Genomic DNA, 72,089 nt, shown 5'->3' with positions numbered 1-72,089 from the left:
AAGTTTCTCGGACGGAATCTATTCTATACTGACTGTGAGTGCGTGTACAAGCGTCTAAGTGTCTACATATGATGCGAGGGAGCGGAAATCTTCCATGGTAACACGGGCTATGAATTACTTGCATGAAGACAGTGAAACCGTGCCCCTTGCTCGGTAGCTGGAAGGATGTTTACCTAAACTACTAGACAGGAATGCATTTGATGAGGAGTGGAGCAGATAACTTGAAGGCTGAATACAGTTTTTCTTTTTGGCAGGCAATCAGGTCGCGTCAGGCACCGTTAGCCGCGCAGGGAGTAGAACAAAGTTCATGGATACAGATGCAAGCTCAGACTGGAGCTTTCAGAGGCAGAATGCAGAAAGAGACTTGATGACAGAATTCAGGGCCTACTCACTTGAACTGTAAAACGTGGAAAGTGAACCATATAAAGTCGGTGGCCTTTTATACTTAGGAACGGAATATCCGACTCATTCATGGCAGATCTGAAAGAGGACATGTTGACGGTGGTCACACATATATTTGCGTCTTCATAACTGGAACTGGAGGGAACATACATGTACTTGTAACTTATACATGGAGCCGTTGGGGTCTAAGATAGGGGACATAACTTTTAGATTTCCTCAGCTCTCAGAGATACCAAAAGTTTTTGAGAGGTCATAAATCTATGAGGAGGAAGTCTAGGAGGAGGTTAGGCGTGCAGATTCTTTGGTTTTGGGGGAAGCTTGGGAATCCCACTTCTTTGCCATATTTAATCCAAATTCTACCTCATCACAGGAGAAAGGAGGGAATTTGCCATCACATTTAATCTTAGCCTCCAAACTTAGGGCCTCCTTTACAGTGGTTGAGGTTCAGGAAGTCCTAACAAAGGGTATTTGCCTGAAAGCCCCAGGCCTTGATGGGGTCCACTAGATTTGTTTAAAAGCCATCCCAACCTTTGGGCACCCCTCCTGACTAATGTTTTTAAAGCAGTGGTGATTGGTCCCATCCCAACAACCTGGAAGGAGGCCATCGTGGTCCCAGTGTTTAAAAAGGGCAAATAGGAATGACATCGCCTGTTTTAGAGCAATTTCCCTTATTGATGCAACTGTAAAAGTTCTGGGGAGGGTCATTCCAGCTCGACTTGAGACCTGGGCAAGCAATATTGGGATCATGACAAAAATGCAGTATGGCTTTAGGAGGGGGATGGGTACCACAGAACAGTGCCTCAATTTGTCCCTGATTATGGGCAAGTACATGAAGGCCAGGAGGGGCTCTATCCACCTGGCCTTAATGGACTTGTCCAGCACTTTTGACACCGTCAATCGAGAGAAATTGTGGCACTAATAGAGAAAAGGGGTAGTGAAGAAGCGCTCATCTCCCTTTTGTGTCGGCTTCATGCTTCCACCACTGTTGTAATACAATATGGCCCTCGTGGAGAGAAGTCTAGGCCTATTGTTTCTACTGAAGGGGTGCGGCAGGGGTGCATTTTAGATCCATTTATTTTCTTATTGTATACCAATGGCCTGGAGTAATTTTTAATAGAGAAGGAACTTGATTTTCCCAGAATAGAAGGCAACCCGGTCCCCCTATTGTCTTATGCGGACAATACTGTATAAATTGCCTTGACAGCCAACAGTCTCGAAAAATCATTGGATGCCTTCATAGACTTTATGTTAGCATTCGACCTAAAAGTGAACTTTATCAAATCATATATCATGGTATGCGGCCCCAAACCAACCAAAACAAGAACATTTGTAGTAAGGGACAAGACCGTTTATAAGCTGTCTAATTTTACATATTTGGGAAACATGTTTAATAACAAAATGAATTGGGATTCTCTCATTACATCAAGGGTACAACACACTGGTCGGGTAGTGGAGGGTTTATTCCGCATCGCCTGTAAGTTAGGCCATAAGCCTGTGACAGAGATGATCACCTTGAATAAAGCTAAATGCGTATCGGTTGCATCTTACGGAGCAGGAGCGTGGGGTCATCCTAAAAGCAGCCATTTATAAGTTTTGGAATTTTTTTTAATCAAAAGGCTATTGATGACCCCAAAGAGTGCTTCCACCCATTTTTCTCATACCGAGGTGGGGTAGGATTTCCTAGAGGATCGAATTGATACTGCCCCTTTATTCCTTTGGGTCAAAAGATGGCTGTCGGAGGAGTTAACGTTTTCAAGGGAAGTTATCAAGGACGATACCAATCTTGATAGCGCTCTGGCGATCCCTTGGCTATGATTTGTCAGAGATAAATTTCATGAGATTGGTTTGGGGCACTACTTTGATGATCCCGCCAGCATCCATATGAACGCGAAAACCATGATAAAAAGGCTCATAAGTCTGAGGTGAATAAGCGTCGGCAACAATTGGTGGGGCTAGGTCATCCAAGTTTGACCATTACTCAACAGCAATTTTATCTATTTTTTACCACAAATGTACAGATACCATTTTTTATGACTAGATTTTGCCTATGTACTTTGCACTTTCTAGCGGCATTTCCCACTCAGCTAGGTTGGGCTGATAAACTCAGCCCCTGCCCATGTGACAATTTGGCAGCTCAGAGCACCCTGCACTTTATGCTGTTTGCCCTCTTTACAAAGAGCCGAGGGTACAATTTTTAGCCCCACTTTTGAGGGGACTTTGTCCTTCTACCTACATAGATGGTTTTAACTTTTTGCACTCTTTGTCTACTGTTTCTATTTGCACTGCTGTTTCCAGTTACATTAAAACTGCAATGTCAATGCGAAAACGATACGGGACACAATAGATAAACAGACATTTTATTTTATTTGTTATACTTTTACTATCATAGCTGTCTTGTATTAATGAAATTTGATGATTGCCATTAAAGCTTGTTGTTCTGGGCATTGGGCATGTGGGTTTATAAGTCTTCGAAAATTGAAAATTGCATAAATTATATGAAATGTGGGGATTTAACAACATTTATTGCACAATTTCCCTACGGAAAAATCTTTTTTAAGTATTATGTACATTTGTTAAGCTTTTATGGTTCTTGGAACCGAATAAAGGTATCTTTGATTGATTGAGCATTTACAAAAATGATGACTAACCAACAAGCCTAAATTGTGTGGTGAATCTATCACCTTTTCCAGTGGTGTCTACACCGCTGACAGTGATGGAATCAGTGGCATTCCTGTCATTCGAAGGACCGCCTTCCCCCTCCCTCGCAATATAGTGGGAGGAGGTGGATGAGGACAGATGAGACTTCGGCTTTATTTAGGAGGAGATACTATTATTTCCCACTTCTATGTCAGGCAGCTTGTCGGAAGCACCTACAATGGGAGCCGTTTAATTAGATCCCAACTATTTGTCAGAGAAAGATAGGGTGCAGCAACTGCAAGGAGAGCTGGTAGGTCAAAGAGGAGCTGTGTTTCAGCACATGTCACTATGACAGTTCCTGCACCATCGGTGACTGCAGGTGCACATGCACACTCCATGCAGCAACTGCAAGGAGAGCTGGTAGGTCAAAGAGGAGCTGTGCTCCAGCACATGTCACTAGGACAGTTCCTGCACCATCGGTGACTGCAGGTGCACATGCACACTCCACTCCATGCAGCAACTGCAAGGAGAGCTGGTAGGTCAAAGAGGAGCTGTGTTCCTGCACATGTCACTAGGACAGTTCCTGCACCATCGGTGACTGCAGGTGCACATGCACACTCCATGCAGCAACTGCAAGGAGAGCTGGTAGGTCAAAGAGGAGCTGTGCTCCAGCACATGTCACTAGGACAGTTCCTGCACCATCGGTGACTGCAGGTGCACATACACACTCCATGCAGCAACTGCAAGGAGAGCTGGTAGGTCAAAGAGGAGCTGTGCTCTAGCACATGTCACTAGGACAGTTCCTGCACCATCGGTGACTGCAGGTGCACATGCACACTCCATGCAGCAACTGCAAGGAGAGCTGGTAGGTCAAAGAGGAGCTGTGCTCCAGCACATGTCACTAGGACAGTTCCTGCACCATCGGTGACTGCAGGTGCACATGCACACTCCATGCCGCAACTGCAAGGAGAGCTGGTAGGTCAAAGAGGAGCTGTGCTCCAGCACATGTCACTAGGACAGTTCCTGCACCATCGGTGACTGCAGGTGCACATGCACACTCCATGCAGCAACTGCAAGGAGAGCTGGTAGGTCAAAGAGGAGCTGTGCTCCAGCACATGTCACTAGGACAGTTCCTGCACCATCAGTGACTGCAGGTGCACATGCACACTCCACTCCATGCAGCAACTGCAAGGAGAGCTGGTAGGTCAAAGAGGAGCTGTGCTCCAGCACATGTCACTAGGACAGTTCCTGCACCATCAGTGACTGCAGGTGCACATGCACACTCCATGCAGCAACTGCAAGGAGAGCTGGTAGGTCAAAGAGGAGCTGTGCTCCAGCACATGTCACTAGGACAGTTCCTGCACCATCAGTGACTGCAGGTGCACATGCACACTCCACTCCATGCAGCAACTGCAAGGAGAGCTGGTAGGTCAAAGAGGAGCTGTGCTCCAGCACATGTCACTAGGACAGTTCCTGCACCATCAGTGACTGCAGGTGCACATGCACACTCCATGCAGCAACTGCAAGGAGAGCTGGTAGGTCAAAGAGGAGCTGTGTTCCAGCACATGTCACTAGGACAGTTCCTGCACCATCGGTGACTGCAGGTGCACATGCACACTCCATGCAGCACCTGCAAGGAGAGCTGGTAGGTCAAAGAGGAGCTGTGCTCCAGCACATGTCACTAGGACAGTTCCTGCACCATCAGTGACTGCAGGTGCACATGCACACTCCACTCCATGCAGCAACTGCAAGGAGAGCTGGTAGGTCAAAGAGGAGCTGTGTTCCAGCACATGTCACTAGGACAGTTCCTGCACCATCAGTGACTGCAGGTGCACATGCACACTCCATGCAGCAACTGCAAGGAAAGCTGGTAGGTCAAAGAGGAGCTGTGTTCCAGCACATGTCACTAGGACAGTTCCTGCACCATCAGTGACTGCAGGTGCACATGCACACTCCACTCCATGCAGCAACTGCAAGGAGAGCTGGTAGGTCAAAGAGGAGCTGTGCTCCAGCACATGTCACTAGGACAGTTCCTGCACCATCGGTGACTGCAGGTGCACATGCACACTCCATGCAGCAAGTGCAAGGAGAGCTGGTTGGTCAAAGAGGAGCTGTGTTCCAGCACATGTCACTGGGACAGTGCCTGCACCATCAGTGACTGCAGGTGCACATGCACACTCCATGCCGCAACTGCAAGGAGAGCTGGTAGGTCAAAGAGGAGCTGTGCTCCAGCACATGTCACTAGGACAGTTCCTGCACCATCAGTGACTGCAGGTGCACATGCACACTCCACTCCATGCAGCAACTGCAAGGAGAGCTGGTAGGTCAAAGAGGAGCTGTGTTCCAGCACATGTCACTAGGACAGTTCCTGCACTATCGGTGACTGCAGGTGCACATGCACACTCCATGCAGCAAGTGCAAGGAGAGCTGGTTGGTCAAAGAGGAGCTGTGCTCCAGCACATGTCACTAGGACAGTTCCTGCACCATCAGTGACTGCAGGTGCGCATGCACACTCCACTCCATGCAGCAACTGCAAGGAGAGCTGGTAGGTCAAAGAGGAGCTGTGTTCCAGCACATGTCACTAGGACAGTCCCTGCACCATCGGTGACTGCAGGTGCACATGCACACTCCATGCAGCAACTGCAAGGAGAGCTGGTAGGTCAAAGAGGAGCTGTGCTCCAGCACATGTCACTAGGACAGTTCCTGCACCATCGGTGACTGCAGGTGCACATGCACACTCCATGCAGCAACTGCAAGGAGAGCTGGTAGGTCAAAGAGGAGCTGTGTTCCAGCACATGTCACTATGACAGTCCCTGCACCATCAGTGACTGCAGGTGCCCATGCACACTCCACTCCATGCAGCAACTGCAAGGAGAGCTGGTTGGTCAAAGAGGAGCTGTGTTCCAGCACATGTCACTGGGACAGTTCCTGCACCATCAGTGACTGCAGGTGCACATGCACACTCCATGCCGCAACTGCAAGGAGAGCTGGTAGGTCAAAGAGGAGCTGTGCTCCAGCACATGTCACTAGGACAGTTCCTGCACCATCAGTGACTGCAGGTGCACATGCACACTCCACTCCATGCAGTAACTGCAAGGAGAGCTGGTTGGTCAAAGAGGAGCTGTGTTCCAGCACATGTCACTGGGACAGTTCCTGCACCATCAGTGACTGCAGGTGCACATGCACACTCCATGCCGCAACTGCAAGGAGAGCTGGTAGGTCAAAGAGGAGCTGTGCTCCAGCACATGTCACTAGGACAGTTCCTGCACCATCAGTGACTGCAGGTGCACATGCACACTCCATGCCGCAACTGCAAGGAGAGCTGGTAGGTCAAAGAGGAGCTGTGTTTCAGCACATGTCACTATGACAGTTCCTGCACCATCGGTGACCGCAGGTGCACATGCACACTCCATGCAGCAACTGCAAGGAGAGCTGGTAGGTCAAAGAGGAGCTGTGCTCCAGCACATGTCACTAGGACAGTTCCTGCACCATCGGTGACTGCAGGTGCACATGCACACTCCATGCAGCAACTGCAAGGAGAGCTGGTAGGTCAAAGAGGAGCTGTGCTCCAGCACATGTCACTATGACAGTCCCTGCACCATCAGTGACTGCAGGTGCACATGCACACTCCACTCCATGCAGCAACTGCAAGGAGAGCTGGTAGGTCAAAGAGGAGCTTTGCTCCAGCACATGTCACTAGGACAGTTCCTGCACCATCAGTGACTGCAGGTGCACATGCACACTCCATGCAGCAACTGCAAGGAGAGCTGGTAGGTCAAAGAGGAGCTGTGCTCCAGCACATGTCACTAGGACAGTTCCTGCACCATCAGTGACTGCAGGTGCACATGCACACTCCACTCCATGCAGCAACTGCAAGGAGAGCTGGTAGGTCAAAGAGGAGCTGTGCTCCAGCACATGTCACTAGGACAGTCCCTGCACCATCGGTGACTGCAGGTGCACATGCACACTCCATGCAGCAACTGCAAGGAGAGCTGGTAGGTCAAAGAGGAGCTGTGCTCCAGCACATGTCACTAGGACAGTTCCTGCACTATCGGTGACTGCAGGTGCACATGCACACTCCATGCAGCAAGTGCAAGGAGAGCTGGTTGGTCAAAGAGGAGCTGTGCTCCAGCACATGTCACTAGGACAGTTCCTGCACCATCAGTGACTGCAGGTGCGCATGCACACTCCACTCCATGCAGCAACTGCAAGGAGAGCTGGTAGGTCAAAGAGGAGCTGTGTTCCAGCACATGTCACTAGGACAGTCCCTGCACCATCGGTGACTGCAGGTGCACATGCACACTCCATGCAGCAACTGCAAGGAGAGCTGGTAGGTCAAAGAGGAGCTGTGCTCCAGCACATGTCACTAGGACAGTTCCTGCACCATCGGTGACTGCAGGTGCACATGCACACTCCATGCAGCAACTGCAAGGAGAGCTGGTAGGTCAAAGAGGAGCTGTGTTCCAGCACATGTCACTATGACAGTCCCTGCACCATCAGTGACTGCAGGTGCACATGCACACTCCACTCCATGCAGCAACTGCAAGGAGAGCTGGTTGGTCAAAGAGGAGCTGTGTTCCAGCACATGTCACTGGGACAGTTCCTGCACCATCAGTGACTGCAGGTGCACATGCACACTCCATGCCGCAACTGCAAGGAGAGCTGGTAGGTCAAAGAGGAGCTGTGCTCCAGCACATGTCACTAGGACAGTTCCTGCACCATCAGTGACTGCAGGTGCACATGCACACTCCACTCCATGCAGCAACTGCAAGGAGAGCTGGTTGGTCAAAGAGGAGCTGTGTTCCAGCACATGTCACTGGGACAGTTCCTGCACCATCAGTGACTGCAGGTGCACATGCACACTCCATGCCGCAACTGCAAGGAGAGCTGGTAGGTCAAAGAGGAGCTGTGCTCCAGCACATGTCACTAGGACAGTTCCTGCACCATCAGTGACTGCAGGTGCACATGCACACTCCATGCCGCAACTGCAAGGAGAGCTGGTAGGTCAAAGAGGAGCTGTGTTTCAGCACATGTCACTATGACAGTTCCTGCACCATCGGTGACCGCAGGTGCACATGCACACTCCATGCAGCAACTGCAAGGAGAGCTGGTAGGTCAAAGAGGAGCTGTGCTCCAGCACATGTCACTAGGACAGTTCCTGCACCATCGGTGACTGCAGGTGCACATGCACACTCCATGCAGCAACTGCAAGGAGAGCTGGTAGGTCAAAGAGGAGCTGTGCTCCAGCACATGTCACTATGACAGTCTCTGCACCATCAGTGACTGCAGGTGCACATGCACACTCCACTCCATGCAGCAACTGCAAGGAGAGCTGGTAGGTCAAAGAGGAGCTTTGCTCCAGCACATGTCACTAGGACAGTTCCTGCACCATCAGTGACTGCAGGTGCACATGCACACTCCATGCAGCAACTGCAAGGAGAGCTGGTAGGTCAAAGAGGAGCTGTGCTCCAGCACATGTCACTAGGACAGTTCCTGCACCATCAGTGACTGCAGGTGCACATGCACACTCCACTCCATGCAGCAACTGCAAGGAGAGCTGGTAGGTCAAAGAGGAGCTGTGCTCCAGCACATGTCACTAGGACAGTTCCTGCACCATCGGTGACTGCAGGTGCACATGCACACTCCACTCCATGCAGCAACTGCAAGGAGAGCTGGTAGGTCAAAGAGGAGCTGTGCTCCAGCACATGTCACTAGGACAGTTCCTGCACCATCAGTGACTGCAGGTGCACATGCACACTCCATGCACCACTACTGCAAGGAGAGCTGGTAGGTCAAAGAGGAGCTGTGTTCCAGCACAAGTCACTAGGACAGTTCCTGCACCATCAGTGACTGCAGGTGCACATGCACACTCCATGCAGCAACTGCAAGGAGAGCTGGTAGGTCGAAGAGGAGCTGTGCTCCAGCACATGTCACTAGGACAGTTCCTGCACCATCGGTGACCGCAGGTGCACATGCACACTCCATGCAGCAACTGCAAGGAGAGCTGGCTGGTCAAAGAGGAGCTGTGTTCCTGCACATGTCACTAGGACAGTTCCTGCACCATCAGTGACTGCAGGTGCACATGCACACTCCACTCCATGCAGCAACTGCAAGGAGAGCTGGTAGGTCAAAGAGGAGCTGTGCTCAAGCACATGTCACTAGGACAGTTCCTGCACCATCGGTGACTGCAGGTGCACATGCACACTCCACTCCATGCAGCAACTGCAAGGAGAGCTGGTAGGTCAAAGAGGAGCTGTGCTCCAGCACATGTCACTAGGACAGTTCCTGCACCATCAGTGACTGCAGGTGCACATGCACACTCCATGCCGCAACGGCAAGGAGAGCTGGTAGGTCAAAGAGGAGCTGTGCTCCAGCACATGTCACTAGGACAGTTCCTGCACCATCAGTGACTGCAGGTGCACATGCACACTCCATGCAGCAACTGCAAGGAGAGCTGGTAGGTCAAAGAGGAGCTGTGCTCCAGCACATGTCACTAGGACAGTTCCTGCACCATCAGTGACTGCAGGTGCACATGCACACTCCATGCAGCAACTGCAAGGAGAGCTGGTAGGTCAAAGAGGAGCTGTGCTCCAGCACATGTCACTAGGACAGTTCCTGCACCATCAGTGACTGCAGGTGCACATGCACACTCCACTCCATGCAGCAACTGCAAGGAGAGCTGGTTGGTCAAAGAGGAGCTGTGTTCCAGCACATGTCACTAGGACAGTCCCTGCACCATCGGTGACTGCAGGTGCACATGCACACTCCATGCAGCAACTGCAAGGAGAGCTGGTAGGTCAAAGAGGAGCTGTGCTCCAGCACATGTCACTAGGACAGTTCCTGCACCATCAGTGACTGCAGGTGCACATGCACACTCCACTCCATGCAGCAACTGCAAGGAGAGCTGGTAGGTCAAAGAGGAGCTGTGCTCCAGCACATGTCACTAGGACAGTTCCTGCACCATCGGTGACCGCAGGTGCACATGCACACTCCATGCCGCAACTGCAAGGAGAGCTGGTAGGTCAAAGAGGAGCTGTGCTCCAGCACATGTCACTAGGACAGTTCCTGCACCATCGGTGACCGCAGGTGCACATGCACACTCCATGCAGCAACTGCAAGGAGAGCTGGTAGGTCAAAGAGGAGCTGTGCTCCAGCACATGTCACTAGGACAGTTCCTGCACCATCAGTGACTGCAGGTGCACATGCACACTCCATGCCGCAACTGCAAGGAGAGCTGGTAGGTCAAAGAGGAGCTGTGCTCCAGCACATGTCACTAGGACAGTTCCTGCACCATCGGTGACCGCAGGTGCACATGCACACTCCATGCAGCAACTGCAAGGAGAGCTGGCTGGTCAAAGAGGAGCTGTGTTCCTGCACATGTCACTAGGACAGTTCCTGCACCATCAGTGACTGCAGGTGCACATGCACACTCCACTCCATGCAGCAACTGCAAGGAGAGCTGGTAGGTCAAAGAGGAGCTGTGCTCCAGCACATGTCACTAGGACAGTTCCTGCACCATCGGTGACTGCAGGTGCACATGCACACTCCACTCCATGCAGCAACTGCAAGGAGAGCTGGTAGGTCAAAGAGGAGCTGTGCTCCAGCACATGTCACTAGGACAGTTCCTGCACCATCAGTGACTGCAGGTGCACATGCACACTCCATGCACCACTACTGCAAGGAGAGCTGGTAGGTCAAAGAGGAGCTGTGTTCCAGCACAAGTCACTAGGACAGTTCCTGCACCATCAGTGACTGCAGGTGCACATGCACACTCCATGCACCACTACTGCAAGGAGAGCTGGTAGGTCAAAGAGGAGCTGTGCTCCAGCACATGTCACTAGGACAGTTCCTGCACCATCGGTGACTGCAGGTGCACATGCACACTCCACTCCATGCAGCAACTGCAAGGAGAGCTGGTAGGTCAAAGAGGAGCTGTGCTCCAGCACATGTCACTAGGACAGTTCCTGCACCATCAGTGACTGCAGGTGCACATGCACACTCCATGCCGCAACGGCAAGGAGAGCTGGTAGGTCAAAGAGGAGCTGTGCTCCAGCACATGTCACTAGGACAGTTCCTGCACCATCAGTGACTGCAGGTGCACATGCACACTCCATGCAGCAACTGCAAGGAGAGCTGGTAGGTCAAAGAGGAGCTGTGCTCCAGCACATGTCACTAGGACAGTTCCTGCACCATCAGTGACTGCAGGTGCACATGCACACTCCATGCAGCAACTGCAAGGAGAGCTGGTAGGTCAAAGAGGAGCTGTGCTCCAGCACATGTCACTAGGACAGTTCCTGCACCATCAGTGACTGCAGGTGCACATGCACACTCCACTCCATGCAGCAACTGCAAGGAGAGCTGGTTGGTCAAAGAGGAGCTGTGTTCCAGCACATGTCACTAGGACAGTCCCTGCACCATCGGTGACTGCAGGTGCACATGCACACTCCATGCAGCAACTGCAAGGAGAGCTGGTAGGTCAAAGAGGAGCTGTGCTCCAGCACATGTCACTAGGACAGTTCCTGCACCATCAGTGACTGCAGGTGCACATGCACACTCCACTCCATGCAGCAACTGCAAGGAGAGCTGGTAGGTCAAAGAGGAGCTGTGCTCCAGCACATGTCACTAGGACAGTTCCTGCACCATCGGTGACCGCAGGTGCACATGCACACTCCATGCCGCAACTGCAAGGAGAGCTGGTAGGTCAAAGAGGAGCTGTGCTCCAGCACATGTCACTAGGACAGTTCCTGCACCATCGGTGACCGCAGGTGCACATGCACACTCCATGCAGCAACTGCAAGGAGAGCTGGTAGGTCAAAGAGGAGCTGTGCTCCAGCACATGTCACTAGGACAGTTCCTGCACCATCGGTGACCGCAGGTGCACATGCACACTCCATGCAGCAACTGCAAGGAGAGCTGGCTGGTCAAAGAGGAGCTGTGTTCCTGCACATGTCACTAGGACAGTTCCTGCACCATCAGTGACTGCAGGTGCACATGCACACTCCATGCCGCAACTGCAAGGAGAGCTGGTAGGTCAAAGAGGAGCTGTGTTTCAGCACATGTCACTAGGACAGTTCCTGCACCATCGGTGACTGCAGGTGCACATGCACACTCCATGCAGCAACTGCAAGGAGAGCTGGTAGGTCAAAGAGGAGCTGTGCTCCAGCACATGTCACTATGACAGTTCCTGCACCATCGGTGACCGCAGGTGCACATGCACACTCCATGCAGCAACTGCAAGGAGAGCTGGTAGGTCAAAGAGGAGCTGTGCTCCAGCACATGTCACTAGGACAGTTCCTGCACCATCAGTGACTGCAGGTGCACATGCACACTCCACTCCATGCAGCAACTGCAAGGAGAGCTGGTAGGTCAAAGAGGAGCTGTGTTCCAGCACATGTCACTAGGACAGTCCCTGCACCATCGGTGACTGCAGGTGCACATGCACACTCCATGCCGCAACTGCAAGGAGAGCTGGTAGGTCAAAGAGGAGCTGTGTTTCAGCACATGTCACTATGACAGTTCCTGCACCATCAGTGACTGCAGGTGCACATGCACACTCCACTCCATGCAGCAACTGCAAGGAGAGCTGGTAGGTCAAAGAGGAGCTGTGCTCCAGCACATGTCACTAGGACAGTTCCTGCACCATCGGTGACTGCAGGTGCACATGCACACTCCATGCAGCAACTGCAAGGAGAGCTGGTAGGTCACAGAGGAGCTGTGTTCCTGCACATGTCACTAGGACAGTTCCTGCACCATCGGTGACTGCAGGTGCACATGCACACTCCATGCAGCAACTGCAAGGAGAGCTGGTAGGTCAAAGAGGAGCTGTGCTCCAGCACATGTCACTAGGACAGTTCCTGCACAATCGGTGACTGCAGGTGCACATGCACACTCCATGCAGCAACTGCAAGGAGAGCTGGTAGGTCAAAGAGGAGCTGTGCTCCAGCACATGTCACTAGGACAGTTCCTGCACCATCAGTGACTGCAGGTGCACATGCACACTCCATGCAGCAACTGCAAGGAGAGCTGGTAGGTCAAAGAGGAGCTGTGCTCCAGCACATGTCACTATGACAGTCTCTGCACCATCAGTGACTGCAGGTGCACATGCACACTCCATGCAGCAACTGCAAGGAGAGCTGGTAGGTCAAAGAGGAGCTGTGCTCCAGCACATGTCACTAGGACAGTTCCTGCACCATCGGTGACTGCAGGTGCACATGCACACTCCACTCCATGCAGCAACTGCAAGGAGAGCTGGTAGGTCAAAGAGGAGCTTTGCTCCAGCACATGTCACTAGGACAGTTCCTGCACCATCAGTGACTGCAGGTGCACATGCACACTCCACTCCATGCAGCAACTGCAAGGAGAGCTGGTAGGTCAAAGAGGAGCTGTGCTCCAGCACATGTCACTAGGACAGTTCCTGCACCATCGGTGACTGCAGGTGCACATGCACACTCCATGCAGCAACTGCAAGGAGAGCTGGTTGGTCAAAGAGGAGCTGTGCTCCAGCACATGTCACTAGGACAGTTCCTGCACCATCAGTGACTGCAGGTGCACATGCACACTCCACTCCATGCAGCAACTGCAAGGAGAGCTGGTTGGTCAAAGAGGAGCTGTGCTCCAGCACATGTCACTAGGACAGTTCCTGCACCATCAGTGACTGCAGGTGCGCATGCACACTCCATGCAGCAACTGCAAGGAGAGCTGGTAGGTCAAAGAGGAGCTGTGCTCCAGCACATGTCACTAGGACAGTTCCTGCACCATCAGTGACTGCAGGTGCACATGCACACTCCACTCCATGCAGCAACTGCAAGGAGAGCTGGTAGGTCAAAGAGGAGCTGTGTTCCAGCACATGTCACTAGGACAGTCCCTGCACCATCGGTGACTGCAGGTGCACATGCACACTCCATGCAGCAACTGCAAGGAGAGCTGGTAGGTCAAAGAGGAGCTGTGCTCCAGCACATGTCACTAGGACAGTTCCTGCACCATCAGTGACTGCAGGTGCACATGCACACTCCATGCAGCAACTGCAAGGAGAGCTGGTAGGTCAAAGAGGAGCTGTGCTCCAGCACATGTCACTAGGACAGTTCCTGCACCATCAGTGACTGCAGGTGCACATGCACACTCCATGCAGCCTACTGCAGGAGCTCTTGGTATTTCTTCCCCGACCATCATGAATGAAGGAGCGTGACATTTTGCTTACAAACATATGAATTGATTAAATAGGAAAATGTCAGCCTTGATCAATGTCCTACGCCCAGATGCCCTGTCACCGTTTGGTGCAGGTGAAATTTGCATGATTTCCTCTGCACGAAATTCCCAAATATTATGCGATTACAGGACATTCGATAAACGCCGGTAGATCAGTTTGCACCACTGTGTATCATGAAATGCACTGTTGAATCCGTTTGTGACATGGACACATTTTGCACTTTAAAAATGGCATGTGAGGCAAAGACCAGCCGCTGATGCTCGTTCACATTGTCCCCCTGCGCCCACCATAGGATTTCTACTTGAACAACACTCAAATGATCTGGTGCATCAGCATTTCATGAACAAGCAGAATCAGCATGCTGGGGACCAGAAGAGGAAGAGTAAGAAAGAGGCCTTTAACTTCGGTTTGCAGCTGGTAAGGTTTGCTGTGCTTCAGAGACTGCGGTCTCACACGCGCCTGATTATTATTTTAACCTGGACATTGATGTTTACTTCCTCTAACTGCAAAGCACCATGATTTGTAAAGTGACGTGTGCAGCAGTCTTGCAGGGATACAGCAGAAGCCATTTATTTCTGACATATAATAACATTTAAATACCTGTAAATGAACTGTACACATGTTTTATATTATATCCGCAGTTCGGAAAGCACAAATGAAGCACACTTTTGTGTTAATTCTGAAGTGTGATGGAAACAAAGATTTTAATCGGATCAAAACAAATCAAGACATATCTAAGACGTGCAGGCGCATTTTGAACACTTTACAACAGTAAAAAAACTGTGTCTGACCAAATTTAATGGCCAATTTGACGGAATATATGCTGTTTTTAAATGATACTGCACTACCATGCTTTGGTAATATATTTGCAACAGTGTCCACCACCAGGTACTTACCACACCCTTACCACTGTCCTGCTGGATACCTTTGCTACACTCGTCCTTTGTGTGACAGTTGTCATCTTCACAGTCCCTATCACTTCTGGGATGTCACATTGACGTCAGTCCCCCACTCTGACAGTTGTTCCTGCACCTCTGGTGCTGCAGGCTGCTGTGCTTTTCAGGGATGGTTGGTGGATGACAGAGGCACGCCACAAGGGAAAGGTTTGAGGAGGCTGAAGTGTGGATGGGGAAGTGGATTATCTTCTACAAAGCCTCAAATGATTTAGGATGGTCAAGAGGGCTGAGGATCTGGAGGGTGGACCATGCACAAATGAAGGCTGGGCCATACGGCAAGCCACGGCCCTGATGCCTTGAAGCAGTGAAGGGGTAGGTTAAGGGCAGGAAACACGTGAGATTGCCCCTGATCCCCTGTTGCCACTTGTAGTCTCTCACGAACGCTAGATTATTACATGCTACCTTAAAGAGTCGCTGCAGCGGACCCATCAGAGAAAACTAAAACTCTATACTTGTTCAAAGCTTGGACATTTTTCATAACATTTAGCAGCAATCTCAGTCTTATGGTTCCTGTCCTCATACATCCCTAGCCCTGACCTCCTCATCCCTTTAAGAAAAATACCGTCAAAAGCTAAAGAATGATTAAAGAGCACTTTCCTATGCCCCTCTGACGACCAGGGGGAAAGGGGAAGGGGACGCATACAGTCACAACAGTACAGTGAGTCCCGAGAAAGGCGCTTAAAATTGTCCATGCCCAAAAGAGGACTGGAATAACATGAATGGAAGAAATGTCAATGACTCACTATGGTCTTCTTTACAGTGTGGGAACCTCCCATCACATAACTGCAATCATGAAGACACCCTTCCACGGATGTGCAAAGGCAGCAAGCTGCTTAGAGGATTCACCACTAATCCTATTAGGGTTCCGGAGTAGCGTGCTTCCCCTCGAGAAGCCCTTTGATGCCCGATCAGGGGTACCAAGCACCATATATTTTCAAACCTCTCCCTCTTCTATCCCTCCACTATCCTTCTCAATCCAAATAACAAATTAACATGCCCACCGCTCAAATTAATTTCGTATTCCCTATACTAATTCACCACTAATCCTGTTTGGGTTCTGAAGTAGCGTGCTACTCCACAGAGCTCTTTGATGCCTCATCAGCTTTATATTAATGGAAACAGGAACAGACAGAGAAACAGCCATATTATGCTACTACACTGAAACACACAGAGCCATGCAGGGACAAATGGGAAAACACATAGGCCACACACTCGTGGAAATCCATAAACGGATGCACAGAATTAGGGGAACAACCTTTACAACGCAACTTTTACAACGCACTACACTTACAACGCATTTTTTACAACGCACAATCCATTACAACGCATGACATTACAACGCAGGACACTACAACGCATTTTTAAAAACTACCTTTACAACGCATTCCATTACAACGCATACTACCATTACAACGCATACCATTACAATGCATAATATAGTAATTTTTACCCCTATACTATCCAACACTTACCCTACTGTTGCACCCCCTGGAGTTAGAATAGTAATTTTTACCCCTATACTATCCAACACTTACCCTACTGTTGCACCCCCTGGAGTTAGAATAGTAATTTTTACCCCTATACTATCCAACACTTACCCTACTGTTGCACCCCCTGGAGTTAGAATAGTAATTTTTACCCCTATACTATCCAACACTTACCCTACTGTTGCACCCCCTGGAGTTAGAATAGTAATTTGTACCCCTATACTATCCAACACTTACCCTACAGTTGCACCCCCTGGAGTTAGAATAGTAATTTTTACCCCCATACTATCCAACACCTACCCTACTGTTGCACCCCCTGGAGTTAGAATAGTAATTTTTACCCCTATACTATCCAACACTTACCCTACTGTTGCACCCCCTGGAGTTAGAATAGTAATTTTTACCCCCATACTATCCAACACCTACCCTACTGTTGCACCCCCTGGAGTTAGAATAGTAATTTTTACCCCTATACTATCCAACACTTACCCTACTGTTGCACCCCCTGGAGTTAGAATAGTAATTTTTACCCCTATACTATCCAACACTTACCCTACTGTTGCACCCCCTGGAGTTAGAATAGTAATTTCTACCCCTATACTATCTAATACTTACCTTAAATGCAATTTAATATTATGCGTTGTAATGGTATGCGTTGTAAAGGTAGTATGCGTTGTAATGGAAATGCGTTGTAAAGGTAGTTTTTAAAAATGCGTTGTAGTGTCCTGCGTTGTAATGTCATGCGTTGTAATGGATTGTGCGTTGTAAAAAATGCGTTGTAAGTGCATGCGTTGTAAAAGTGTGCGTTGTAACGTCATACATCCACAGAATTACAAACACATGCAGAAACACATTAGAAATACACACATATAAACACACAAAGGAAGAGAAACACACAGAAAGAAGTACAGAGGCACTCTGTGGAGGAATTGTTATTTGAATCCATTGCCGTATTCCAGTTCCCCTGTCGTATCTGCTCTATCTGGTGGGCCTGTAAGTATAGAAGTTGTCCACGGTCCCATGGGCGCTCAATCCAACTCAAAACCTTGATCATTATGAGCCAGGCTTGATATCCTGGACACTAATATTTGAAGCCCCTGGGGGATGTACATTAGTTGCAGTCTCATTCCAGAACCAGAATTGTCCCAGAATTGAATTGAGGCCAGTTGAGACTCTTACTAGTGTTCCCTGGTCACTTATCCAAATGAGGATGCCAACTAGCGGACCCAGGTGGATTCATTATCTAGACTCCATGACGTGTGAATTGGCAGCTTGGGTTGCAGACTGACCCCTATTCTTCCTTGGCCATTGGTGTTTGGGCTACGGGAACCCTTGCTAGAAACTCAACCAGTAACTGTAACCACAATTATATAGTGCTTACTACCCCTGACGAGGTGTTAAAGCACTTTAGGGCATACTACTCTGGAACCCAAGGTTAGTGGTTAATTTAGTGATGTTGATTATTAGGAATAGTAATGTGTTCACAAGAAAGAAACTAAAATCATTCCATGCATTTACTGCAGTTCACTTTTGGTAGATTAAAATTAATACAAGTTAGGTTGTTAGTGGTGGCAATGTTGAGCCAGGCATATGGTTGGTGAGATAAACAGATAGGCAGATTGAGGTTAGTTATTGTTAGGGAGCAGCGACAGGGTTTTAAAGAAGGAGAGGTTGTGGTCTGTAAAATGAGGTTTGAGCCATTTGCAGAATTACAATAAGAGAGATTAAGCTAGAAAGCCATGAGACTGAGGGGAGCCTATATTTAGAAATATAAGGCATGGCAAGGATGAAAGTTAAAGAGAGAGTCACTCTGAAGAAAGAAAGGAGAGGAATTATTCAGAGGAAAGCCCTAATGTGTTCAGCCTTGAAACAGGCTTACAGGACAGATGTATGGTAGCCAATGTAAAACTCTGCAGCATTCTTTCTGGGACCCATGCTCCTCTGACTGGCAGTTTGTAATAAAAGACTATAGTAATCCAGGAGTTCACAAAGTTTGTCGGGAACACATGAGCTCTTTCCCCTAGAATAACATTAGTGATAGAGCACTTTTTTAGGCAAGTTTACAGCACTTGTGCTGTGGTGAGCTGTTGTATGTACTTTGTGGAGGTCTGGTTCCTCCCACGCTTTGGATAGGCTTTCGAATGCCCTGAAAAATCGTAGCCTGCACATGGCTAATGGTTGATGTATGTCCCACCTTTCTTCAAACGTTCACTCCCATGGAGTATTGCTGTGGGAGCGAGCAGCGGCGTGCACATCAGCGGCACACACGCTTTGCTCCGGCACCTCGCCTCTCCAGGAGTATGCATTTCTGTGGGCAGAACATCAGCCCTCGTTTAGGACTTGCTTTTATTGCACTACGACCACTGGTTATGTCTTACATATGTACCACCTCCTATCTTACCATGACAACATGCAAAGTATGGCAGTCATGCCCCACTCACGCAGAGAAATAGAGGCCAAAGGGCCTGCCCAGCTGTCAGCCGTGAACAGACCGCGACAGGGTAGAACCATCACTCGCTCTCATCACTCGCTCTCATCACAGGAGGACCTACTGCATAAGGCTCCCAAACTTCTCCTCTCCCATCCATCCCTCCCTCCTTCATTCCTTCCTATCTAGGGTAGTATGCACCAGCGTAGCCTGACCTGCCTGTCAGAGATTATTAATGCCCAGTAACCAACTAACTCGGCTCAGCAGCAGTCTCAACTAAGCCTGACTGTTAAGATTATGGCCTGGACGTGGACGGGTTGAACAACTGCACGTGCAGCCTCCAAGCCAGTCACCATTTTGGAATTCTGTATGGCGTGCAAGGAATGGCTGTGGTTCCTACAAGCTCCAACCTACTTACTTTAGACATTGCAGTACTGCCCACTTTAACACCACTCCCAAAATATGTTCTGCGTTGTGGCTGGATGTAATATGACCCAAAAGTGCTAATGCCACAGACAAATGACTTCTCTTTAAAAAAATAAGCATATACGGATGACGGTCACAAACCTAAATTCAGGGAGGGTCCGTGTAAGTAGCTGACAGGTGATCGCCCTATACATAGTTTAGAGTCAAAAGGTACATCGTTGCGGCTCACGTATTCCTTCGTAGTGTTTGGAAGTGATCGGACAGGGAGCCCTTGAGCGGTCTGCTGGATGTCTCTCACACATCGCTGTACTCTGAGCGCATGAGCTACGAAGAAGTGTCTGCGGGACATATTAACAGGGCCGGCGAAAAATATCACAAAGCACGCTTAGCGCTTGCATATTTATCGACGGCTATCTCTGGAATTTATCACCCGGTTAGCGCGTTATGAACAACGCGCATCGCAGAGGCGATAATAATTCAAGAGATAGTGTGGACATCGCCGTTTTCCATGGTGGAAAATGGCGATATCCTAAATGATAGGGCCTGTGGTCTTAGCCACAGAATCCACCCCCCATGTTAAGTATGCCTTAGTCAGGAATTTAACAGACGTTAAATTCCTGCGTTAAGGCATACTTAACGCGATTTAAATAATCGCTACCCTTCCTTGTTAACATCGCAAAGCTGCCTTCGCAATATTTTCCGTGGTTGGTTTCACAGCCACGCCTACTTTGCATCTCATTAGCTCATAGGCGTGCTGGAAACAGGCGCTAAATCAGCAAAACACGCGATAGCGTGTCTTTGCTGATAAGGCGATAAAATTATCGCCGCTTTTCGACCGAAAACGGCCTCAAAAGCTGCGATAATTTTATAGCGCCGCCTTGTTAATATGTCCCTGCGTTTGTTTACAAGGTGATGAGTGGGTGAGGGAGGGGTTGGAACATAGTGTTACAAATACCCTTTACCTTTTACAGTTACCAATAAGGAGAAATGGGAACGCCTACCATGAAGTGATCTTAACCCAGCAGGAGACCTGTTCTCCTTTAATGCATCCGCCTTTCGTGGCTCACCAGATTTAGGGACATATCATATTAGTTTACAAGGAGAGGACCAGTGGACATTTTTCTTAGGATCACAGGTGAAAAGGTCTATATCTTTCACTAAAATCTCAGCTCCAGGCAACATTCAGTCTCCCCATTACAAGGCAGACGGTGGGTAGCGTTCTTGGTCTAAGAGTGATGCTAGAGAGGTGGTGGGCTGCTGTGCAGTCCAGCCGAGTTTTGTATCCCACTGGTGAATCAACACTAAAGATATTGAACTCCTCCTGTGGGCTCACTGATGTCGAACCCACAAGGGGGAAACACGGGTTCAGCTATATGCTTTAAAGAACGGGCTGGATAGTATATCTGTTTGGACAGTAAAATGACTTTCTTCTGTTCGTACAAAAATGTATTGAAGAGAAATGTGTGTTTGCAGACCGTTAGAATAGATACATATTACAAATTAGTTTCCTTGTTTTTGTAGGAATTGTTTTGAAAGTGTGTTTTTTGTGGTTCCATGCAAACACCTTGTGTTCTGAGTTATTGGATATGTGTTGTCATAAGTCTGTTCTTGAAAGATTTATTTTTAAGTTATGCACTATGATCCAGCGGTAATTACCTGGTAATTTCCCTATTCAAAACCTCATTACTTATTGTTTACCGCTGTGAAAGAGTGAAATGATGGACCTTTTGATGACCGTGTTTCACCAAACAGGAGACTTTACATAAATATGAAAATTAAATGCAAACAATATTTAAGGCAATAATGAGAGTGGTGAGTTATTTTAAAAGGTTTTATTTTTAAGTCAAAAGTTAAGGTTCTCTGACTCTTTATTCATTAGTCAAATATCAATCAGGTTACAGAATTGAAAAATAGGAAAAATAGCAGGGAAATATGGCGCAAATTGTCAGTCAAAACTCTGAAAGAGTTTCTAAGAAAAAGAGTAAGTCTTGCAAGGTTAATCAATAATTAATAATGGCAAAAATCTCCCATAAAGAGAAATAAATGCATGGGACAAGTACATCTTTTCAACAGCAGTTAGTTAAAGCATGAAATTTAAAGTTTAGCACCTAAAATCTAAATCTGTTCCGATCCTTTTAGCTCTTTCTCTGCCTCTGACTCGCTGTGCTAGTCTGTGTCTCTGTCACGGGCTGCAAAATAGCCCACACAGATGCAGCCCCTCCTTCCTTCTCCTCCCCGTCTCTGTGTCCAGCACAGAAACTGGGCCCGGCCCTCAGAAAAAATAAGCAAAAAGAGGCACTCCTCCCACTTGTAAGCCATATTTCAAGCAAAAGTTCATGTGCTCGGTCCTCATAGCTGATCCAATCAGAACTTCAAGACACATCATCTCCCCATGGGCTGACTGGATACGTCATTAATCAGGCGTGTTCCTGTTCAAATTTTAGTCGTGTGATTATGAAAAAAAAGTGTGCTCTTCTCTCCACGTTTAAACAGGCTACAAAAAATATGCAACATAGTGGAGGTCGAATAGACGGAAACAGGAGGGCGTAATTTATTAACAAAGCCCTTTCATTGAAAGTTGGTAGGGAAGAGGAGCACATTCCATTCTAATGTTCAAGGGCAAAAACTGCAGTAAGCTGAGTCCACTAAAGCACACTGAAATCAAGTGGTTTTCTACACTGTGAAACACAATTCAGCACATTCCTACTCTTGCAAAAATGCATGATGCCATTTTGAAAGTACAAATACATTTTCTTAATTAATGTGCATTCTATAGTGAGATTACATATTGATTAATCGCATATAAACATGGCTGTTCAACTAATTGAGCATGTTTTCACATGAAAGCACCTCCAAACTGAAGCATTCTGACCAGGCCTTATGTTTTCATCTTGCTTGCGCCACAATCTGCGTGCCATTTTAGAAATCATGTCTGCAGCTTTTTGTCATATAATGATGCATACATTTTATAGGTGAAATCTAAGCTCCATTAATTCACCCTTTTTATAAATATCAAATCATTATACCTCAAATGATTTCTAAATTTATCACACTTATTTAATTTCACATGTTACATTTGTTTAAATAAAACACATCATTAGTTGAGTCAAATATATGTTTTCTATACCTAAAATATTACTACTTATCTTTAGTGTTCATTAGCACACTTAATTCACACAGGTGTCTAAAAGAAAACCCTACTAAATTAGTATGTTCTTTATCACTGGTTATTACAAAAGCTGAGCATATAACAATGTTACCTCTATTTCTAAGGCTACACAAATTTGGTCTGTAAGCAGATCATATATAGCCAAGCTCAAAAGTTATAGTTTAGATTTCTGTAAGTAGCTTCTTGGAACAGTTTGATAGTTCTCATTTATTGTTTCAGCAAATTTTGGCTCCTTGTCACCTGCTTGCCTTCAGGGTGGCTCAAACAGTGTGGCATCCTGTACTTTTTCCATGCATTTTGACCACTCAGGTGCTGAAAAACCCTGACAGAGCACCATTAATTCCTTGCACTTTTCCAATCCAAGCCTTTCACTTTTATTTTCACTTTGACCAGATTCAGATGTTTCAGCTATGGGTGCAATTGATTTTTCAAGGGACCACTGCAAACTTCCTTTTCAGCCAGCTTTTTCCTACCTCCACTCGTAGGCTCTTAGCACTAATTTCTTCTTCAGAGGTTGCATCTGACTCTTTCACCCTTTGGACACCGCTTTCATTTGAGTCAGTTTCTGCTTTTTGCTTTTCCAGTGCCACTTCAGTTTTCTCTAGTGCTGCTTCAAACTCTGTGTGTTCCCTTACAGCTTGACTGACCCTCTTCTGTGGACTTTTGACCACTGCTAGCATCTTTTCTTGAAGAGGAGCTGTTTTATCAGGGGGCCACCACATTTCACAACAGTCTTTGCCAGGATCATTTGGAACAGGCCTTTCCATGTCACAGCATCTCTCAGATCAAAGTTTTGGCACCATTCATTATGTAGATCTTGTGTAGCAGCAATCTGGTGAGAAACTGCACGCTCCACATCAGTCAGACCTTCACTGCAATAGCTAGTCTTTTCATCTGTGTTTTTCACAAGTGCATTTGCATGTAAATGCTCAAACCACTTTGGTGATGCTGAACACAGTCTTTTGCAAAGTGTAACTCTGTGCTGTCTTAGTGTTGCTTTATTATGCTTGAAACTTCGGGCAGATAGTTACAATCCACTCCTTGTCCAGTCTGTGGTTCTGCACTCATCATCTTTGAGACCTCATTATGATCTGATTTCAGAGAAACTGGCAATCTATACCTGGACATCAGCTTTTGCAATAACACATTTGAGACTAACAGGATACAATATTGTGCAACTGAATTAGCATTTCTCTTTCCCAGGACAACAGTCACTCCCAATCGAGAAATTATATTACATGTTATGGTAAGGGCAATCAATCTCGAATTTTGGGCTGAGGAAACTGCTGACAGCCATGAAACTTTGACAACATAATGTAGAGGAAGCACAGCATGTGCTGCTCTTAATGTGTCATTGTTACCTTTCAAATATGGCCCATCTTCAAAATAGTTGGGCTGAATCAGACATTCATCATTAAATTCTAACTTTGGTTTCAGGCAGAAATTCATGACATTTAAACAATTAGGTTCAGTTTGATCACAAACAATTTCATTTGCTGGCAGTAAGCTAAATACATTTGAATTTAGACACTTCTAGGTCATAGTATTTTCCCAAAACAACTCCACAAAGGAAGCAACTATTACAATAATTTGAAATTCCATTATTATAATTTCACTCTTTTTATAACTGACATCTAGCACAGCTACTAAATTAAGGCAGCTGGGCATTTCTGTGACGTTGGGGTCAAGTGTCATTGGAAAATACGTCACAGACCTTTGAACAAATTCATGTTTTTGAACAGGCACTGAGAGAGCGCAGCCCTCCCTCTCACTGCACATCGGTGTATTTTCCTTCAAATAAACTTTCATTCCTAGTGCTGGGGCGCGCCACCTTTTCACTTTCAACTCTAGGAATGTGTTTGTGGAATTGCTGTCCAATGGAAGCGGATCAGACACATCCTTGTGTGTCAGCCTCAGTAAAGGCTTAGCCACTAGGGAAAGGTTTAGTAACCACTCTCTACAGCAGCTAACCATTCCCAAAAACTTCCTGACTTTTTCTGAATTTGAGGTGGATTCATCTGGTAAATTATTTCCACTCTCTGTGGTGACACCTTTCTACCTCCCTTTCCAATTATGAGTCCCAGACATTCATTTTCTTTCTGACAGTACTCCTCACTAGCTTCATGCAATGGCACTGTGACATGAACTTAGCAAAAATCAATAACAGTAAGCCATTCTTCAGCACATGGAATGTGAATAAATATATTGGCTCGATTCGGTACCATAGGACAACATGGAAAAATTATGCTATTGATCTCCTGCTCTAATCTGTTCTTTTCATTTAGTGTCATCTAATTCTAATTTGAATAAGACATGCTCTGCACATTTTATTAATCTGACATTCTTCTCTGTGAACTCTCTTATTTCTGTTTTTAGGTCTCGCGACCGGCGTTGCACTGCGCAGCAGTGCTCGCGCAGGCGAGAGTCCTTTTGTCCGGGGTCCAGAAATCGACCCTGGAATCGCACACGGTCGTGCGTGTGCGATTCCTTTTGTGCGACCCCATTGGCCAATTGCGTGCGTCTTTTTATAAAAGACTGCACGCAATTGGCCAAAGGCGGGCGCGTTGCTCCGCCCACGGCCTATTGGTGTCTATTACGCGCTTGGTGTGCGTAATAGACACCAATAGGCCATGTGGTTTCAATTACCGTGCCCTGACACGGGCGCGATAATTAAAAGCACGTCTCGTTTAGGGATGTTTGGGAATAACGGCAACTGGATTTCTATCAGGTGCGCACAGTTTGATCTTAGCTAACCAGTTAGGTCTAAGTTAACCAGTTACTGAAATTGTAAATATTTTAGCTTTGTACTTGGATTTTTCACTGAGGGCCTTTTCCGACTGACGCTTCTCTTTCAATCTAGACTTTAAATTGCTAGACTCCTGCCATGCAAGACCTGCTCAAACCTCGTTTCTGTGTTCATTCTGTTGCGGCTCTTTAACCGCCTTTGTTCATCTCGTCTTTAACCTGTTCGTGTTCGGGGTGTTGTGTCTTTTCTCTTCGCTTTATTTAAAAGGTAATGCGTCACAACGTTGTGTGTGTGGAGGGGGGAGGTAGACTGCAGACGGCTGCGTAAGCATGTATCCCACAGTAAGCCACCATACTTAATTAAATACATTCCAGGCCCTGAATAGAGCCTCGTCGGCAGGTGCACAAAATTAAGCCGTTCATGCTTCTGTGTCGGTTTCCATCAATACTCGGCTTGCTTAGACATCACAGGGTCACGCTGGGATGAATGCTGAACTCTCAGCCATCAGTGGCAGGCTCGGGGAATGCAAAGGAATGGATGAAGATTTGCATCACACTTAAAAGTTAGGATCCTGGCACGGCTACTCTGCCTTTCATCCTCGTTAATGATTTTTGCTGGGAGAGCTCTGGTTCTGGGTGGGTTTATAATGGGTCACAACTGAGAGCTCTGAGCTGCCAGTGGGACACAGAGGTGTACAGTCTCAGACGACTTGCTTATGCAATCCTTGGCCTCTCGGCAGAGCGTGCAGACCGATGGTTACATATTTACATTCAAATGTGATTCTAAAGGAACGTTTGTGAAGGGGGTACAGCAAACGAGAATAAAATGCTTTATTTACAGGTGAGGAGAGAGAAAGACGGAGCGGGGTGTGGGAGTGAGGGCACGGTGAAGGGGCGCTCACACAAGGAAGTATAAGCAGAACGACAAGAGTGGACGGACAGTGCTGAAGAGGAAGGCTGTGGCTCGTGACGTGCACATGGGGATGCGGAGAGATGAAGGGGTTGGTGTCTCACACAGCGAGAGCGCACAATGCAGTGTTGTGAAAGGGGGGTGATTGTGTGATGTCTGGACGTACAGGCACAACACTCAGGTGCTCTGCAGGGGGTCTGCGTGGCTTCGAGGCACAGGACTTCAGTTTTTATATTGTATGTAAGCCATGGCATGAAATGCACAGATCCGGCCTCTTGGGAAGATTTTCTGGTTACGCTTGTTTGGCCTCGGCCGTTTTACAGACACCCCTCCTCCTTTCATCCATCTTTAAGCACTGAGTGAGATTGCACCCAGTGGGTGAGCAGGCTGAGGCAGTGAGGGGGGAGACATAATTTACCACACAGTCTTTAAAACAACCAGCCTGTACAACAAGGTTACAAATGCAAAAAAATCATTTGCAATGGAATAGGTCTCGCAGTAGTGAAAGTTTGAGCTACTGGCATTGCAGCTAATAATGCAACGCCAATAGCTCAAACTTTCAGTAATGCGAGACCTATTGCATTGCAAATGCAAAGGTGTGGTTGTGTGTGTGGTTGTGTGTGTGGTTGGTGTTGTGTGTGGTTGTGTGTGTGGTTGTTTGTGTGGTTGCGTGTGGTTGTGTGTGTGGTTGTGTGTGATTGTGGTTTTGTGTTTGGTTGTGTGTGTGATTGTGGTTGTGTGTGGTTGTGTGTGTGGTTGTGTGTGAGTGTGGTTGGGTGGCTTTGTGTGGTTGTGTGTGTGGTTGTGTGTGTTGTGTTTGTGGTTGTGTGTGTGTTCAGAAATTCTGCAAGTTTACTTTTGTACCGTGGCACATGAACATGCACTTCTCCCACCATTTCTCTCAATGAGCAAGCAAAAGCTTCTCCCTCATTCTGCTTATTATTTTCCTTAACTAAATCTGGTGGTTTCTTTTTCTTATCCAGTTTCCTTGCTAGGTCTGGTGGTTTCTTTTTCTTCTCATGTTTTCTTATGCACTGGTCTCCTAATTTCTCAAACCCATTGCATTTAAAAATATATTTCATTTCTGCAATGTGCAATTGCATTCCTGAAGAACAAATTGTCTCATTTGACTCTTCATTCATATGTACCCTGAAGCTTTTCTGAAATGGAAAACTTCCTGAAACATTAATTTCATATTTTTTAGCCAAATCGGTCAGTCTAGCATGTGTAGCTACTGCACATGTATTTGTTTCCTTACTCAGGGAAATTAATTCTTTTTCCTGACACTGGTTCACACTTTCATGATTTAAATAGCAAGAACTGTTAATTTCTTCATGCTCAAATGTTGAATTTAAAACACTAGACTGTTTCTCTTTTTCAGGGTCTGGGTTAATTTGTTCCCCCATGCTCCTATCTTTTTAATTACTACTGCTTCCTCAATGCAGGTTTGATAAATCCCATCTCCAAATATATTTATTTTATCCTGGGCTGTGGGTGCTGTAAACACAATTTTTCCCCATCTTTCAATGCTTGGACTGTCTGGGGTAGTTTCTGTTCAATAACCTGTGCATTCTGAATTTCTGAAATAAACCCTGACATATTTACTCCTTCTACAACTCTTTGAACATTTTGAGTAGGGCCCATATTAATTTGGACAGTCACAATTTGTCTAGGCACTGTCTGTGCATCTGCAGCTTGTAGTTTTTTCACTGAATCAGTCACATTTAAAGCAATAACACCTGGAAGTATCACTGTCAGTGCTGAATCAACAGATAGTGGGTCAATCTGAAATGTCTGCACAGTTCTCTCAAGCAGTGTTTCTCTCTGTTCAACAGAAGCAGTAGCCACTGTAGTACTTACTGGTACACTATTATCAGTATTTTCAATGGGAACCACATAAAGTGGCGGACACTCAGTTAACAATGCATCCATTATTTCATCCCCTGAATCCTTATTTATTTGAAGCTTTTTATCATCATTAATTCCCTTCTCTTGCATCTGGTGCTTTAGCTTTTTATCCTCACTTGCTTTGTCTCTTGCTGTCTTTTCCCACATACTTAAGGCCTCACATTGTGCAGCTCTAGATGGTGTCTTTATTTCACATAACAGTTCCCTTAATTTGTCAATAACTTGCAATTCAAAAGTACCATCTTTTGGAAACCTCAAAGGACCCTATTTTTCAGTAATCTTGCACCATTGGTGAACCCACATTCATGAATTTTGTCCCAAATTGGTAGATATAAAATGCACAGGTGTTCCTTCAGGAGCATCACCGGCAAAAAACGAATTTTTCACTTTACCTCTTTAAACCTTTAATCAATTCAATTTCTGCAATATTTTAATGCAATTTATTTATCATGCCACACTTGACAGTTTCAGTCCATTTAACTCCTGCTCCTGACCCCTTCTTTACAAACAGGGCTCACTACACACCCACTGTCTCGTCCAGTGCCAGCGCGGCCCTTTGGGACGTCAGTTTTCCTCCTGCTACTATCCCTCCCTTTATAAAATCTTACGGCAATCTTTTTCTGAGTTTTCTTTAATCAAACTTACGTTAGTAACAACATAAAAACACCACCATTGTCTGTTTCGCTAAACCAAAGAAATAGTTTTGACCTTTTACACAAGAATTCTGTATTTCCAGTAGGCAGCGCTTACCTCTACCCTACCACAGAATAGTTCCGTTTCGCCGATAAAGTAGCACTTCCCTCTACTTTACCCTTCTAACAAGCAAAGGCTAACCGTTTCTCTGGGGATAAAACACATGTGGAGACTGAAATGCTCCTGAGAATTAAGGCCAGAGTTTCACGAGAAAACCGAGTGCTATTTCACTTACACACATTCATACGGAAAATGTAGTCCATTTGCACAAGAATTCTGTATTTCCAGTAGTCAGCGCTTACCTCTACCCTACCACAGAATTATTCAGTTTCGCCGAAAAAGTAGCACTTCCCTCTACTTTACCCTTCTTACAAGCTTAGGGGAGACCTGTTACCTTCCCAGGGATAAGCGTAATCAGAGCTCACAATTGACTCCTGTTCTTAAGGCTGAAATTTCACAGGTGGCCTTCACTATCCATACATCACTTTCACACAGAAAATGTCCCTACCAATAACATATGACGATGTTACCAACTTGAAACCAGACAATAGGCTGTGCGACTTCACTTGCCACACATTTCCCCGTGTACCTACAGGGCAACCAGACAATACACCGTGCGACTTCACTTGCCACACATTTTCCCCGTGCACCTACAGGGCATCCAACATCCTACATCCCAGAAGTCTTCAAAAACAACATAAAAGGCAATACAAACTCAACATAAAGTGTTAGACATAAATCAATAATCAATAAATCTGTCCTATGAAATTACCAGTTTCATCCACAGTCAAAACTCTTACTATTTTTCAACACCACAAAAACATACCTGCAAGCACATTAACAGCATTTCACAACCCTATAAAATACTCACACCACTCCAGCAATCTCCTTCTTGCATCGGCTTTCCTGTACTGCTTTGCCAATCCTCATGTTCTGAGCATAGGAATCAGGAATCAGGACTTTCATCTAACTTGGGCAATTATTTTCTAGTGCTAGACATTAAACTAACTATGCTCCTTTTGGTGATGGCACTAACCATCCTCCGCTACCAAAAACTGATCCAGTGGTAATTGCCTGGTAATTTCCCTATTCAAAACCTCATTACCTATTGTTTACCGCTGTAAAGGGTGAAATGATGGACCTTTTGATGACCGTGTTTGACCAAACAGGAGACTTTACATAAATATGAAAATTAAATGCAAACAATATTTAAGGCAATAATAAGAGTGGTGAGTTATTTTAAAGGGTTTTATTTTTTAAGTCAAAAGTTAAGGTTCTCTGACTCTTTATTCATTAGTCAAATATCAATCAGGTTACAGAATTGAAAAATAGGAAAAATAGCATTAATACAGAACATATTACAGTCTGCATATAAGCATCACATATAGGAAGGGAAATGTGGCGCAAATTGTCAGTCAAAACTCTTAAAGAGTTTCTAAGAAAAAGAGTAAGTCTTGCAAGGTTAATCAATAATTAATAATGGCAGAAATCTCCCATAAAGAGAAATAAATACATGGGACAAATACATCTTTTCAAAAGCAGTTACTTAAAGTATGAAATTTAAAGTTTAGCACCTAAAATCTAAATCTGTTCTGATCCTTTCATCTCTTTCTCTGCCTCTGCCTCGCTGTGCTAGTCTGTGTCTCTGTCACGGGCTGCAAAATAGCCCACACAGATGCAGCCCCTCCTTCCTTCTCCTCCCCGTCTCTGTGTCCAGCACAGAAACTGGGCCTGGCCCTCAGAAAAAATTTGCAAAAAAGAGGCACTCCTCCCACTTGTAAGCCATATTTCAAGCAAAAGTTCACATGCTCGGTCCTTATAGCTGTTCCAATCAGAACTTCAAGACACATCATCTCCTCATGGGCTGACTGGATACGTCATTAATCAGGCGTGTTCCTGTTCAAATTTTAGTCTTGTGATTATGAAAAAAAATGTGAGCTCTTCTCTCCACGTTTAAACAGGCTACAAAAAATATGCAACATAGTGAAGGTCGAATAGACGGAAACAGGAGGGCGTGATTTATTAACAAAGCCCTTTCATTGAAAGTTGGTAGGGAAGAGGAGCACATTCCATTCTCATGTTCAAGGGCAAAAACTGCAGTAAGCTGAGTCCACTAAAGCACACTGAAATCAAGTGGTTTTCTACACTGTGAAACACAATTCAGCACATTTCTACTCTTGCAAAAATGCATGATGCCATTTTGAAAGTACAAATACATTTTCTAAATTAATGTGCATTCTATAGTGAGATTACATATCGATTAATCACATATAAACATGGCTGTTCAACTAATTGAGCATGTTTTCACATGAAAGCACCTCCAAACTGAAGCATTCTGATCAGGTCTTATGTTTTCATCTTGCTTGCGCCACAATCTGCGTGCCATTTTAGAAATCATGTCTGCAGCTTTTTGTCATATAATGATGCATACATTTTATAGGTGAAATCTAAGCTCCATCAACTGCTTCGAAGTGTGTCTTTCACTGGGAAGGCAACAGTTAGCTTTCACTGCTCACTACTGAGCTTATGCATGGTGAATCGCTGTGACAAAAAAGTAAGGCCTGTCCTTGTGCAGGCAGGAGTTGCACACCTGCCAACCTGAAAATAACATTCGCCATATGAGAAGTGTGGCATTGCTTGATAGGGCAGGGCTTTATGCTGAGAAGTGCTTCAGACACCCATCTGCCTCTGTTCCCTGCCGCCATCGACCTCTTTCCCCTCCAAAAACAGGCTAGGAAAGGTAATAGTTTGGCTTTCAACATTTTGTCTTTGCCAGTGCTTTTTTTGTTACGGGTTTTGTAAAATTGTTATTGTTGGGGAAGTTGGTGGCCCTCGTCAACCTCAAAAAAGACTTTAGCTAAAAGCAAAAATACTTTTCTGGTCCCAAAAAGCATATATTAAAATAAGGGTGGTCCCTGACACGCAAGTGATGAACTTTGTGTGTGGGTATGTTCCTTGCACAGGACAGTATGCCATAATGTACAGTGAAGTTAACCAGTTGCTGAAGTGAGCGGACCCACTGCCCCATGCTGTAGTAAGTCTCCTATACATGCACTTGATGTACGTTTGTGTACTTCACACATCATTGCTTTATTGATTGATGGCCAAGTGAGGCATATGTTTATTTATGATTATACTAGGCCCTCTCCTCAGTGGACCTGAATGGGCCATATCTAATGTGTCTGCCCAGAATGCAAGCAGTAAAAGTGGGAAAACGGCGTAGGCTCATCAGTGTAATGTACATTGGACCATTCTTTTTAGTGTATAGTGAGGGCCTGATTCACAAATTCATTTTATAATACATGAAGCCGTACTTAAGTAGTACTACTTGCTACAAAATGCAATTCACAAACCTTCAGGTGGAAATCTGCACCTCCACATTTCCCATCTCTTTTGTGGAGCGATCCTCATTCCTCTACGTTTGCTACTTAGTCGCAAATGTGGGAGGGACCGCATGGAGTGGCTGAAAAATTAGGAATTCTTCCTCCTAAATGGAAAGGGTTTAGGGATGAACCGACACCCACCCAGAAAAGAGTAACCCCCTTGCTATTCACAAACTGCACTTCTAAAGGTATGTAGCATGTAGTGAAAAAGGACCCAGAAAAACAGTAAATGTACTCCATTTCAGACCTGGAGTAAGTCTAGCAGCATACATGGCCAGCCGCTGGTATTGCAAAACTCTCCCTTAGAAAATAAGAGACAGGGAGTTTAGACCCCTATAGGAATTAATGTTAAAATTAATTCTTTTTTTTTTGTAATTTACCTTTGTTAATTGGCCCCTGTGTGTCGTCTGTATTGTGTGCTACAAATGCAAGATGCGGACTAAGCTCTTCCAAAAAACAATGATCTCAAAAGGCAGCATATTATTGGAAATTAGAAACCGTTCAGCAGCCTGACTTTTTCCTGTGACTGCTGAGGTCCGTGAGAGCTTGAGTATCAGGACTGCAACTTAGCTGTACAAATGCAACCATTTGAACATGCACACAACCCAGTGCTTAATTTGTGCCGGCGCTTGCAGGTGCTAAGCACCAGCACTTATTTAACAGGGCTGGGTCTAGACCTGAGTGGCAACTTACGATAACGATTGCAGTGCACAACGTGTATCAAAATACATTCTGTCTCCATTCTCCCCGCTGCAAAGTGCTTCAGTGCTTAGCCGATAATAATTTCATGCCTGCCGTTCAGTCAGTAGTGCCGGTGGGTACGCCACTGATTGGGCTGGATTTGGTTATGACTGTGGGTCTGTGCTGCGGCAGCCGAGGCAGCGTGTGTAACCTTATTTAAATTCCATGCCCCAGCCGGCAGGTTTGGTAAGCTGGCTTGCCGATGGTCTTACTTTATGGGGGTCTAGACAGTGTATGAACATTACAATTTGGATACATATTGTAATTTTAGTGGAAACTTGAGATCAGCTGTGCTACATGCTTCTCTGCGTATTGTTGGTTTGCTGTGACTGTTTAGTTGAACATTGTCTTTGTCACACATCAATGCATTAAACCCCCTACTACTATGTGGTGATTGCTTGATTTCAGAATGTATTTTGATTTTATTTTTCACCGGAGATAGAGCTGGAATTGGCCGGAGTTAGCTGCACTTAAGGTTTAATGTAAAGTGTGATAAAAGAAATTGGCCTTTTATATCAACAAAACAAAGCCACTGTTAGCTTTTTATAGGCTCAGTGGGCAGGACTGAAGCTATATTTTCCTAGGCTAGCAGATTGATTTCTTTCTACTCTGCCATCAACTGCCACCTATGTAATGGGCAGTGGAAAGCGTCACCATATTAGTAGGTTAGTGAGGGTCTTGCCATGTGACGGTGAGTAAACAAACTCGGCCCTGTCACCTAGAGACTTATTCGTGCACCTTCCCAGGCATTAGTGGGAGTGGGAAGTAGGGAGAAGAAGTTCTGTATTTTTAGATTCACTTACAGAGAATGCAGTGGCTTTCATTTCTCTCTATATAAAATAGGCACTATTTGAGGTGCATGATGTTATCTACTAATAAAATTTTAGCAGAACCTGGGTACTCACAGCACATTAGTGTGTATGAATGTGCAAAAACCAAGAGCCCCAGTGGCCGGTGTACAAAGAAAAGGCCATTGATGATACTCATTATACAATTACCAACTGCAGCTTCTTACATGGCATCAAGGGGAACATGAGCAGGATAACAGTCTGCACTGCTGTCTATGTAAGAAGTGCAGGGCTGGACTGGCCGACAGCGAAACCTGGCAGGTCCTGAAAGGCTGGTCTCACTGATCTGTGATTGGGCTGCTTTTTTATCGGTTCATGGGCCTGATTTATGGTTTGGTGGGCCAGGTTTTAGACAAACACTGCTTGCAGCAATCACAAATGGATGCATGCTTGCATACCTTGCAAAACACTTACACAGCATGTCTGTACACATTCATAACTGCCCTGATTTGCTAATGTGGGTCACTTTTCATTTGGTGCCTTCCAGGGCCTATTTTATATTCCAATCCAGCTCTGAGGAGGTGGCAGTGGAGCAGCAGGAGTTAAGAGAGCTAGGAATAGATTCAACCACCAAAATATATTCAGGTACAGTTGCATTCTGGGGTAGAACTTGAAGGACTTTTCAATAGCCCTCAGAAGCTAATGAACAGTCAAGCGTTTTTAGAAGTATTTATTGTCCGTCACATGGAGAACATCTTTGACAGTCCAAGACATGTCTTTGGAAAAGGTTTGCACTAACTCTCTTTCTAATATGGCACTTTACCAAAAATTACCTTATATGGAAATTGCAACACCTCCTGAGAGGCCTGTACTCTGAGAGGTGACAATGCAGTAGATGCGACAAGCTCATGAAGATGTCAAGCTGAGCCTGACATTGTTGGCCTCTTTTCTGTGTTGCATTAAGTACCTTTTTAAGGCATAATTCTGTCAGGTAACTTCCTGATTTTCTTGTCGGCTAGTCAATTTCCCCGCATCTGTCCTTTATAAATAAGTGGGGGCAAAACCAAAAGGGATGATGGACGGAGTGTTGAACAATGCAATCACTCACCCCCAGTCAACTGATCCGGGTTTAATCCCCTGCGATGGCACTAAGTTTAACAACTTAGCGCCAAAACAGGCACCTTTGCACCAGAGTGCAAGGGTGTCTGAGTGCAGGGGAGGATTGTTTATGTGTAGGAAGGTGCCTGTGGTGTGCTGCATATGTTTACATGCTCTCGCGCTGAAGGTGCGAGAGCTCGTATGTATTTGATTGTAGTTCTACGGTCTGGCTGCGAACGATGCGTGCCAGGATTCTACCAACGTTAATCAGTTGGTGGAGATCCTGGTACGCAGCGGGAGCGCCTGGCTGTGGGTGCCTTGAATCTTTCATTAAATTCTTCAAAAAGATTGCCTGCTTACCGCATTTATTACATTGGCGACAGGAAGAAGGACGGATTCACGCACCCGGCACCCACCAGTGTTATTCAAAAAATTTGGAGGCAATGCTATTTCTTGAGACTCCGTCTCGCTCCTTTCACACGCTCTTGCTGCCAGCTTGAAGGTTCATCCCGTAAGAGCTGCTTCCTGTCTTCCGCATTTGAGGCTGAGGGCATTCTGTGCGATTTCGTCGTGATTGGAGACATCGCGGTTACAACGCGGTGTTCCCTAGCAACGAGGGAAAGCAAGCCCGGAAGCTCCCTGTCCATTACGCTTCACGCAGGCGTATCCTAGCAACGCCAGCAAGCTCGAATCAAGAAGATCGACGTTTGTTTATTTATACACGGAAGCAGTCACGCTCTGAGGCACTTTAAATTACCTTAGTCCAAAGGTAATTCAACGCTGTTCTTCTGATCCAAGGTAGGATCCAACCTTCACCTTCACCACACAGTGACAGGCACACTCTTTTAAGCGCAATTCAGCCTGCACTTCTCACGGTGACAGGCGCACCTTTCATATGCACTTGTAAATTCAGTTCAGTGCTATTTTGTTAATTTTTCAAGGGACTGCTTTAACTTCAATGCATAATATTAATGTAAAATAGATATATTAGTAACTTGTTTACATTAGTTGCTTATTTTGAATTTAAAATTGTGTTATTTAACATAGCAAAATAAGTCATTTTATTATTTAAATGTTTGACTTATTCATAATTTTAATATTATTTATTGATAATCTATTTTCTGTCATGGCTTCTGCTCAGCAATTTGCGCAACCTCCTCCTTTTTTACAACAACCTGGAAAACCTGAAATTCCATGGCGTCAGTGGGTTAAAGCCTTTGAAAATCATATTGTCGCTATAGACGCTGTTAAATTTTCTCATGATTGCAAAGTTGCCATTCTTTATGGTTGTCTGGGTCTGGCGGCGCAACACGTATTTGAGAATTTACCGAAATTCCCCACACCACCTGGTGAAGCTGGGGATGCGCAACATTGGAATTCTTATAAAGAAGCATTAGCTCGCTTGGCAAGACATTATGACCAAGAACCAAACATTATGCTTGAAAGACATCATTTTCACAGGAGGAAACAGCGTGAGGATGAAACAGTGGATGAATACCTTGCTGCATTACGTGTTCTTGCATCTACGTGCGAGTTTGAGGCAGATCCAGAAATTTACATACGTGATCAGTTCGTTTTTGCTCGTTTTTCAAGAAAAATACAAGAACGCCTTCTCAGCTGTGGAAAGCCGTCATTACAAGATACGATTGATATTGCCAAGAGTATTGAAAGGTCCATTGTTACTTCAAAAGTTCTTCAACAAGATCAATCTATTAACTCCTTCAAGTCGTTTTCAAATGACCCTGCGAATTCTGTCAATGCCGTTAATGTTCACAGAACTTATAAGCAGCCTTTTAAAAAGGTTAACACAATATGTTTCAGATGTGGTTCTCGATCACATCTTGGCAATCATCCCATGTGTCCTGCGTCAGGCAAAAGATGCGTTTTATGCCAAAAAATTGGCCATTTTCAAAGTGTTTGCAAATCTGTCAAGAGACCTACCAGAGTCAATAGCATAGAAGTTGCAGAATCTCTTGAGGATTGTACAAAACAATTTCATGATATGATCGTTTCAATTGAATGCAATTCAATTTTCAATCCTCATTATGTCAAAGGCCCCATAGGTGTTGCACTATTTGGTAAAATTGAAATTCCAATCATGGCAGATTCTGGTTCTCCAATAACTATCTTATCAGACGTAATGTTTTTTGAGAAGTGGCAGAATTCCATTACCTTGACCAAAACAGACATCGATCCATAAGCGTTTGGGGAATTTGACATAGATATGTTAGGATATTTTATCTCAAGGTTTGAGTTTCTTGGAAGATCAATATACACTAAAGTTTATGTCGCAGTTTCAATTTGTTTCCCCGCCGTTGCTGTCATCATCACGCTACTGGAGTAGCACAACGATTCCACCTTGAACCTGCGGAGCCGCTGGGACGCCGGCACTAACTGCCTAGCAGCAGAGGAGGGTGAGGCGCAGGCCCCGGGACTGCGAGGACCAGCATTCCACAGCTCCAGCTGGTCCTCCCTTCCGCGTGAGCCGCGCCCCCTCACAGCGCCACGCCCCCAGCCAAAGCCCTACAATTACTCGCGGCACCCGCTTCGCGGGTGCCACTCGTTTCAATTTGTTTCCCCGCCGTTGCTGTCATCATCACGCTACTGGAGTAGCACAACGATTCCACCTTGAACCTGCGGAGCCGCTGGGACGCCGGCACTAACTGCCTAGCAGCAGAGGAGGGTGAGGCGCAGGCCCCGGGACTGCGAGGACCAGCATTCCACAGCTCCAGCTGGTCCTCTTCCCGCGTGAGCCGCGCCCCCTCACAGCGCCACGCCCCCAGCCAAAGCCCTACAATTACTCGCGGCACCCGCTTCGCGGGTGCCACTCGTTTCAATTTGTTTCCCCGCCGTTGCTGTCATCATCACGCTACTGGAGTAGCACAACGATTCCACCTTGAACCTGCGGAGCCGCTGGGACGCCGGCACTAACTGCCTAGCAGCAGAGGAGGGTGAGGCGCAGGCCCCGGGACTGCGAGGACCAGCATTCCACAGCTCCAGCTGGTCCTCTTCCCGCGTGAGCCGCGCCCCCTCACAGCGCCACGCCCCCAGCCAAAGCCCTACAATTACTCGCGGCACCCACTTCGCGGGTGCCACTCGTTTCAATTTGTTTCCCCGCCGTTGCTGTCATCATCACGCTACTGGAGTAGCACAACGATTCCACCTTGAACCTGCGGAGCCGCTGGGACGCCGGCACTAACTGCCTAGCAGCAGAGGAGGGTGAGGCGCAGGCCCCGGGACTGCGAGGACCAGCATTCCACAGCTCCAGCTGGTCCTCTTCCCGCGTGAGCCGCGCCCCCTCACAGCGCCACGCCCCCAGCCAAAGCCCTACAATTACTCGCGGCACCCACTTCGCGGGTGCCACTCGTTTCAATTTGTTTCCCCGCCGTTGCTGTCATCATCACGCTACTGGAGTAGCACAACGATTCCACCTTGAACCTGCGGAGCCGCTGGGACGCCGGCACTAACTGCCTAGCAGCAGAGGAGGGTGAGGCGCAGGCCCCGGGACTGCGAGGACCAGCATTCCACAGCTCCAGCTGGTCCTCTTCCCGCGTGAGCCGCGCCCCCTCACAGCGCCACGCCCCCACAATCTACTACCCTTTAAAGAGCGCGCTCTGGACCGCGTAACGCGGGACGCGCGCGGGACGCAGCCCGGGGCGAAGACCGGGCAAAGAGCGGGCCGTTTAAGGCCGTTCGAGGACGGCCCTGGCCCTGAACCCCTGCCTTTTCGCTCATAATCATCACCAAACGTTTAAGGTAGGCGGAACTGTGTCCTGTATCTTCGCATAACATCATCAACGGCCGCCACCTATCACACCATTCTCTGTTGACTTTGTGTTTAGATGTCGGCCATGCGCAATAGAACCAGAAGTTGTGCAAAAAAAGCTACGGTGGTAGCACAGGTGACAGGACCTATAGACCTCTTTATTTCCCGTGTACATGAGACTATTGATCAAAGCATTGTTGTATTGGAAAAAAGAGTCTCCATGGATCTTGCAAATGCTAAGCGCTCATCCTTGGGTTCCCTTGCTAATGCCAAATCACCCGCTTTGCAGCCTCCGAATGTCTGCTCCTTACCCTTAACCATACTGTGAGAAGTTGGCCTGGTATATGCTGTTCACTAGTTAAAGTGACCACCTTGTACCATGCCAAGCAACCCTTATGGTGTGGTTGTAAGTCAACCTTTCCGGACTAGCTGCCCTAGTGGTAGCGTAGGCTAAGCAGTCTTTGAGGCTAAACTCGTGAAGCGTGTTAAGCAGGCTGTTTTACCAAATGTAACCCCCTTTTATACCAATGAAAGGACACCACACAGATATATATTCAAAATATATATGTATTTATTTCTCAGAGTAACCCCTAGTCTCTTTATGAGCACAGGAGCACAAATCGTCAAACAAGATTATCACAGAATACACAGAAGTTGCACTTTATATGGATAGGCCCTGGTGGCCACTCGAACCATATACTAAAATAGTGGTATAAGTACCACGAACAGAAAAGGGAAAAGGCCTAGGGCCTCTAGAATCGCTGGGCCTACACGGAGCTAACTTCAGTTAGTGACCAGGAGGTCCACGGGTTGCGTGTGCAGAGCAAATAGTCACACGCGAGCTCCCATAGGTTTCAATGGGTGCGTAAAAAGTACAAAGTTACTGCAAAAGGAATCTTCCGGATGACCTAGGAACTCAAGATTTGGGACACAGGCACTAGAGATGTAATACTACACTTGGGCACAGAAATGCCAGCTTTACCTCACCCACAGGAAGCGGGTGCATAGGCCTCGAAGTGCGTCGGGTTTCTTCTATCTGTTCCGTGGAGCCTGGAGACAAAGATGCTGCAGGCGGTCGGTCGGGAAGAGATGCAGTGGATCCAAGAGTGGATCAGAGATGTTGAAGACCTGTAAGCAGAGGGGACAGTGTTCACAGTCACTAGCCAGTGACCAGCGTGGCACCAGGTGGGTACCAGGCAATGTCGGGTGCAAACAGGAAGAAAGGTGTAGCTTGTCTCCGCAGCCACGTGGTCCCTGAAGGTCGACGACGTCCAGGAGTCGGGTCACGAGCTGTCCCACGCAGGCTCTCGCTGTCGGCGGTGTCGGCGACTTGATCGAAGCAAACAAGCCTTGGCAAAAGCAATTGTTGTAGGAGTTGAAATAAGCTGTTGGTTCTGACCAGCAAGGTCAGAGGGACTGCTCCTTTGGAGGGGAGCAAGGGCCAGTCTGGAGCAACCAGACCAGCGGTGTTTGTCGTAGATTTCGTCGCCAAGATGGCCACTAGCCAGCGGGCCAGCAACCGGTTAGGCGCGTCGAGTGGCAAAATGCAGAAGGGCCCCACGCAGATCGTGGAGATGCTGGAGGGCTCACCTTTGGTGCAGATGCTGCTCGGGGGTTGGGCTTCTCAGATCCCAAAGCACAACTTGGAGGGAGCCTCGGTTGTTGCACTTGTCAGCTTGTCGTAGTCGTTCCAAGATGGCTGGCTCCACGGGTCTCGGTGCCTCCACGGGTCTCCTCTTTTCAGGGACTGTGGATCGGGCGGTGAGAGGTCTGGAGGTCCAGGTCTTGTCAGTCTCTGGGCTCGGGCTCCGGCGGGAGGCGGCGGCAAAGCAGACGTTGATTCGCTGGATGGTGCTTGCGTTAGCAAGGTGGTCACTCCCTGACCACAGGGGAGATTTCCTTCAGTCTTCTGTGCAGCAGAACGTCGAAGTTCCCGTCTTCTTCTTAGTTTTAAGTTGATTCCAGGATGTCTGAAGTCTTAGGACACAGCTCCTACCTTTAAGCGGATTCTAGGGGCCGGACTACCTGCTAGGTCCCTCCCTATGGGTGGGACCAGGAAGGGGGGTGGTTACACCCCCAATCCTTTGTCCAGCTCGCCCCAGGCCCAGGACTGGTGTGCCCCAGGACCGGTTTGAACTGGCATATGCACCGAGGCTCCTTGTGAGCCACAGGCATGTCTGGTTTCTTTCAAGCCCTACCTGACCAATACACAAAATCCTGTCTGGGGTGGTGCACGCACCTCCCCTGGCAGGAAACCCTTTGTCCACACCTCCCAAGCTGGAAGGACTCCCAGCAGCAGGAGGGCAGACTTGTGTCTGTGGTGGCAGCATCCATTTTGTGGAGCTGAGGCTATGTCTGATTTTACCCGGGTTTCAGGTACTGTACATGTCGTGTCCCTCTAGAAGGGTGGAATGCTAACCCCGTCGCCAGAATTGGCGAGGGGTTAGTATTCCAATTCGTATGACACCTTACTCGACATGTTTTGATAAAGCCAAACCAAAGATAGCATTTAACCGCGAGGTTCATAATGCACTTAAGAGTATATGGTATGACGATATCTGGAAACAGTAGAAGGAAGTTGTTCCGACCACTGCAGACAGGCTCAGCTCATGCCAAAGCACCATCTCACATGGAACCAAGCACTCTGCCTTCAGGATTGTTAAGGCCTGCCATAGGAGTGACTTATAGGTTACCAGGTGTCCCATTTAAGGTTAGGTATAGGTATACTACACCTAAGTAAGAGGTGATTACACCAACTTACCCCAGCTGAGTGATCAGCCAGTTGTGTCAGATTGTTAGGCCAAGCCTGGGGTGGCATAATACATGCTTCAGCCCCTGGCAGGCCTTGGGTACACCAATGCCCTGGGTACCTAGTGTACACTGGTACAGGGGCTGACAGGGTGATCCAACCAATTGGGTATGTACCTAGGGTACATGGAGTCCATTTTACAGAGAGAGCAGATAGCCTGAGAGCCTGAATGGCAGGATCTCAGGCCAACTAAGTCGAAAAACCAGCTAGACACTAGGCAAAAATTTGGGGGTAACCATAGTCAGATATCCACCTTCCTACACAACCCCCCCCCAAACGAAGGGAGATAAGGCTGACCTTGACCAGGTAAGCCTATATTGCCCAAGTGGCCATATAAGGAGGAACCAGCACTGGCATGGTTACCCCCTGTCTCATGGTCCACTAAGCAATCCCTCACCCTAAGGGTATCAGAGGGTCTCCACCATAGGGAATCTCTACCTTTGGTGTGTCTTGGCAAAGTAAAAGGCTGGTGTTGAGATGGAGTACTGAAGTGAGTGTCCTCAAAGTGAGGCCTCAGCTTCCTCCAATCATCCTTCACCATGGATGCCTTTCTTTCCTTAACTGAGTTGCACTGTGCTCTCAGGGTCAGCCTCTGGCTACCTAAAGCTGGAGGCTGGGTCCCTTTTGTGGGCTTACTGGAGGGACAGGGCAGGTTTGGGGCCCTAAGGTCCCAGGTTTGCCTGTGCCCAACAGAATCCCTCTGGGGGAGGTCCCTAACTACCTGTAAAGGAGATCCCTCAGGAATGTTTTTACCCATCACCTGACTAGGGCTACTAGCCAGGCAATCCTCATTCTTTTGATGGGGGGGTTCTTGTGGACAGGGGCCCTCTGGGGGTCCACTGGCCTCCCTGACCTCTGCAGCCCTGGGCTGACTGAGGCAGGGTAGAGAGAGGCAGGCTACCTGCACCAGACTGGGTCCCACCTTGGAAGGGGCCACTGACATCAGAGGCTCTGCCAGGCCAGGCCTGGCTACCTCTGGGGCAGTTCCTTCACAAGGGGTGAGGTCAGATCCCTGAGGAGGCTGACCTTTTCCTAATGTCTGGGGAGAGGGAGACTTTTCTTCCTCCCCACTACTCTCAGTTTGTGTGGAGTGATCCATTGTTTCAGGCTTCACTACACCTATGTCAGTCTGAGTATAGGCTGAGACCATTACAGCCTTGCCAACCTTTTCAGGGGGGCACTCAGTTTGTGTTTGAGCTGTGACTGTCACAGCTCTGCCAGTCTCTACAGGGAAGTCTGTCTGGGCCTGGGCTGTGGCTACCACTGCCCTTCCAACCTTTTCAGGGAGGAAATCTATTTGGACAGGGGTTGTGAATGGCACAACCCCCCTACCCTTTTGTGACAGGCCTACCATTTTAGAATGGGTGTCTTGTTCAACTCCAGCCCAAGCTGAGAGTTCTAAGTCATTCCCCAGTAAGCAGTCTACAGGCAAGGTTGGGGACACTGCTACCCTTTTAGGGCCAGTGACCCCTCCCCAGCTGAGACATACCTCTGCCATGGGATGACTGTTCTGTTTGCCATCAATGTTAGTCACCTGGTAGGAGAAACCAGGCAAAAGCTGCTCAGAGGGAACTAGCCAATGGGCCACCATTGTGATGCTAGCTCCAGTGTCTCTGTAGGCCTCAGCTTTTGTACCATTGATGTAGGGCTCCTGTCTGTACCTGCCCAAAGTGTTGGGACAGGCAGTGAAGTTGGCAAACCCCATGCCACCATCACAGACAAGAGTGGTTGCTGTAGGGGAATTGGCTAAGCCAGGGTCCCCCTGTGTTCCCCAAGTAAACCCACCCAGATTTCTGGGGGCACTCCCACCACCTGGGGGATTACTGCTGACAGTAATAGGTGGTGTGACAGGAGTAATTGGAGGAACAGTTTTGTTTTTAGCCCTTGGGCAACCGCTGTCAGTTTTCCAATGCCCAGGAGTTTTACACTCATGGCAGTAGGGCTTTTTAGCTGTGGTAGAGGAGGGAGCTTGGGACCCACCACCCTGTGTGAAGTCTTGGGGCCCTGAGGAAGGTTTCTCTTTTTCTTTATCCCCACCCTTCTCTTGAGGCTTGGTGGTATCTTTCTTTTGGTCACCACCCTGGTTTTTAGGCCTGATCCTGGTCCTGACCCATTTATCTGCCCTCTTTCCCAATTCTTGGGGAGAGATCAAATCTGAGTCTACCAGGTGTTGATGGAGAAGCTGGTTTTGACAATTACTTAAAATCTGCTCTCTCATCATCAAATTGTACAATCCTGTATAATCAGACACCTTACTTCCCAGCAACCAACCCTCCAAAGCCTTAGTGGCACATTCCACATATTCAGACCAGTCCTGAGTCTGTGTCTTCTGGGTGTCTCTGAACATTAACCTGTACTGTTCAGTGGTTAAGCCTAACCCATCAACTAGGACACTCTTCAGGACTCTGTAATTTCTGACATCCTCTTCTCTAACAGTGAGGAGTCTATCTCTGCCTCTCCCCTCAAAGGAGAGCCATAAGATTGCTGCCCACTGGTCTTCAGGAACCTGCTGCACTTTGCAGGCTCTCTCAAGAGCAGTCATCCATTTGTGGATGTCATCCCCACTTTTGTAGGGGGGCACAATCTTGGACAGGTTCCTATTGTCAAAGACCCTATCTTTGTCCCTAGGGACATTGCTGCCACCAGTGGGTATAGACCCACTCTCTCTAGGTTGCCTAGCCTTGTTCAGTTTTTCTTCCATCAGGGCTACTTCTAGCTCCTGCTTCCTGATCCTCAGCTGGGCTTCCTGCATTCTGGCCTCATGTTCCCTCCTCTGAGGGGTGGTCAGTCTCCTTCTGGAGTGACCTTGAGAGCCTCTAGAGCCATGAGAAGCATTGGAGTCACCTGAGCGATTCCTTCGCCTCCCAAGCCCTGGGTTAAGTCCACTGGGGAGATCCAATGGGAGGATCCCATTCTCAGTCCCCAATAGCCTTAAGTTAGCTGGGCCAAGTATAACACTTGGCACTGGGCTAGTTCTCCCTTCATCCTCACCACTTTCTGTATCCCCATCACTTTCTTCCTCTGTGGTAGGCATCCCATCTAAGGGGTGACTATTGGAAGGGGGTACCTCTGTGGCATCTTCAGAAGGGGGGCCTCCTGTTCCTGTCCCTAAGGGGGCTAACTGGGAAGCTTTCTTGAGCTCTCTCTGATTTTCATCATTTTGCAAGAGTTCTCTGAGCACAGCAGAGGTAGGGTTCTTGGGCTGTTTAAGGCCTCTAAGAGTTGCCAAATGCCTGAGCTCATTCTGATTAAGGGTAGCAAAGATGGATGGTGCCCTCTGGGGGTGACTCTCAACAGAGATGGGTACAGTGGACCCCTCTGCCCCAGCCATTGCTCTTAAGTGTGGGTGGATATGTTGCAATCTACCTACACTTGGGTTTACCTACTAAACCTATCTAGTAGTTGTAGTCAGGGTGTGCTACTCCCTTTGCTCTACAACAACTAAGTTCAGTAGAACTTATGTATATCTAATCTTGTTTTATATGTACCTACAGGTACCTATGTGATCTTTCAATTGGTAACCAAGAGATTACAATGGTAAAACACAGCAAGCTCAAATCCAACCGCTGCTCACCAATGTGAGAAGTTGGCCTGGTATATGCTGTTCACTAGTTAAAGTGACCACCTTGTACCATGCCAAGCAACCCTTATGGTGTGGTTGTAAGTCAACCTTTCCGGACTAGCTGCCCTAGTGGTAGCGTAGGCTAAGCAGTCTTTGAGGCTAAACTCGTGAAGCGTGTTAAGCAGGCTGTTTTACCAAATGTAACCCCCTTTTATACCAATGAAAGGACACCACACAGATATATATTCAAAATATATATGTATTTATTTCTCAGAGTAACCCCTAGTCTCTTTATGAGCACAGGAGCACAAATCGTCAAACAAGATTATCACAGAATACACAGAAGTTGCACTTTATATGGATAGGCCCTGGTGGCCACTCGAACCATATACTAAAATAGTGGTATAAGTACCACGAACAGAAAAGGGAAAAGGCCTAGGGCCTCTAGAATCGCTGGGCCTACACGGAGCTAACTTCAGTTAGTGACCAGGAGGTCCACGGGTTGCGTGTGCAGAGCAAATAGTCACACGCGAGCTCCCATAGGTTTCAATGGGTGCGTAAAAAGTACAAAGTTACTGCAAAAGGAATCTTCCGGATGACCTAGGAACTCAAGATTTGGGACACAGGCACTAGAGATGTAATACTACACTTGGGCACAGAAATGCCAGCTTTACCTCACCCACAGGAAGCGGGTGCATAGGCCTCGAAGTGCGTCGGGTTTCTTCTATCTGTTCCGTGGAGCCTGGAGACAAAGATGCTGCAGGCGGTCGGTCGGGAAGAGATGCAGTGGATCCAAGAGTGGATCAGAGATGTTGAAGACCTGTAAGCAGAGGGGACAGTGTTCACAGTCACTAGCCAGTGACCAGCGTGGCACCAGGTGGGTACCAGGCAATGTCGGGTGCAAACAGGAAGAAAGGTGTAGCTTGTCTCCGCAGCCACGTGGTCCCTGAAGGTCGACGACGTCCAGGAGTCGGGTCACGAGCTGTCCCACGCAGGCTCTCGCTGTCGGCGGTGTCGGCGACTTGATCGAAGCAAACAAGCCTTGGCAAAAGCAATTGTTGTAGGAGTTGAAATAAGCTGTTGGTTCTGACCAGCAAGGTCAGAGGGACTGCTCCTTTGGAGGGGAGCAAGGGCCAGTCTGGAGCAACCAGACCAGCGGTGTTTGTCGTAGATTTCGTCGCCAAGATGGCCACTAGCCAGCGGGCCAGCAACCGGTTAGGCGCGTCGAGTGGCAAAATGCAGAAGGGCCCCACGCAGATCGTGGAGATGCTGGAGGGCTCACCTTTGGTGCAGATGCTGCTCGGGGGTTGGGCTTCTCAGATCCCAAAGCACAACTTGGAGGGAGCCTCGGTTGTTGCACTTGTCAGCTTGTCGTAGTCGTTCCAAGATGGCTGGCTCCACGGGTCTCGGTGCCTCCACGGGTCTCCTCTTTTCAGGGACTGTGGATCGGGCGGTGAGAGGTCTGGAGGTCCAGGTCTTGTCAGTCTCTGGGCTCGGGCTCCGGCGGGAGGCGGCGGCAAAGCAGACGTTGATTCGCTGGATGGTGCTTGCGTTAGCAAGGTGGTCACTCCCTGACCACAGGGGAGATTTCCTTCAGTCTTCTGTGCAGCAGAACGTCGAAGTTCCCGTCTTCTTCTTAGTTTTAAGTTGATTCCAGGATGTCTGAAGTCTTAGGACACAGCTCCTACCTTTAAGCGGATTCTAGGGGCCGGACTACCTGCTAGGTCCCTCCCTATGGGTGGGACCAGGAAGGGGGGTGGTTACACCCCCAATCCTTTGTCCAGCTCGCCCCAGGCCCGGGACTGGTGTGCCCCAGGACCGGTTTGAACTGGCATATGCACCGAGGCTCCTTGTGAGCCACAGGCATGTCTGGTTTCTTTCAAGCCCTACCTGACCAATACACAAAATCCTGTCTGGGGTGGTGCACGCACCTCCCCTGGCAGGAAACCCTTTGTCCACACCTCCCAAGCTGGAAGGACTCCCAGCAGCAGGAGGGCAGACTTGTGTCTGTGGTGGCAGCATCCATTTTGTGGAGCTGAGGCTATGTCTGATTTTACCCGGGTTTCAGGTACTGTACATGTCGTGTCCCTCTAGAAGGGTGGAATGCTAACCCCGTCGCCAGAATTGGCGAGGGGTTAGTATTCCAATTCGTATGACACCTTACTCGACATGTTTTGATAAAGCCAAACCAAAGATAGCATTTAACCGCGAGGTTCATAATGCACTTAAGAGTATATGGTATGACGATATCTGGAAACAGTAGAAGGAAGTTGTTCCGACCACTGCAGACAGGCTCAGCTCATGCCAAAGCACCATCTCACATGGAACCAAGCACTCTGCCTTCAGGATTGTTAAGGCCTGCCATAGGAGTGACTTATAGGTTACCAGGTGTCCCATTTAAGGTTAGGTATAGGTATACTACACCTAAGTAAGAGGTGATTACACCAACTTACCCCAGCTGAGTGATCAGCCAGTTGTGTCAGATTGTTAGGCCAAGCCTGGGGTGGCATAATACATGCTTCAGCCCCTGGCAGGCCTTGGGTACACCAATGCCCTGGGTACCTAGTGTACACTGGTACAGGGGCTGACAGGGTGATCCAACCAATTGGGTATGTACCTAGGGTACATGGAGTCCATTTTACAGAGAGAGCAGATAGCCTGAGAGCCTGAATGGCAGGATCTCAGGCCAACTAAGTCGAAAAACCAGCTAGACACTAGGCAAAAATTTGGGGGTAACCATAGTCAGATATCCACCTTCCTACACATACCCACTAATAGTGCTCCGATTATACCAAATACTGTTGATTTATCGGTTGCCCTATCAGAAACGGATCCGTCTTTTGTGGATCTGGAGGTTACACCAGACCTAGAGGCCTGTCAGTCTTCTGGCACAGCGGCTCCATGTCTGAGCGGGTCTAATGATGTGGTAACAGCTCCTGTACCTATAGCTTCTCGGGGAAGGGTTACCAGTCTCCCAAAGGTTATATCTAAGAGTAAAAATAAAGCTAAAGTTACAGTTAGGAATCATAATTTGATTTCCCCTACCCCACAAATGACTTCAGGTATTCCTTGTTGGGTCCAAAACTTGGTAACAGATTTAAAACTGGACCTTGAAGCTACAATAGCAGCACAAATTAAGCCTTTAATTTCTAAACTGGATAGGCTTACGTCTTTAATTCATTCGAAATGGCCACATAAAACAAATGGGCAAGGGCCTGATCAGTCACAAGGGATTACAGAAGCAGCCCTTAAATGTTCATCATGTATCCAGCCCCCTAAAGATGTATTAAATAACGTTCAAGTAACCGTAGCCCCCGGGAAACCAGTTATACCTCATCTGTTGCAAACTGGGAGTAATCCTGCTCAATCCACATCTATACCCACTTTGAAGGTGGTGGGTCCCATTTTGACTCCCCAACACTCTGTTGTTGGTAATAATACCACCACTACACAAGTAAAAGATGTTGTAGGGAAATCCAATACCCCTTTAGCACCTCCTCTTTCCACGAACATATCTGAAGGTCTTATGCCAAAGCAGGCACGTTTTAGGTCAATCAATTTACCACCAGAGGTTTCCCCTTTTGTGGTCGTGTTGACAGCAGTCCCCCCGTTGAAGGAGGGAGTAAAAGAAACTCACGTTGAGCTAAGAAATAAATGTGCTCAATGGTTCCACTTACATAAACCTCTACCCAACAGTATGAACGGTGAAATTCTTACTGTACGTAGAGGGGATTGGGTGGGTAGAAGTAAGAAAACAATAGTAGGGGATGTAATTACAGTTAATTTTAGAGATACAGGGACAGTTAGTTATATATGCAATGTTCCCAATAGTGGTCCTGCGACTCAAATTAACCCACTCCCCTTGTCTTACTTCTTACCGATGCCTTCAAGACCAAACCTTCCTTGTTCCACTTTTCAAAGTAACAGAGGATCTGTGTATTCCCCGCAACATGCTACTAAACCATGGCAGCAACCACCACACCCTTCTTCTTTTTTTCCACATTATGTTAATTTTCACCAGCCACTACATGCTCCATCTTTTCCCCAGCACCATGTTAATCCTCATTGGTCACATCCCCCCCATTTTCCACCACCCTTATTTCAGTCCGCCCATCAGTGGCAGCAACCCTTTCAGCAACTACAACCAGTTAAACCTCAGTGGCAACAAACATGGCAGGACCTGCCCCCTTCCCAAGACTCCTTGTACTCACAACTTGCTCACCCTAACAGATATGCTGTGTTGGATGAGGTAGATTGACTGAGCTCTATTGAAGCTTTGGATTTAAACATCTCCTTGTCTTATTTAGATATGGCGAGTGCTTCTCCTGCTACACCCTTAGTCGCACTCCCCGAATCTCCAATGGTGTCATCAGTAATACCCCTCTTGCGTTTAGAAAACAGGGATAGCTTTGATGCATGTACAGCTACTGTTGCTCCCAGATTAAGCCCAGATATCATCTCTCGGGAAGATGGTCCTACTTTATTACGAGCAACTCAGCCAGAGTCATCTGTAGTTGGTGATCCTGGCAAACCAGCAGGACTCTCTCTTGTTTCCTGGAACATAGCTGGCCTCGCCAGTAAATTAGGTACACCCTTCTGGACCAGTTTTTTGGGGGAGGGATTTGACCTAATTTTGTTACAGGAAACTTGGTGTCTGGACCCCATTAACATCGAAGGGTACATATCCTACTGTCTCAGAGCCACCAAATCTAGCTCGGGTAGGGCTAAGGGGGGCCTTTTGTTGCTTATATCTACTAAGCTGTGCGATTGTACAGTTAAATACAGCACGACAGTTGGGGCTCATAGCCAAGTTATAAGGTTGGAGTGCAGGAAGAATATTGATTTAGTTGTGATAAACTTTTATAACAATCTCTTTGATGCTACTAGAGGGGATATTCTACCGCCTCTAGAAAGGGAAATAACTAAAGCCCTTGGTATTTCGAAAAGAATGGCCGAGGTTGTTTGGGCAGGGGATTTTAACCTACAACCCTGCCATTTGTCCAACGGGAACATCTGCGGTTTTGGTGCAGCATTGAGTAGTCACTGGGGGGGTCTGGGTGTGAGGGAGGATTCTCCTCACTTCCAACATTGCAGTTATGGTTCCACATTAAATAATATGCTAGTTACACTAGACATGACCCTGTTAAACTGTAACACAAACAACCAGGCAAAAATATGCCCTACTTTTACAGGCAGAGATGCAGGATCATTTATAGATCATATTCTGTTGTCTAGCAGTGGAGGTTTTACCGATCTGCATGTAAATGAAGAAAGTCTTAGTGACCATAATAGCCTTCGTGTTACCCTTTTGGGGCATGGTACCTCGACGGTTTCAGGTGGGAAATGTTCTACTGACTTAGTACCTATTAGACCGAATGGTCTAAGGATTAAATGGACAGGACTAAATTCTAAGGTTAAGCAGAAGGAGGTTCTCACCAAATGTAAGAACCAAATTAGTTTCTGTTTGGATGATGATTGTGACTTAGGCTGTCTATTAGTTCACTTTGTCTCCATGAATAGTATTATTGATGGTATTTTTACTAAGGCCTCGCTATTCAATAGCGGTCCGAAGCAGGGGTGGTTCGATAAGACCTGTATAGTCGCCCTCCGTGATTTAAAGAAGGCTTTAGGCACTAATCCACGCGTTAAGACGGACATACAATTTTTTAGGGCAAGATATAAAATAGCAATTAATACTAGGAAAAGGGTATTACAGACCGAGGCATGGGATAAGTTGAAGGAAGCAGCCGAGACCAAAAACTGTAAACTGTATTGGGAAACAATTAACAGCCCGTTTCTCAATAAGGAAGATGTCCCAGAATTAACATCTTATGTGGCATGTAGCGATTGGGTCAGTCACTTTTCCAAAATCTTTAATCCAGAAGGGTTATCTCTTGAGTCAATGTTACCTGAGTCTATCTCATGGCTACCCCTCCCGTTGGGAATTACATTAGAAGAAAGCCATGAAGCAATTTCTTTAAGCAAAGGAGGTAAGGCCCCTGGCCCCGATGGGGTCCCGCTGGATTTATACAAAGATGAACCAGCTTTATGGGCTCCCATCCTGGTGAGGATATTTAATTGTGCGGCAGAAACTAATTTCCCGTCCACTTGGGGTCAATCAGTCATTATTCCTCTACATAAGAAAGGTGATAAATCAGAGGCCTCTAACTACCGTCCAATTTCATTATTGGACGCCTCTGTGAAGGTGATGAGTAGGATTTTGCTCAGGAGGCTGGAAGATTGGGCAGCTGATTTTAACATTTTAACTAGAGTCCAATATGGCTTTCGGAAAGGCCTGGGCACATTGGACCAATGTGTAAATTTGGACCTTTTAATTAACAAATATACTGTGGCTAAAAATGGAAACCTTTTTTTATGTTTTGCTGATTTGAGCAGTGCTTTTGATTTGGTTAACCACACTATTCTTTGGGAGGTTTTGTTAGATGCAGGGGCTCCGAGGGAAATAGTCCATTTTTTAGCTAGACTTTACGAAAAACTTTCTTGTAAGGTCCGCTATGGCACCCTTGGCGAATGTACCCCGTTTTTCAAAGTGTCTCGGGGCATACGCCAGGGATGCGTTTTGGCCCCGTTGTTATTTTCCCTCTTTATTAATGACGTCGACCGTTCTTTGGTTGACATCCCAGCAGATGCCCCCTTGATTGGTGGTAAACCTGTTCCGCTGTTACTTTACGCGGACGACGCTGTTCTCATATCCCGTACACAGTTGGGCCTTCAGCGCCTAATTGATAATTTTATGCATTTTATTCAAGCTAGGCGGCTACGCGTGAATAAAACTAAGACATATGTTATGTCATGCGGTCGGGCAGCTAAGCAGGTAAAGCATACCTTTTTTCTGGATAAGGAAAAGTTGACTCCTGTCAAGTCCTTTTGTTATCTAGGAATAACATTTAATAATAGCGGGTCTTGGACCTCGGAATTTGATTCTATCAGACTAAAAATGCTGCGATCTACTGGCAGTATTTTTCGTTTTGCCTCTAAACTTGGCTCACGAAGCATTTTAGACATGATGAACATATACAATGTTTGTTGTGTCTCCTCTGCACTGTATGGGGCAGGTGTATGGGGCCATAGTGAGGGTACATCCCTGCAGAAGGAGGAAAATAAGTTCTTAAGGAGGTTGTTATGTGTTCCCCCTTCTGCCTCCATTCTGCTGATTCATGAAGAAGTTGGGATCGAGTTTATTTCTGATTTAGCAGCAGTCCGGCCACTTTTATTGTGGCGTTCTATTTGGGCTAAACCAGAGACTCGATTTACTCAGGATATTATTCTTGATTGTATAGGCTTGGACCACTCCTCACGCATACAGTGGTTGAGATACATCCACCGCTGGTATCTCCTTCTTTTCAATATAGATGTATTCTGCGAGCCAGAAGAGGTTGTTTCTATCTCAAAAAAAGAAATTAAGACAACGTTTTTAAACTTCCGAAAGGCAGAGCGAGATAAAATTTCTGGCAATCTTATTACCGTGAAATTTTATAAAGACTTAAATTTAACTTCGGGGTTCCAATCCTATCTTGTGTATGTGACCCGTCCCTCTCATCAGTTTGTTTTAACACGCGTCAGATTGGGTATTGTTCATCATCTGGTTGCATTTCCAAACACAAGAACCAGTTCAGATATACCCTGTCCGTGTGATAGTATTTCCCGACAGAATAGTTGCCACTTTTTACTTCTTTGTAAATTTTACCATTCTTTTAGGTTAAAATACCTTAAGCCAATTTTTATCAAATATAATATCCGTACTACAGAAACAGCACTGATACTTTTATCCTCATTAGAGAACGAAGAGATTTGTTTTTTCCTGGCTACTTTTATTTTGAAATGTACAGCTGCCAGGGAAAGTATTGTACTATAACATTTTTATACTTACCTGTCTGTACCTATGTTATACAGCTGCCAGGTATTGTATTACGCTGCTATTACTGTTTACATTTCTGCTTGTATATATACGTCTTCAAGTTTTATACCATCTTTGTAATTAGGGTATTATTTTTATTTTGTTGATGTCCACAGTATTTTATGATTATTTATTAACTTTGATGTACAGCTGCCAGGATAGGCCCATTGAGTAATTCCTACTGATCTCCTTCTGTTCATTTATGTACGTTTTGCTTTTATAATAGTACGTTGACCCAAACTGGCAAGATTACTCCTTAATTGTTGCACTTTAGCCTTTTGTACAACGTCTTATCATTGTTTCTTATAAGTGGTCATACGGTGATTTTAAACATTTTAAACTATGTATTCTTTTGCTTGTATGATTTGTATGAACAAATCGAATAAAAGCTTTAATTGATTGATGTCGCAGTTAGGGGACGCAATATAGTTGGTTGGCAGGATCTTGCTAGAATGGGTCTGTACCTTCTTCCTGGTGGTGATAATCCCATCATGCATGGCGATCCTCCCCAAGGTTATTCTCCAGCCGGATGGACAGAAAATGAACTGAACACATTAGATTGTATTGATGTCACAGATCATTCACATGATATTAAAAAGATTCTAGATCTATTTCCTAATTTATTTTCTGACAAACTTGGCACTGTCAAAGGTTTCCAACATCAGATAAAGTTAAAACCTAATGCTCAACCCTTGGTACATAAGGTTCACACATTACCACTTAGTGCTAGGGATGAACTCAAGTCCACACTTAAAAAATTGTGTGATGATGGGGTCATTGCACCTTGCAACTCGTCAGAATGGGTTTCTCCCATCGTCATTGTCCGTAAAAAATCAGGTGAGGTTAAACTATGTGCGGACTTGCGCACTTTGAATAAAAACATCTTAATTGATTGTCACCCTCTCCCAAGAATTCATGATCTTCTTGCTAGTTTAGGGGGTGCAAATTAATCATTAATCGATCTTCGTTCAGCCTATCACCAAATTCGTTTAACAGGCGATTCCCAAGATTTTACCACTTTTGTCACACCCTTTGGTGTCTATAAATATCTTTGGCTTCCTTTTGGCCTGGCATCTGCGGCCAGTGTTTTTCAAAAGATTATGGCTAGTATATTTCAGGATGTTCCAGGGGTCCAAGCCTATCAAGATGATATTCTTGTTTTTGCCAATGACTGGGAAACACATGTAAACAATCTTACTTGTGTTTTAACAAAATTGAATGATGCTGGCATGACTATCAAACCTGACAAATGTCAATTTGGTAAACAACAGTTAGACTACTTAGGTCACACGTTGTCTTCCCAAGGAATAAAACCAAAGTTTTTGCTTGTTGAGGCCATAAGTCATGCTGTTCCTCCCAAAGATAAAGATGCCCTTCGATCATTCTTAGGTGTTTGGCAGAGTACTATGCCCGTTTTGTTAAAGGTTATGCTCAGACTGTGGAGCCATTACGCGCCCTATTGCGCAAAGGCTCAAAGTTTCTTTGGTCCAAGGAGGTTTCTTCTTCATTTGATCAAACAAAAAAACTTATTGTTGAAGCCCCTGCACTTCATGCTTTTCAATATGATTCTAAATGTTTCATTATGGTGGATGCCAGTCTCACAGGTTTGGGTGCAGTTCTTGGCCAGTGGGTTGCAGGAAAGGAACACACCATAGCTTTTTCATCTAGAATGCTTAAACCTGCAGAGACCCATTATAGTACAATTGAACGCGAAGCACTTGCTTGTGTCTGGGCAATAGAGAAGTTCAGGAATTACATTTGGGGACGTGAGTTTGAACTATTCACTGATCATAAACCTCTTACACATTTACTTGATGGTGATGGATTTGGGAGAACCACTGCCAGGTTGGTTAGGTTATTGTCAAAATTGCAAGAATTTCATTTTACTATCAAACATATTTCTGGCGGAAGAAATTTCAGGGCTGATTGCCTTTCACGCATGGCATTTTATGAAGCTCCTGATTTGGATGTTGTTGAAGACACGGAGTGTGTTGTTGCTGCACTTGATGCAATCAAAGAATGTCCTAACATTACTGAACAAATTTGGTTTGGAAGCTTATAGTAAGGATAATACGCTTAAACTGGTCATGCAATATATTGTAAAGGGTTGGCCAGAAAATAGAAAGCTATTGAATGAGTTAAAAGCCTTTTCCATGGTTGCTTCTGAACTTTCTTTGGTGAATGGGATGGTTATGAGACATGAATCCTTTGTTCCCCCATCGAGTTTAAGGGAGGATATCATTAAGTGTGCACATCAGGGTCATTTGGGGATTTCAAAAACCTCTCAACGCATTAAATTGTATTATTGGTGGCCATCTTTAGAATCACAGGTCAAGTTTTATATTGACTCATGCTCAGAGTGCCTCTTATCAGTCAAAAAGTGGAAAGTTATGAAAACACCCCTACATCCTGTCCCATTTCCAAATAGACCTTGGGAAAAGGTTGCTGTCGATTTTTCAGGTCCTTACGTTCATTTATCTCCTGATTTAAGGTTTTTGATTTTGTTGATTGACTATCATTCCAAATGGATTTATCATATGTTTTGTGACTCACCTAGTTCTAATAATGCCATTAAGTTTTTGAGGAGGGTGTTTGCTATTGAAGGTTCACCCTCCATTATTGTTAGTGATAATGGTACACACTTCGTTTCTCAGAAATTTTCAGAATTTTTAGCGGAAAAGGATGTCACTCACTTCAAGGTTGCTTTATACTCACCATCATCTAATGGGTTAGTTGAAAGGGCTAACAGAGTGGTCAAAGATGCTATTCAAGTAGCTCTGTCATCAGGAAAAAATGTTCAGTTTATTGAGGAAAAGTTATGGTCATACAACATTTCACCACATTGTACAACAGGTATTCCGCCATTTTCTCTGTTGAGAGGTAGGAATGTTCACACTATGCTGTGCCCTAGTTGGTTGCAGGATAAACAAGTTAAGAATACGCCTCAAGATATCAATTTTGCATCACGAGTTATAGAAAAACAATCTTATATGAAAATGGTGCACGATCAAAAGAAAAGTTTTAATGATGTTGATTTAAAAATTAATGATTGGGTTCTTATCAAAAATCCAAAAAAAGTGGCAAAAGGTTTGTCTAAATTCTCTTCTCCAGTGCAGGTTACTAATGTGAACAAAGGTTCAGCACTCCTTGGTTATAAAGGGTGGTGGAACAAGAGATCGCTTGTCCGACTTACTGATTCACAAGTTTCCTCTTTGTTGAAATTATCCAAGCAACAGTTTGAACAATCTGATTGGACAACTTGGTTGCATGATGCTTCATCTAAGTTTGCTTTGCTTGGTTCTCAGGTGGAAGCTGTTGAATCTGTGGGTGGACAATTGGTTGATGAGGTACCTCATGATAGTACGGGCCATGCATCGTCTTCACCCATTGTTTCGGATACACGTCCAAGAAGGTTGCCTGTGAGATTTAATGACTATGTTTTGCCTTAATAATTCCAATTTGTAATTGCTGTATCATCAGTTATCTTTTCACTTTTGTTTGTTAGAAAAAGAGAAGTTGTGGTGTGCTGCATATGTTTACATGCTCTCGCGCTGAAGGCGCGAGAGCTCGTATGTATTTGATTGTAGTTCTACGGTCTGGCTGCGAACGATGCGTGCCAGGATTCTACCAACGTTAATCAGTTGGTGGAGATCCTGGTACGCAGCGGGAGCGCCTGGCTGTGGGTGCCTTGAATCTTTCATTAAATTCTTCAAAAAGATTGCCTGCTTACCGCATTTATTACAGTGTCCCTTCCTGCACATAAACAATCCTAGAAAGGCCATCTTGTCACTTTCACGCATGTTGCTTCTTACAGTACACATGAAAGTGACAAAATGGCATTTTTTGAAAAAGTTTGTTTATGTGCAGGAAGGGACACCTTTCTACACATAAACAAACAATGGCATTTTGCTTTTCCCATGTGTGCTGCACAAGGCAGCACACATGGAAAAAGCAAAAACAAGGAGAAATAATGCATTTCTCCTCGTTTTGCCATCTTAAGGCCATTTTTCCCTGGTCTTAATTTTGGAGCTAACTCTTATGTACGATACCCTTGTACATAGGGGGCAGCGTCAAAATGAATGGGTGTTGTGGTGGAACGCCCACCACAACACCCATTGCCCACCCCTTTCACACTAACCATAGCGTGAAAGGGGGCCTTATGTACAAGGTAGCTTTAAGCCACGTTAAGTGGCTTAACGCTGCCTAGTACATTAGGTGCACCCCCTATCGCCACCACAACGTCACTATAGGTGAGTTGTGGTGGCCATAGGGGCTTGTACATATGTCCCTCAATGCCATGTGGATAAGAGAGCCTTCGCAGGAGAATCTGGATGGAGTTGTTATGTTATATGTACTAAATATAGCGCAACAAGTCACCCCTGAAGCGGAATTTCAGCACTGAGGTACCGAACAGGTAAGGGAGGAACTGGAGGATCGGAGGAATTAGAGAAGCCAAGTTTTAAGAAGTTTTTTTTTTAACTTGCAAAGTCGAGACAGGCCCAGACATGCAGAGGTAGTTTATTCCAATGGTGTGGGCCAAGATAGAAGAAAGATCGGCAGCTGTATTTGACTGTGTGAATGCGGCAGGAACAAAGCAGGAGCTGGTCTTTTGATTTTAGATTTCTTGTATGGAGACACGCCGGGCCTTTGCCTGATAGGAATTTGTGTACCAAGCAGCACAGAGGCATTGCCAGTGTGCATCGCCTGAGATACTGTGTTGCGTGCATGATTCTGCCTGCGATCTCATTGGAGAATCCATGTCAATGCACCAGCAGCTTTTTTTAGGACTCGTGGGGTTAATTTTATACTGGCATCAACAGGACTACAGATCCAAGAAACAAAGAAAAACCTAGACTGGATGAGCTGCTCACTCAGTGGGAAGCTTGCAAATACAATCCATCGGGAGCGGATGGAAGTTGCGGCCAGAGATGCAGACTTTTGAAATGAGGAAAGTGTAGTAAAGTATATAGTAAAGTGTAAGCTGTAAGTGACAAGTCGCTTACGGTTATAAGGTTCTAGTAGAGCTGTAGATTGTCTGTGTGACTGAAGTATGGCCCATGTTAGAAGTGTGTCAGTGTTGTGCATGTATGGCAGCCGGTGCACATAAGGTGATGCTTCAAACGTATATCTGCGTCTATGTGTGGGGGGGGGGGCGAGTGGCAGATAGCTACATATGTGATTGTGTCTACCACCCTTCGGCGATTGCTTACATATTCAAGTGGATATTATCGTGTTGCCATTCCATCTAGAGATAATAAGTGTTTCTTTCTGTGGATTGTGGGCGGAGCATGTTTGAAAGAGCCAAGTCTTTGCTATGACCCTGAATTCCTGATTATCTGAACGTTTCTTGTCCTTTCCATGAGATATTTCAACATTTTGCTGTTAATATATGGAAGGATCTTCCACTGATAATATGTCTTCTTTCATGGAGGGCTGGTGAGAGGGAAGTGCATCTTGAGTAGAGGGTTCTCTTTGCAGCTTTACTTGAGTGAAGGATGGGCTCATGATCTATTTTTTTTTTTTAAGTGTCATAATGTTTTTATTTCGAGAACTCCACATAATAATCAAAATTACAATAATTACTCCAGCAAAATGTAAATTGCACCCATGCCTAGTTTCTGCATAATAATTTTGCTATCTTTTTTGGGGGGGGGGGGGAAGGGGTGGTAAGCAAAGTAGCTTCCTTTGCTGGTCTAATGTAAATTGTGGATGTTCCCTCTAGCAATCTATTACTAGATATGTGCAGAATGATACAAGTTTTCCACACGCGTAATATGCATCATTTTTTGCTAAAAGTACCCATTGTTATGAATTGTGCTTGTCTCGGTGAGAGGTGTATGTATGTGAGATATGCCCTGACATGCACAATTCAGGTGAGATACCTGGTCAGCTTTCTGCATGAAATGGTACCCGCACTATGCCCTCTGGCACAAAAATCATATAAGAAACCTGCCCAACATATTGTGCAGTCGTCAGCACAACCTTTCCTGCTCGAACAAGTTTCCTATGTGCAAAAATGACACAAAAATAATGTAAGCATAAAAAGAACAAAATGATGCAAAGTACTTGATCTCCAAAATTTGGGATTCATGCAGACGATATGCAAGAATATATTTGCATACAAAAGTTTGTGTCAGCAAGCTTATTACCTATCTTTTCTACGGTCCCAAGACACAGTTTAATATTTTTCTGTTGCACTTCTCCATGGACTTTGTTCAGCTCTGACTAGACTTTTCACTTAGGCAATCCTCATGCACAAGTGCTCGAAACACACTTTAAAAAAAAAAAATTTTTTATTGGTTTTATCAAATCAGCATCGATGATATCAAACTTACAATCAAAAAGCAGTTGTCCTTACATAAGCAGTAAACAGAAACAAAAATGGAACAATCAAACCCAGTTCATTACTGGGGCCCATAATGCAAACCCAAATTATTTTCTTCTTATGCCTTTATGTTTGTATAAAGCGATTTCCAAGTTATACAGGGATAATAGTTTAGCCTTCCATATAGAAAAAGACGGTGCATCCGGGCTGAGCCATTGGGATGTAATACACAGGCGGATAATAGCCATACATACAAACAAAAACCCTTTCTCAGGGGTTGAGCGCTTTCTGATATTTACCCCAAAGTCATAACCAAATAGTACTAATTGGGGTGTAAAATCAACAGAGACTCCCAGGCCTGAGTTCAGAAAACATTGTATTTCTTTGAGAAAAGGGGCTAATGCAGGACAATCAAATATCATATGCACCAGATCAGCTGCCCTCAAAGTGCATCTGGGACATAAATCCCCACGATTTGTTCCCCATCTAGCTATCTTCGCTGGGGAATAGTATAGATCAAAAATAGCCATATAACATTGGCTTTTAACGCTACCTGAAAATATAACAACATCGACAAAATTCAAAACTAATTGTAAATCAACCCCTACTATCCCCAGCCGCCTGTCCCAACGTTGCTCAAAATAGGCAAAATCGTCCTGTTGAGATTATAATTTTAGAGAGCTGAGAAATCTTACATCTCCCTTTTATACATTCCAATATCGGATTCTTTTCCAAACTAATCTGCCCTCTTAAGTCTAATTTATATAAAAAACTTCCAATTTGGAGATGTTTGAAAAAGTCCATACGTTGCAGCCCGAACTTCTCTTGAAGTTCAGAAAAAGACATCAATTGGTTATTTAAAAAGAGATCCCCAATAATTCTAATCCCCTGAGTATTCCATCTCCGCATAGTTGTATCACAAAAAATTGAAGGGAGTTTCCCTATTATTCCTAAAGGCATATATCGGTTATATTCCTTTGAAATAAAAAGTTTATAAACTTTTGACCAGACTGCAGCCGCAGCCCCCAAAATCTTAAAACGAGTTCTTTTATAATAGCTGGGTTCAAAAAACTTAGAGAATAAGTATTTGGCTTCAGGCCCTATAATAAGCTCGAATATAGATGGAGAAACAGCAGGATCTATATGCGCCTGAGTGCCAAAAAACAAAATCCCCATATGTTGGAGCATCGCCGCCCAATAATAATACTGAAACTGAGGGACACTCAGTCCCCCCCTTGACCTTGGTAGATTGAGTTTTTTAAAAGCTCTCTTTGTCCTCTTATACCCCCATATAAAACGAGAACACATTCTTTCTATTTTTGTGAAATATAGATTGGGTACAAGAAGAGGAATTGAACGAAGTAGGTAAAGAAATTTTGGGAAAACCACCATCTTAATAACGTTACACCTACCATATATGGATAGGTGTAAATAATCAAGATTTTCTAAGATTTTATTGGATGAAGTTAGAATTGGGTCAAAAGTTAGGTTAACAATGGTTTGTACCTTCGAAGCAATTTTAACACCCAGGTAGACAGCCTCAGTTACAGTATTGACACCAGGAAGAACACCAGTACCGGTAAAAAGAACTTGTGTCTTATGTAAATTCAGTTTGTAGCCGGATACAGAACCAAATTCCGTAGTCAAAATGTCGATTCGTCTCATCGATTTGACAACATCCGTTGTAATGACAGCCACATCGTCAGCATAAGCTAAAACTTTAATGGGTTCCAACATAGGTTTAACTGGTATAATCTCTAAGTCATACTCGATTTTAACCAATAGAGGCTCGATATAAAGAGCAAAAAGAAGAGGGGAGCAGGGGCAACCCTGCCGGGTGCCCCTGTATAACTTAAACTCCCCAGAATGCTTCCCAGAGATACGAATTGACGCGACAGGGCAGATATAGAGGGATTGTACTGCTTCAATAAAGGAAGATGGAAAATCTTTCCAATGAAGAACTGCCCATAAAAATTCCCAGGAAACCCTGTTGAATGCCTTCTCGGCATCCAACAGGGCTACCCCTATTGGAACTTCTGACACCTGAGACCAATCCAAAAGGGAAATTACTCGACGGACGTGATCAATAGTATCCCTACCTGCTACAAAACCGTGCTGGCGGTATGAGACTAATGGTGCGATAACCCTTCCCAATCTTCTAGCAAGGAGCTTGGAAAAGATCTTGCTATCTGCATTGATTAATGTAATTGGGCGGTATGAAGCCGGTTCGAGCGCATCCTTCCCTTTCTTTTTAAAAACTATAATAGTTGTTTTGGACCATGAGTCAGGTGCTATACCGCTAAATGCAAGCTGAAATAAAGAAGTTAATTGGTCCCGTAATACAGACTGAAACGAAATATAAAACTCCAAAGGGATCGAATCTGGCCCCATTGCTTTGCCGCGAGGTAAAGATAGCATAGCCAATTCAATTTCCTCCCAGGTTATGGAAGTAGCAAGAATATCCTTCTGAGCCAAATTTAAGCTTGAAGAGGGGGTTTCCCCCAAATACTCCCCTGGATCTAAGGTTTCCTCGTACACATATAGCTTTTGATAAAAAGTTTTTAAATACCTCGCGAACACCGGACTCAGACTCTTGTGGTAACTCGTCTATGTCTTTAATTTTATCAATCTTGGCTTGTGTTTGTTTTTGCCTTAACCTATTTGCCAACACCTTTCCCACCTGCTCCCCATATTCAAAACATTCCCTTCTGAGCGTTTGATATTTAGCAGCCATTTCATCAGCATAGTATTGAAAGATTAGAGACCTCTGTTTAATTAAATTGTTTTGCACTACAGAAACGTCCGACCGATCTTTAATCTTCTGGGCTAACTCACACTCCAATGAGCTTAGCACTAGAATAGATTGCTCAAATTTGTGTCTCAAAGCATTCCGCTTACGTATTGCAAATCTTAAGGTTTCCCCCCTTACACCAGCCTTAAAGGTATCCCAAACAACTGTATCTGAGGCCGAGTTTTTATTGGTTGAAAAAAAACCTGGGAGCCAAGATTTAATGTGGTCCCGATATTCCTTATCGGCTAATAATTTCCTATCGAAGGTCCAATTAGATCTTAAAGGTGACACAGCAGACATCTCAAATTTTAACATAAGTGGATTATGATCCGAAATTAATCTCGGCAATATAGTAATAGTAGCTCTTTCCAGAATAGAAGACGAAGCCAGTATATAATCAAGCCGAAATAATTTATTGTGGGGAGCAGAATAGAAGGTACTTCCCTGCTGTGCTTTGTTAAATCTGTACCAAGTATCATAGAGGCCATGCTGCCTTGCTAGATTACATAAAGATTTATAAACTCTTGGTTTTCGTCCCAAATATGTGGAGCCTAACCACAAATTGACTGATTCATCTATATGTATATTAAAATCCCCGCAGAGTATAACAGGTTGGGGCCACATAGCGAGTTCCAGATTTAGAAAATCATCCAAGTTGGACCCATAGATAGTACAAATAATAAATAGAGAATTGCCACACCTCTATTGTTGAAGGATTGCTTTGAGCAGGCGATCAACTCCATCCCAATTCTTTTAAGCCATGCCCTATTGGGCCAGGCAATATGTGTCTCCTGAAGACAGAGAATGTCCCAGGAGAAACCACTAGCGATCTTGGCCAAAACCAACCTCTTTTTGGAGTCGTTCAGCCCACATATGTTTAGGGTACATAATGCTAATGTTCTCATTTTAAGCCTTGCGTATTTAGCTTTGGACCATTGAACCCAGCTACAAATAATGACCCAGCTACAAGTCGAATAAACATCAATCTACTTGTTTCAAAAAGGATAGCCTTTTGGTTCAAGCAAAATAATACTAACAAAAACATCAATGCTGATTTATTCTTACACCCCCCATCACCACCCCCCAGCACCACCCCCACCCCCACCTCCACCGTCACCCTACCCTGCCGCCCCCCTCCCAACCCACCCTTACCCTTCCCATGAAGCGCAGGGACTGTTGTCCCGGTAGATGACGAGTCGATCTGCCTCCTCCCCCTCCCCATGGCCCCCTAGCCACAACAAAAAAAAGGAAAAATTCTGCCATTCAGGACTAACTTATCTTAGCTTATCCTGACTAATCATGAGTTAATCAATGATAGATGAAGAGCATTTTAGATCTCAACCAACTAAATTCAATATCCCTAAGGATTAGCAGAACAATAGTTTAATCCTCGTAGGTTCAAAAAAGAAAAAAAAAAGGAAGTCCCATAAGTTGTAAGTCATGCAAGTCCAAACTCGAAATCCGTAGAAAAAAAGAGAAAAAAATCAAGAGAAACATTGTTTATAACTTCTGCAAAAATTCTTTGGCAGTACGTTCTTCCGTGAACACTGATGACCGTCCCTTGATGATAACTTTGAGCTTAGCCGGATTTTGTAAAAAAACCTGTGCCCCTTTTTCTTGGAACTTGGAACTTCGGAATTAGCTGTCGAAATCTCCACCTAAGGTCCACTGTTGCTTGGCAGAAATCCGGGCGCACAAAGAATTCACAGCCTCTGGCATGAGCTTTCTTATTAGGACGGGCCAGATCAAAAAGAGCTTCTCGGGCCAGAAAATGGTTCAGTGAAATTAAAATGGCTCTAGGAAAAGAATTTTCTTGACCCGAGGTTTTCCTCTGAAAGAATGGGAATCGATGAGCCCTTTGGACCTCTACTTTCCAGTCCCAACTAGTGATTTCGGGAAAAGCCTCGGAAAGGAGTTCCACAACAAACTTACGGGGATCTGCACCATCCTTTCCCTCTGGAACCCCAAGAATTCTAAGGTTGTTGCGTCTAAGCCTGTTTTCCATGTCCGTCAGCTTCCATGCATAATCGTCCTTATGAGCATTCAGTGCCATAATCTCTTTTTTCTGGGAGATCACATCATCCTCTAATGTAGATATGCGGGTCTCAGCTTCACCGATTCTAATGGCAGTATCAGCACATGACTTGGCAACTCTACGTAGAGAGTTCTGTAGCTTCTTCAACGTGTTTTGGGTATGGATACTATCCGCTTGAGCCTCTGCCCTATGTGCCATGATGACATCATAAATAGTGTCAGGCGTAATTTTTCGGTGCTCACGGCCAGAGGGATCGAGGGTACCAACTTTTTGTGGCACAGTAAGGGTTTGAGTAATAGTTTTAGGGTTGGGCGAGTCTTGGTATGCCCAGTTTGAGGAGTCATCAGACCCTTGTAAACTCCCCATAACAGATGGCCCCCCTTGAACATCATCCATGGATATTTGCCTCAGTTCAGCTACCAAGTCTTCATTATCCTCTCCTCCTGAACAGCCCTCGCCCAGCCACCCTTTCGCCAAACTTTCGGCAGAAGAACGATCAGACAGAGAAAAAAAATCATCTCTAATTGACAGTTTATCTTGAGCTTCTATACTACATCCCTCAGATTGTGCGAAACCCAATAATGATAGAGAATCCTCCACAAGCCCCCCGCGTTCTTTGTTAATAGGTCCATCAGTATAATTCGTACCTGTAGGGGGTCAGATGTACATCTCTGGGAAGGCCTTCCCTTTGCAGAGTTTTCGGAGTCGCAGGCGCTTGCAGGACTACAGCTCCCATAGTGCTGTTCCCCGGTGATTCAACGTGAGAAACTGCTCTCCGGCCGCTAGCCTCCTTCCGCGGCACCCCAGCATCCAAAGCAGGTAGTGAGGCAGAGGGTTGGGACGTGCTAGTATGTATAACATTCTGTGGGTAGTTCTTGTCCCCCCGGGCCTTGAGAAAGAGAGACGGGACCGTGAGCTGAACATCCCCAGAGACGGATGTTTCGTTTGTGCTTTTGTAGGCATCGGTGTGGGCTGAAGCCCCCTCCTGCATCGCTGCTGTCGCTTTTCGAGCAGTGCGCGCCTTAACCGGCGGGATGGTCGGTTTAGAACGGGAAGCTCGAGACAACCCCTTGGGCGGCATGAAATCCTGTGATCGAGGTTTTAACTCGGCAAGAAGTTTCCCACCGGAGCAGCTGCGGATGCAGTGGCGATATAAAAAAATCTCTTTGTATGAGGACAGCAATCGCCAGAGCATCCCGAAAAAAACAAAGCCGTATCGTTTTTTGTCAGTGTTCAAGGCATTCGGGGGCAAGGAGTCTGGGAGGTAAGCAGCTCTGCTCAAACGGCCAAACGCTTAGCCGCCATCTTGCTTCTTGGGCTCATGATCTAGGGGTATATTCACAAGAACGTGCGATAAGAGTAGCGTAACGCAACTTACAGGATCGCAGCCTATCGCGGGAAAATAACCCTGTGACAACGCGGAATTCACAACAAGGTGGTAGCAAGCAATAGTCAGCTGTAACCACGGACAATGTCCGCGATACAACCACCTCGATGGAGATAAAAACACAAACCACAACACCAAAAAACACGCGATGGGCCAAAGCACGATGAGGAAATCATCAATAAGCAGCGCCAGGCCTGCAACACACACCTGACAGGTGGAAACAAATCACCATAATAGTAGAAAAAGAAAACACACACAAACTGACCAACACCCAAGCACCATGGAGGCAGCCGGAACAGGTGCAGAGGACGCGCGCAACCCCACAAGCACTCCAGACGACCAGCCCGGGACCTCGTGGACAGGGAAGGGCAAGGACAAGAAGAAGAGGAAGACGAAGTTCAGTCCGCTGGCGAACAGGATCATAGTCATGAAGGTGATGGAACACCATCAACAACTCTTCGTCACCTGCAACGTGTCATTGGGCACCAAAACTGGAATATGGCGGGACATCACGGACAAGGTGAATGCCGTCAGAGAGCACAAGAGGACAATGGACGAGGTCAAGAGACGATGGAATGACATCAAGCGGAAGACCAAGGAGAAACTCTTCGCCAACCAGAAGGCAGCAACGCAGACTGGAGGTGGGGGCCCAGCGCCACAGCTGGAGCTGAATGACATGGAGGAGCTGGTGTCGACAGTCATCAGTGAGGAGACTGTGGCCGGAGTCGGGGGACCAGGCACTGCTCGACAGGACACAATACAACCGCAACAGGGTGAGTGACCACCAGGTACTGGGGGGAAGGGTGGAGATGGGCACAATGGTACATATGCACAGTCAAGCAGAGCACAGTGCACACCCACAATGACTCTGGGTCCTCGCCCAGATCTACAGACTGACACAATGTGCAATGCCATGCTGTCCGAATGTCAACATGTACCATGCGGCTACATACATGTGGACACATTGTAATACACCATCTCCCCTTCACATCGCAGGGGCATCATCAACACCTCCTGTAGAGCTGTCCCAGCCACTCTTCACTGATGATGAGGAGGACAACACCAGCATCGACACCCAAACTATCCAAGACATCATTGACCTCATCCACCACTCACCTCCAGGATGAGGGCAGCCCAGCTACATCGATTAGATCCCACCCACCACCCAAACCACCCAGCAAGAGGCACCCACAGCCCCGGCACTCTCCCAAGACCCCCAGGAACAACACATGGCCTTCCAACGCCGTGTGCTGGAGGGCCAGAGGGAGATGGCTGAGCAGGTGCGGTGGGTTTTGAGCTCATGGCTACCAAACTGGATTTCCATCCTTGGGTGTCTAGGCCCGCCCCATGGTCTCCAACGAGCCCTGACTGACATCGCTGGAGTCATGACATGGAAAGAAGAACACCTGTCCGCTCAGAGTGGCTCCAGCGATGCCAGCCGTGAGCTGGCACACATGCGGAGGCTCATGGAGGACGTGGTGCGGATGGAGACAGAAAGGATGGCAGCCACCGCTGTACACCATTGAAATGTAGCAGGGATCTACCATGCCCTGCAGTATTTCATCAAGGCATTGCTGCCACAAGGCGTGGCGCTGATGAATGCTGCTGCCCCCACACCATCCACATCTCCGCCCCCTGGTGTGTCAGTGTCTCACAGTGCAGCAGGTTTATCCCCTCTGGCCCCTGATGTGTCAGTGGCACATAGTGCCGCAGCTGGTACTGCAACACCCACAGGTGGGGTAGAGTACACATCTGAGGATGAGGACGTGGATGGGTTGGCTTTCAGAAGGAGGCACTAGCATTCATTTCCGCCACCTGGCCTGTTTCTGCTAGGTCCTGCACATGGCCTCATGACCTTCTACTGACCCCCGATACACTCCGATGCACTCACCTTGGAAAGCGACATGGACTGCCACACCCTGTTTGACACCCAATGACACGGCGACCAGACTGCAGACTGAACCCTTTCTCTTACGCAGTACATGTTATCCCCGGATGGACTCTGGCTGGCCCTCCACGGGCCCATATTGTGTAGTGTGCTCTTCAGTGCCCTGTACCGCTCCAGCTGCATAACTGCACTGGATGTGCAATAAACATCCAGTGATGCACTGCTTTGTCATGTCTTTCATCATTCATGTGTGAATGTGTGGATGTATGTAGGGACAGTGACTTCCCTTGCGTCAATGATGTTCATCCTGTGGGATGCCAGTTAGAGGGTGCTACATTGCATTTTGTGTACCGGGTCCCGTGAACACTACAACAGGGAAACACGCATCAGTCACTTCCTTGTCCGGACATGGACTGAACCATGCCCAGAGCCCCCGAGTCATTGTTGCACACCCTGCGCTTGTCCGGCATACGGCAGGCCAGACCACTCCTCTTGCGCTCCGAGGGGGGGTCCTCATTGCTACCCGTCGCAGGCGTACTCGCTGGTGGTGTGCAGGTCACTGGTCTAGTTGTCAGCATGTCACAGCCACTCCCTGAGGGCAGGTTTGCATGCACACCACACCCATCCGGCACAGGCATCACAGGCCATGTGACTCCGCCAACATAAGGGGCCGACGATGTCACATTCCCCTCTGCCGGTGGTGACTGGATGACAGACGCTCCACTGTTCACAATCATAAAGGACCCATGAGTTGTTGCGCACAGGGTTAGTGGCATACGAGGCCTTGGGGATGGCACAGGCACCCCACCACGGGACGGTGACTTTGGGTACACTGAGTCAGTGCCACCTTAAGCTGCAGCCTGCGATGATGCCCTGTCCCGGCAGTTCGGACAGCTCAGGTTTTGTGTGCTGCAGTGTAGGCCAGAGCCAGCGGGCAGCACGGGCCTACCGCCATATGGCGTCGCTTCCAGAATACCAGAGTTAGTGGCACCCATTGGGCTGAGCAGGTGTGCAGCCTGCGATGGTGCTGGGTGCACTGGTATGTCCTATGCCATGGAGTAACCAATACCCAGCACCAAGCGTGAGACCTGGTGGCCTGCGGAGCGTGGCTGCATGGTGTGGAGGGTGCCATGTCCGTGGGCCCCGGGCATGTGGCTTGCAGCGAAATGTGGTGGGACCTCCTGTCTACACGCCGGTGGCGGAAGGTGAGCAGTGAGGCCTGGGTGTGCATGACGGGCAGGCGATGTTGTCTTGTGCAAGTGTGTGTACTGTGCCAGTCATGTATCTGGACTCTGTTTCAGCTAACAGCTCTGTCTCAGATGTGTGACCTGGTGTACTGCTATACATACCGGCAAGTGGTTGGAGACACACCGGTGGCAACAGTTGAGCAGTGTGGCCTGGGTGTGCAGGGGCGGCACTCTCTCTCTCTCCCTCTCTTCTTGTTCTCTCTCTCTCTCTCTCTCTCTCTCTCTCTCTCCCTCTCTTCTTCTCTCTCTCTCGCTCTCTCTCTTCTTCGCTCTCTCTCTGTCCTTTGATGTGTGCAGGACACACCTTCTCATCATGTTTTTTGTCTTGCAGGCTGTGACCTACAGATTGTCCCGAGGGGAGCGGCCATGTTTCTTCATTTAATTTCAGTGTTCATTTTAATAAAGTTTAATTTGTTGCTTCGAAAGTGAATCCGTGATGCTCATTTCTGTGACGACACATGCATGTCACCAGTTGTGATTGTGCGACATCAAGCGGATTATTTTGTACATGTTTAGGTGTAGCTGATGTGGCATGACTTTGGTAGGGAGGTCTTGGGGGTGGTGGTGGTGGGGGTTGTGGCCCTCTTGGGTGTCAGTGCCGCATGATGAGTAGCTCCATGGCGTCTGTTGCCCTTCCGATGTGGCCCTGGCCTGTGCTTCCTTTTGTGGTGCAGTCTGCCGTCCGACTTACACCAGGTCAGAGCAGGTGTAAATTTCCTGGTGCTAACGCGCCTTATTGACAGTTTTGTGTTCTTATCGCTGATGTGGCTGGTCGCTGAGAAAATGTGATGTTGTTGCAGCTTTTGGCATGGGAACGCCTACTCTGCATCTCATTAGCGATAGTTGCGGGGGTCCTCTGTGGTGATGTTTTTTGCGGCTGCTATCGCGGGTAAACTGGTGCTGCGGGCTGTTAACACCAGCTTGTGAATGGGGAGGTACATTTATCACATCTTTGGCTGCGACAAAGTGCCGTTAATTCGGCGATACCTCCTTCTGAATATGCCCCCTAGAGTCTTGAAGCTGACCATCTGGCGCTGGGCAGCAAATGGAGACTTGTAGGGTAGATGAGATTTGGTCCTGTAAATGAACGTGTGATCGTTATCTTGCTGACAAGATTCGGACTATTCGCAGTCTTTGAAGCAGGAAGAGAAAGGTATGGCAGGAGAATGCATGAAGCAAACAAATCTTCAGGTACCCATGCATCATGGCTGAAAGCCGGTCATGTAAATGGGGACAACAAGATAACACTGGATCTGTTGGAGATATAGGAGGCGATCCAGTCAAGGATGCTTTTTCAGATGGCAAATTCTTCTGATCTCACTGGAAAAAATGGTGGTGGATGTTTTCACATGTAGTAAACCGGTCGTCTTCATAATGTTGGCCTCAGTGGGCTAGATGGTGGTGACTTCCTTCCAAAAATGTGCTTTCACCACAAGGTAATCTGTATTGGCATTCCATAGGCCTTGAGACTGAGGCTTCTGTGTAGCAAAAATGGACATTGCTAGTAAATGAGGAAGCCCCCTCAAAACCCCAGTGGGAGATCGGCGTAACAGGTTGCATGAAAGCAGAAAGGGTAGTATATGAGGCGAGGGGTTGCCCCGTTGAAATTTCGGAAAGTGTGGGGATAATGGCAGGCCTATCACAATCTGGACGTGGGGTGGGCGGAGCGGGATGCCAGAGTTGAGAACATGCAGGAGTCGCGCTCCACCAGGGTGGAAGAGGGAGAGAGTGAGGAACTGATCCGGCTTCCAGACTCCTGCTGTCTCTATTGCAAGAGAAACGCTCTCATGACAATTGTACATGATTATTTGGAAGAATTGGTAAACCTTATCAGTGACAAGTTAGGATGTTTTGCTTTGTTTTGTGGCTTTTGTATAAAACCAATGAATACAAAGATTTGTTTTTAAAAAGCCTTGAGATTGGGGAATCTTTGCAATGATGCAATAAGGGTAGCAGATTTTTTTGAGGATCGTGGGTGTTTCCTTGGTAGGGCATTTGGCTGGAATGGTGTAATCTTTTTTCACCTTAATGCATGATTTGTAGAACTTCTTGAATCATCGAGGATGTGTTGATATAGTACAAGCCTGGCTATAAAGCAGTTTCAGTGGGAGTATAGAGCAGAAGTAGAGAGGACCAAAAGCAATAATGCGTAGATTGCATCCTCCTGTAAGAAGAACTCCGGCAGCTTCTAGTATTTCTGTAAACGGATGTCTGCTGCCCACCCTTCAAAGGGATCATTTCCACATCTATATCCACTAACATAAAGTATAAATATCAAAACTTTGATTTTTGTTTCTTTCCTTTAAACCCTATGTAAGGACAACGGTCTGAATCCATTTCTTCTGACAAGCCCTGTGTTTCTCCTGCAGGTAATCTAGTAAACATGCAAGTCAAATTAAAGTGCTCCATTTTTTACCGGTCAGTTTTTCATTAGAGCTGATCTCTGATTACTCCAGAAGACCAAAGGTGTGCCTTCATTCTGAAAGAGGATACAACAAAGTGGTGAATTAATGTCGGCCACTTACTTCAGTGCAATTCTTTAAGTGCAACTAGTATGCTGAGATGTGGATCCTGTACTTGACTGATGAGCCCCGATCAGGGCGAAACCGATCATGAGTTGCTTATGTCCAGGTTCAGAGAGGACCATGCTTTCCAGTTCAGGCTGGACTGTTTCTACTGGAGGAGGATCAATGCTGATTTTCATAAAGCTGTGCTTATTCGGAGGTGGCATGATAAGCAAAAATGATGATGGACTAGGTTGTGGCCCGAGTAATTGCCAGTGGCTAAGATTAATTCTATGTCAGGATCTGGAGGCGAGGATTAGGCTTTATCTTTATTCTTTATTTAACCAGCAGCCTTAAACAACAACAGTGAACAGTCATAGGACTTCATTTCCCATGAAGCCTATAGAAAAAAAACATCAAGTTCGTAATGCAGTCCATCAGCCAATCAGGCGCCTCCTGGGACAATAATAGACCATGATCCCTGCTGGACGTCCTCTTTCTTCACTGCTAGCGGCCTCCTTCAGATAAATCCCACTTTCCTCAGTTTACTTTATGCTGGGTGGTTTTTGGTTCATTTAATATGGACTGTTTGTTATCATTATTATTGGGCCGGTATTTCATGTTGATTGAGTAATTTCCATTATTTTTTCTTAATAAGTTTTCGGAGCCTCTGCTCCGCTTTGCATGCCGTATATTAGTTCAATTTTACTGCCTGTTGTGGTTTTTTCTAGTTGTTGAAGCTTCCATTCCTCAGAACGGGAACGTTTTGCCCACTCCAACGCGGCCGCGAGTGTGTTGCGCAGGTACAGGCGGAGGTCGCGTCAGTTATGGCCATCGCCGAGCACCTCCGCCCGAGTCTGTGCTGTCGCCCGCCTCTGTT

The sequence above is a fragment of the Triturus cristatus genome, chromosome 1_1 (genome assembly GCF_964204655.1).
Source record: "Triturus cristatus chromosome 1_1, aTriCri1.1, whole genome shotgun sequence".
In the NCBI taxonomy this organism is placed as follows: domain Eukaryota; kingdom Metazoa; phylum Chordata; class Amphibia; order Caudata; family Salamandridae; genus Triturus; species Triturus cristatus.
Note: the sequence above shows the minus strand (reverse complement) of the source record.